A 71,217-nucleotide genomic window follows, 5' to 3' on the forward strand; every position below is an offset into this window, starting at 1 on the left:
ATGAACAACAAACACAGTAAATTATGTTCATTTTCAACTTGAATTCAAGAAGTAAATAAACAAACAAAAGATTAAGTACAACTTACCTTTAATTGCTTATAATATTGAACAATTAAGACCTTGGCATATTGTTCAGGGGTGTATAGCCTGCTTGTGTTGTAATAACCAGGCACAAAGTAGTTGTTTAGGTAGTCATTACTGCCCATGGCAACATAATATAAGCACTTGTTGAGGTGATTTGCTGCTGACTCTCGAGTTCCTCGTAACTTAATCAAACTCGAGAGCGTAACCTTGTGATTTTGCAATTGCCTGTTTAGGCTGATCCTACCACCCTGGAAAGAACAAGATGATGATCAGCTTGAATTATTGTCCTGCCTTGCAATATTTATCGTGCATTCAATTATTTGTCCACTTGCATGATCCAATGTATAGAACCAAGACATGTTACCCAAAAAAAAAGACATGTTTCAAGTTGGGTTTTAAAAGAAAAACAGGATGGGAGATGATCCGGTCAAACTCGGATGACAACCCAATAGATTAATATCTGACCCCATTTATTTGATTTGATTTTTAAAAAAACTATAATAACATTTTAATATTATTTGTTTTAAAACAACAAATTTATTTTGAATTAACCCGGTTTAAAACATGTAATTCGTGACTTTGATCTTGAACTAAATAATGCGCTGATATGGGTTAAAACTTTTGACAACACAGCATAAATGCAGTCAGAATAATTAATTTGGTACCAGTTGCTTTCCAGTCTCATCACGAATGCCTGCTCCCCCAGATGCATAATTAACACCAATTAGTATGTCCCTCGCTCTAGCAGTTGCAAATGATGGGATAATTTTGTCAAGGCCCAAAAGTTCACCTGCGCATGGCAGAATGTAGTATCTAATTAGCATCCAAAATATGCCACAAAAAATGCAAGTGATTATGAGTAATTAAGCAGAGTAGGGAAGGCAGGACCTATAACATCCACCGTGGTTCGGCCGTTAGTAAACCTTCCAGTGCTGGTTTGGTTAAGGAAATCGATGCCGAACGGGGGGTAATTGGCCTTAGCATCGGTTGCAAGGTGGTTGTTGTTGCCATTATCGGCCAAGGAGTCTCCGAAAATGAAAAAACACGGCACTTGTGGAGCTGCATGAGCACAATCTTGCAACTGTGACACCAACTTCAGTAGCACAAGGATCGCATACCATGTTTTAATCTTGCATGCCATGTCTAATCTATTAGAACAAAGTTTGAGAAGGGAAGGTAGAAGAAAGTTATGTAGAAGTAAGTGAATCGCCAAAGTATGAGAACTGAGAAGGGACCGCAGCAATGGTGCTAACAGCTAAGGTATGCCAAAATGTGGGGATATGTATAGCAAAGGTAGGGGACAAGACTTGAAATCTTGGTGGCCTTGTCTTTGTTATCACGTGTTGACGGTGCTAGTTCAATTTTTGTGGCTTGGAGGAGCGACCACTCAAGTGAGCCTCTTACTTTTTTCAACACCATGGCTACAAGATCTTTTGATATTGATATGGGTTTGATGTGTGTCTGTTTGCGCGTGCGCAAAATGATGTAAAGTTATCTGTATAAATAATATTTTAATTCAGAATTTTAAATTAGTTGATGAAATTTTAGAATGATTTTATATTAATTATTAATATTTCTTTCAATTATAGTTGTTTTTAAACTTAAGATTTGCCAAGTGTCATTTTATCTTGAATATCAAATATATTTTTCAAGTAAAAATCTTTTAGGTATCAAACTTTTATAAATACACATTTAGCTTGATTATTTAATTTAATTAAAGAACGAAGTGGAGACCGTAGAATTTAAATTCTTAATTGTATAGTTTGCAAACAGTTGATATATATATATTAACTACAAAAAAATAAGTAATGTTTTGAAATAGTTTTTTAATAACTATATGGTATTGACAACGAAGTAAAATAATGCATGAATCTTCCAAAACACGATGACCACCTTGAAATTGAATTATTTTCTTCGGATATTGTTATCTTCATCAACAACAAACAAATGAGGACTCAAATCTTTCCAAGGATCTTGCATTTATATCAAAAGTTAGTTTTAAATTAATTATTTTTAAGTTTTTAGATTTTTAATATGTTAATATTAAAAATAAAATTTAAAAAATTCATTTTAAAGTTGGCCCCGGACTCGCATGTCGCATTCCCGTGGCTTGAAAATTACCTTACCTATATGTTCAATGCCTCGATAATATCAACAAGATTATCTAGTTATAGCGTGAGAGCTCCATACGTGCCCCCACCACACACAGCCGAAGCCAAAAAATCCATGGAATCCAAAGACTGCACAGCAAAACATTTTTGCTCCTTTTCAGCAAACTTTTTAAAGGATACTTGGTGAATATCCGGTGCCAAATTGCCCTTTTATGTTAGCTGCTAATAGAAAACAAGGAATGATTTTGTCTTTAAAGGAAGATCTCCTGATCCTTGTATCGTCAGTCACTTGGAAGCTGCCAATGCATGGCCAAGTAAATTTCAACTCTGATGCATCTTTTCTTTCTGGGGAAGATGAAGCGAGGGTGGTTTTTGTGGTATAGGAATAGTAAGCTGCTGTTGATGATATCCAGAATGCCAGGCTACTTAGGGTTCATGGGATATTCAAGCAAGTCTTGCGGAAGCCAAGCTACATGGAGCCAAGATTAATTCCTACTAATCCAATAAGCTTGATAAAACAGACTTGTAAGATGGGGTTATATAAAAGCCCATACTTCTACTAGAAAACCATAAAGCCATAGTTTAACGTGTGGACTGATATATTTATGGGTTCACGACCCTTCAAGAAGAAGGCACCCTCCACTTTCTTGTCCTACACCAAGCTGACAAGGGACATGCAAAGGCCTTTTTTTTCAAAGATACACAAAAGGGAAACACCATAGGAATAGAAGGTCCTTGCCTTTCACCATTTTTGAAAGGATACCCTTCTGTGTTTCCAGTTCCACATGGCAGCATTGGTGTGCTTGGACTTCTCTGCTCAGAATTCCCTGGCAGGCTGGCACTAGTCTTTGGCTTGGAGGTGTTGATCCTAAGGTTGTATGATCAATCAAGCATCTGGAGCTCATATCTCGTTTTAATTTATACATGTCTTCAGGATTTGTGTTCATATTGGTAGTTATGTTAATTCTCGTCAAATGGAAGTTAAATGATTTGGGATTTCCACCAAAATATCTCGTTTTCAAATCCAAATATGGATTGAGATCTTGGGATATGTTGTTGATGAACCTTTCGATGAAAAATTTCTTTCTCTAATATGCATTTAAATGATTCAAAAATAAAAATCAAGAAGCAAGAGTATGAACAGGACATAAACCACAGAATGCAAGAAAAAGAAACCACAAAAAAATTGTGCATAAAACAATCTATGCTCATATATAATCTAACAAATAAATCCATCCGTCCTCAAGGATATGGAGATGTCAAACAAGCCCAAAAGAAAAAGAAATATTGATATGTGAGAAAACAAGAGAAACAAGCTCACGAAAGAACCAGCAAAAGTACTGGCAAGTTGGTAACCACCTCGTCGTAGCCTTATGCCCGATGACTGCTGAGTGGTGTCGATCTCAAAGTCATCTACAGAAAAAAACACACTTTAGACATTACTGTCAAGACCTCACTTAGTCTCTTCTGGTTTTTTCTCCTCTATTGTTTCAGTAATTTTAGTCTTCTCTGCTGCTGCTCCTGGTGTGACTTCACTTGTTACTTTCTCTGTGTCTACCTTTACAGGAGCATTGACAGTTCCTGAAACTGGCACTGGTTCAGCTGGAATTTCAGATTTCACAGTTTCTTGTCCAGGCACCACTACAGGTTCTTCAGTTACTACTTTTTCTTGTTTGATAGGCTCCTCAGGCTTTTCCACAGATTGTTCCTTCACTGCTAATGGTTCCTCCTTTGCCACTGCTGGCTCAGTAGGTTTATTAGTGTTTTTTGATGTTTCTAACATCTCGGGTGCTTCGGTTACTACTTTTTCTTGTTTTACTGGCTCCTCGGGCTTTTCCACAGATTGTTCCTTCGTTGCTAATGGTTCCTCCTTTGCTACTGCTGGCTCAGTAGGTTTATTAGTGCTGTTTGATGTTTCTAATTTCTCCGGCGCTTCGGTTACTACTTTTTCTTCTTTTACTGGCTCCTCGGGCTTTTCCACAGATTTTTCCTTCGTTGCTAATGGTTCCTCCTTTGCTACTGCTGGCTCAGTAGGTTTATTAGTGCTGTTTGATGTTTCTAACATCTCGGGTGCTTCGGTTACTACTTTTTCTTGTTTTACTGGCTCCTCGGGCTTTTCCACAGATTGTTCCTTTACTGTTGATGGTTCTTCTTTAGCCACTGCAGACTCGGTAGGTTTTTCACTACTCTCTGATGTTTCTGATTTCTCTGGTTCTGCTGGTGCTTTGTCACTTTCTGCTGGCTCCTTCCCTGCTTCATTCTGCACATATAGAATACCATTTCAACCATAAGATATCTCAGAAGATTCAGAATCCAATAGACATGCAGATTTTACTAATAGCCATGTGGCTTAAGATAGCCTTCCAAAGCAAGAAAAAGGATCGCGTTTGAGTCCTTTAGTACGTAGTGTTTGGGTTATTGTCTCGAGACAGAAAAAACAGAAACACAGGAGATAGAAGAGACATGTTTCTGCTCCTTCTGTCCCGAAACACTTTATACATATTTACTAGTAGATCCACAAGTCCCAATGGGACACCACAACTGATCCTCCACGGCTTGGGACAGGGCCGTGCCGGAAAACACAACTAACACCAGTCTTTTGTCAGCCATTAGGCTGAATAATAACCAATCCAGTTAATTGTTATGTAAACTTGGCGATGCAAATGTAATTGTATCTATAGACTAGCACAGCAAGTCAATGGAGTGCAAGGAGCATAGCAAACAGGGTGAAAGGCACGTTCCAAAATTTAACTAAGATCACCAACAATCTGACACAGCTAATCGAATTGGTTGGAAACAATTTATCAGAATAATCCAAGCCCCAACAACCAGTACAGCTAGATATTCTTTGATGGATGTTTACTGCATCCAGCTAAACCCTCAATTCCGGCACCATTGACTAGGGACATTCATACATGTCCGACCTGTGTTGCTCGACAGTTTGCTTTCAATTACTGCCTGCATTTATCCTTTATATACCAAAAATCAGAAAACGTGTATTTATATATATATATATATATATATATATACAAGACAAAAACATGCTTAGTTGAAAAAACAAAGATAAAAATATAAAATAAATATGTGATAAATTTTTTAGTTAATTTGTATACTTTCAAAATAAAAAATACAGAATACATGTCTATCTTCTCTATCTTTTATCGAGAGGAAATATATATTAAAAAGAAAAAGGAAAAATCAGGGGGCAGCTGTTAAAAACTTTGCATCACTCCCAAGGTTATGAAAATGAAACCACACAAAATATGGAGAAAAAACTTGGAGGAACCAAACAACAAGTGGGTCCTAAACAAGATTTTTTTTTGCAAGACATCAAATGAAATGCGAAACAACAAAGTTGAAGAGAAACCTTACACAGGCTTTCCAGTTCAAAGAATCTAAAGCTTTTAACTTTATTGCTTACCGTATCCCAGCAAACAAATAAGCACGGTACAAGTAGCTGCAAACTCAAGTTTTACACACAGAAAGAGGTCTTTGAGGGAAAATGTTTTTTCGAAAAAAAAAAAGCGGAAGGTAAATTAATTATTCATGCCGACACAACAATATAGACAAACATAAAGACAATTGGGACAGATTAAATAAATTTTAGGAAATTAAAATATATAATTGTGCTTATAACGAAAGTAAAATGCTTGAGAAATTATTATACTGTTGTGTACACGCACTCAACGCAATCATGTCACTAATGTTAGATATCGACCCTGTAATATTTCTCAAGTGGGATTGAATATTAATTCATTTGTAATTGAAATAATTATTATATAAACTAGGTATATTCTTTAATTATTTTGTCAAAACATTGACAATAAATTGGGTTGCTTGTGTTAATTTTATGGACACCATAACAAGAAGAACCATGCATGTATACAAGAGAATTTTCAATTTAATTTCCTATTCTTGACCTCCTCCTAGACCAACAGCAGAGAAATTCACCAAGAAAAAAAATCGAACGTCGGATTATAAGAAAAAGATTTGAAAGGGACAAGTTTGACCATATGAAGTTTGAAGACAAATCACGTCAATGGACACTAATTAACCACATAAAATTAGGAGGTTAAATAATTTATTTGTAATAAGAGAAATAATTAGAAGAAAGAGCAACCATCATCTGTTACAGTTTATCACAGAGCAGAAATGTAGAAATCGACCCAAGATTTAATATTAAATAACAAAAATTATATTTAATCAAGACTCTTTCCAGATATAAAAAAATAAAATCAAAATTAACACAAACTGAAGAAATATTTTTGTAAGCACGTTTTAAACATATAATAAAATCAAATTCTTTCCTTTTTGTGCCCAAGATATAAGATTGTGTAGAAAGAATTAATACATTAAACAATTTTTAAAAAAAAATCATTACCTCCTTGAACAAATTACTTAGAGATCGTCTCTTACTGCTATCATCAACAATCTCAGCCTCCACCTTATTATCAGCACCAACAGCACCAGTATCTTTCTCAACATTGACAACCTTCTTCTCCTCTTCCTCCACAGCAACACCCTTGTCTACAACCTCATCACCACCACCTGTTGCCACCACAACTTCCTCCTTGACCGGCTCAGGAGTCTCCCCCTCCTTCAACACCTTCGGCTTGGTGGCACAGGCTCCCATATTAATTATTTAATCCCAAAAACTTTTCTAAATGCTTTTGGGACACCTTTATACGTTAAAGAAACTTGAAGAAAGACTCGAGAACAATATAGAAGGACAAAGAGACGGAAAGAAAATATGGGAAACTCAAATATAAATAGAAGAAGAAGAAGAAGGATCAATCATAAAAGTGTGGGGTGCTAATTTTTTGGTTCCGACAATCACTCTGTGGTGAAGGGAAGTGATATATATGTGTGTCTATATATATATGAGAGAGAGAGAGAGAGAGAGAGAGAGAGAGAGAGGCAGAACAGAGAGACAAGAAAAACAGGGTTTGGAAGAGTTACAATGTTTTTATGGAAGTGTAATGCTTGTGTAATATTTTTAATGTCTTAATTAATTTGGGATTATGTTAAAACAGGTGTCACATGCTGTAAGAGAGAGATTAGGAGAGGTTTTGAGAACGCTAAGAAATTTAAGCGGAGGAGAAGAGAGGGAGAAGGAAGGAAAATGGATGGCTTTTGTTTAAGCGGGGAATTCGAGAGGCTTTTCTTGTATTTGTTTATTTATTTATTTTATTTATTTATTGGTTTATGTGTGTAAATTTGTGTGTGTTGTCTGTTTCTTCTTCTTTCTTTCTTTCTTTTTTTTTTTTTTTATCTTTTTTTCAATTAATTTCTCCCGTAATCTACAGCAAGGAAATGGGCCAATTGAGTTGGCTATGGTAATGTGGGTCCTAATTCCAGGTTGGCCTAATGACACTATTGATTTCACATAATAAAACCTACACTTAAATAATTAGGGTTTTTTTTATATAGAATTTTATACAGGATTTGTTGATTATATGTTTTATAAATTTCAACAGGTAAATAAACTAATAGTGTGTGATTATTTGCAAGAGAAAGGAGAAAATTATGTTCATTGTCTACCTGAAAATTCAAAATTAAGAAGAGAAGGGAATTTGAAGAAGAAAATAGTAAAAAAAAAATGATAAAATAAGAAAACTCTACTACAAAATAGAATTTCAGTATAAATTGTTCCATAGTTATACCAATGCTGATAAACATATGCCACAATTGTCATTAAATTAAGAAAAACATGCTCAAATATATATATATATATATATAGAAATTATAAAATATGATTAAAATGTATATCTGTCGTATCATTTATGTAAAATAAATTTTAAAAAAAATACTATTAATTAAGAGATAATTATGTCATGCGAGAGAATTGGGAAGGAGCAAGATAAATAAAGTAGAGCCAAAATTTGATTGTGGATATTTTTGGAAGGTACAAACATCCAACTCTTTGGAATATTACATTCGAATTTCTATTTATTACATATATAGTATCTATAAATTATGGATTTATATCTTCATGAGACCTGATTTTACATGGAAGAATTTATATATAGGCATCTTCTTATTCTTAATTGATACCATAAGATTTTTTGAAGTCTTTCCTTTTCTTAGCTAGAATATATTGGAGGCAATTAGTTTTTTTTTTTTTTTCGCCAAAGATAAAATTTCTCTAAAAACTTTTAATTATACTTTGTTTGGGAGCGTGGTTGCAGTTATTTTTTAAAGTGATTTTCGTGCAGAAATGCATTAAAATAATTTTTTTTTAATTATTTTTAAGATTAGTATATCAAAACAACACAAAACATATAAAAAAAATTAATTTTTAACAATAAATAAATTTTGAATTTTTGAGAAATGTGTTTCAAACCGCATTTTCAAATAATAATGTAAAGTACTACTCTCAACTAATATAGAATAATAAAGGCTTTAATGTCATTTATCTACGTCTAGAACATATAAAAGAAAACTTAAACACAATACCAAATTTGGAGAAAAACAAGTTTCTCACAACTAAAAATTATACTATAAGAGGAAGGGACATGTATTTTACTCCGATAATCTTTCAGTTTCTATTATTTTCTATCCTCGAAATCTAGACATTAATCACCAACATCCTTAAAATTCTCCCTCGCAGCATTACAAACTCACACAAAGAGAAGGAACACAAATAAAAAAATCATGAGTAAAAAAAGAAATTATAAAATAAAATACATACATTATAGAATTAAAAAAAAAATCATATTTATACTATAGTCTCCAAGATTATTAAACTAAGAGATAAAAATTAAATTTTAATCGATCTTCATTTACAAATACTTAATAAAAAGATAAATTTTATAAGAGAATAAAAAAAAGATGTTTCCAATTATGTTTATATTAAATTTCTAAAAACACTATTTTTTTTCCATCTTCATGTATATTTGGAAGGATCTTATATATATCACGATTACAAACCTAAAAATATGAATTTGTTTTCTTTTGCATATAAAACCCACAGTTACAATGTACCTCAAATTCACATAAGAACATTAATTTATATTTTGGTAAAGCGCATTAAGGTCATTAATTAGATGTCCAATCTCACACCTGAGTAAATATATTGGTAACATGCATCTCTCTCTTTGATTGCCTTTTTCTTTATATTTCTTTAATTTTAGGGGGTGTGTGGGGAGGTCAGCTTTTGAAGATAACTTTTTGCAAACTAATTATGATCCCTCTATATAATTTTATTTTATTTTATTAATAATTTGGTGCTTCAAATTCAGCATCCTATTGAAGTACCAAGATTAGCATATCTTAAACAAATTAGCAGTGAGAGGAGGGCACATTATTCATTTTCTTGGATAATATGAGAGGTGAAAGAATCTCAAGAAAGCCAGAATCTTGGCAAAGCTGTTTGGTTCCAAGGTTGCCTCAGAAGTACTTATTATCATAGTTTTTTTTATTTAAAAATATTATTTTTTTTACTTTTTAATATTTATTTTTAATATCAATATATCAAAAAAATTCAAAAAATATATAATTTCATAAAACACAGCATCTACCAAAAAAAAAAACATACACACACACACATATATATATATATATATATATATATATATATATATATATAGAGAGAGAGAGAGAGAGAGAGAGCACTATTTCATGCATAGATGTATCTTGAAGGAGGGAAGTTGTGGTGCCCAAATAATTTGATCGTGCTGGCCATTATAGAAAAATATAAGAAGTATATTGCAAGTTTTGAGATTAATGGCGTCTTTAGAATATCCTTCCTAGCAATCATGGCTTGCTCTTTGGGTCCATCGCAGTTTATTAAACGAGAAAACATGTAATGAGAGAGAGCTTCAAGACAATGGAGGTGTTGTTTTCATCTCCACACATGACATGACCGCACTTTCGAATTGCTTGGATCGTAACTCCAAATATTTTGCTTATTAGTTTACTTAAATTAATTTAATTCTTCCACTTTTGGGCATTTAAAATGATCTAATTCTTACACTTGCCGAAGGTGAGTTGTAATCTACTATGCTGGTTTTAAAAGAAGGTCCTGAAATTAATCCCACTAAGGTAACCTTTGTCTGATTAGGAAAGTTTTTTTTTTATTTTTTAAGTTCGAGTTTTGAAATTAATACTTTAAAAAATTATTAATTTTTTTTCAAATATACCAAGTTCATATAAAAATTACATTTAAAATCATTCAAAAAAATAAATAACTTGTTCTCAATTGAACTATAAACTACCCTAGTATATTTTTTAATTTTAAATGACAAAAATATTGATTGTAAATGAGTTGTTTAAACTAGAAATAGACATTCTCGGTTCGGTTTATTTTTCAATAAAAATAAACCAATCAAATTAATTTCTTTTATATTTATTTTAAATAATAAAATAATTAAAAACTAGTTTAAACCAATCAATCTTAGTTCGATTAAATTCATTTTTTAAAGATAAAAACTAGCAAGATGTATTAGATTTCTTGGGTTTTTTATGGTTAAATCCAGTTGTCTAATTTATACAACCAAAAAACAATAAATTAAAAACTTCGATGAATGAATTTTCCAAAATCAAATCACAATCATCTTAAAATTGGGTTTCATGGAGGGAGATCCACGGTGGTTGATTTGTGATGAGGACTTGAGGTGCTGTGTTCGACTGAGAATGTGGAGAAGAAGAGCTTGGGGCTGTGTTGTTGCGTTTTGTGAATGGAGATCAACAAAGAGCATAGAAAAACTGCCTCGATATTTTGCTTGTATCTTTTCCATAATTGATTGCCAAAACTATTTTCTTTTTTTCTTGTGCACATACATGCATTTATTGTATTATGATGAACACCAGCAATCCTCTTATATTTAATTAAATTTAACATTTAATTAACCCGTATCTCCAATTAGTTCCAGCTAGGTTTCATCCATTCCATTACTTAGATGTATACCAAGTAATGATGCATTGCACGCATTTCTCCTCGGCTATGTAAAGGTGTAGGGTAAGAAAAAACAATTTCCATTTAATCTTATAAAATTATGATAATATAAATCACAGAAACTTTGATGTAAAATACGAATTGGACCGAATTTAATATAAGGTGGGTCATACATGTAATGCAAAGGTGTTCTTACAAACTAATATTTAACCTTTATGAACACATGCAATGAACGTGGGATTACCTAATTAATTGCTGAGAAAAAAGAAAAAAAAAAAAAAAAGGAGGTGTTTTTGTACTTGAAATTGTGAATTAAGGAGCTAAATTAAGTCGTGTAGTAATTTGATAAAGATTGAACTATGATGATTTCATATGGCGAGGCCTTGTGGCCTCCCTCCTTATCATTTCCACCACTACTTTCCTCTGGGTACATTTATTTAGGGGAAAGGACTCCATTGTTGAGCTAGATGTGCCCAATGAAGAGCTATTGGGTTACACCAAATCCTTCAAGAACATTATCAGTTGGGATTTATACTGCAATTAAGTTTGGAACAATGTTGTGTGGACTGAACATGAGTCGTATAGTTTTTTTATTATTATTATTTGAATGTGTGTCTCTATATACAGTTCAAACATTTTTGGTTTTTTTAAAATAAAAAAAAAAACTGATCTTAGATCTTGCTTAGGTTTTATGCCTGAAAATAAAATAAAAAATACATTCTGAAGCATTTCAAACTGTACCGGTCTTATATCATTTGTAACCTCCAAATAAATATTTTGAAAATATATTACTTAAGATATAAATTGTTTGTCTGAAACTATATAACAAAATGATATGAAAGTAGATTTGAGAATACCCAGGATAATGAAAAACTTAATGCATGTACTTATACAAACCTTTAATCAAGTGTTTTTACTTTTTTTTATTATTATTTTTACATTCAAGTTGTTAACAAATAATATAAATTATATAAATTTTAGGTTAAATTGGTTCTTTAACATGATATTAAAGTATTAATAACCAAATAATCACAAATTTAAATCTCATCATTCCTATTTATTTAATAAAAATAAAGCATAAGATAATGTGAGCTTGTGCAAATTACAAGCCCGAAAGGCTTTTATTTTAGAGAACATGTTAGAAAATAATATAAATTATATCTTGAGATTTCATCTAATAACTTAAGTTTTTAGTTTGAGATGGTTCTTTGACATAATATCAGAATTTTGATAACCAAGCGGTTACGAGTTTAATTTTAGTTTAATTTTTTAGATTGACATGATCATCTCAACTTAAAAGCTTAAGTTATTAGATGAAGTTTCAAGATTATCTAACACAAATATTTATTTCTATGTTTTTTTAATCAAATATTTTTATTTCTAATTATTTCTTTAATTGTATAACTCTGAATTATTATTATTATTAATTTAGAGCGTGTTTGGCAGTGTGGTAGCGGTTGCTTTTCAAATAGCTTTTCGTGCCGAAATACATGCCAATGATTTTTTTTTATTTTTTAAAAATCATTTTTGACATCAGCACATCAAAACGATCCAAAAAGTACAAACCAAACTCAATTTTAGCAAAAAAAAAAAATTTGAATTTAGGCAAAACACCGTTTGGAACGCAATGCCAAACAGTGTCTTTAGTATTGATCGGGTCAACCTGTCTGTTAACATACCGAGCCGGTCCAAGTTTAATTTAATCGTGGTAAGAACACCTTAACCCTAAACTACACACACAGAGGAAAAGAAGCCCCTCACTTCCCTCCTTCGTCACTGGCCACAAACTCTCTCTCTCTCTCTCCGGATTCTTTCTGTGTGCCAAAAGAGCAACGCTACAAATAAGATTTAGAAAAGTATTGAATTCTTGTTATCGGTCAAAGAGTTGTCTATTTTTCTTTAATTATGCAAATACCCAGATGGAGAAACGTGTTGATACTCAAGAATTCATTGGTACCAGCTTTATCACAATCAATAACTACAAAGACCCATTTTGCTTCAATTCATTCTACACCTATTACATGTGATAAACGGAAGAGCAAACGGGACGGTGTGAGTGTGAATTTCTTTTCCTTTTTGCTGCTTTGCTTCTATGTGATAAAAGTTTAGATTTTTCAATGAATGGCGGGAATTTTTTGTGTGTTTTTGTGATTCAAGTAAAGGTTAGCTGTGATGATGATGAATGATGAGCTAAATGGTGTTAGTTTTTGTGTCCTTTCTGAAATTCAAGATTGAGACTTTATGTTTAGCTTGTTGCTTTTTACTCACAATTCAGAATGGTTTAGCTGAATTCTACTGATAGACACCTATTTGTATTGGATTAGAACCCATCTTTGTTGTATTGTGAATCAATGTCTTGAATGTTGGAATTTGGGAGCTATGGGACTGCAGAAAGGTCATTTTGATTTAAGTGGTCTTGTTCTATGTCCCATTCTATGAAGTGTTGCTCTTTTTATTTGGATTTAAAGAGGTGAAATGAGAGGAAAGTTAGAGTCTGAGATTGAGGAGGAATAAAAAAGAGATGAAGCTACTTCAAGGTATGGCATTCACTGGTAGTGAAGGGATTAATAGTAAGGAGGGTTACATGGGATTATGCTTCTTGAACCTGTACCGATATTGTAAAAGAATTATCAAGCGCAACAGACTTGTAGTGTCTTGTTAGTGTTAAGCCGTATTAGCCATGATCTATGGCTGTTTTGTTTTTTCTTTTTGGTTGAGAGGACGCCCATTTGATGCTTTGGCTAATTGCAGATGGAGGCAACACTTGATGCTCTGAAAGAATTATGAAGTGCAACAGAGATGTCTTTTTTCCTTTTCCGATTTAGTACCAAAAGAACCAGAAAACATTTTTCAAATATAGCACCGAGGGATGTTAGCAGAGTTTGGAACAAGCAACTGCAACAACCATAAGCAAGCTTTAATTTTTTTAATTGGCTGTGAGGAAAGTTGCTTTTCTAAAACTAACATATAGTGCCAGAGAGTACTAGATAGTTTACTAATTGGATGAGGTTAGATTATTTTCTAAGAAAAGTGATACATGAGAGGTTAGATGTGCTCTTGTATAATAGCCCCTGAAGTCTGAACCACACATCATTGGGTGGGGAGAAAACGTGAAGTTTGGCAATTTAATAAAATGAATCGTATATGACTTATGACCTTGAGTTGAAATTTGGAAAGGAAAAGTTTTCCTTGAGTTGTATTTGATTTAGTGGAAAATTTCTAGCAGTACAGAATTTTCTTTGAGTTGATTATATCTAAGGCGGAAAAATTTCTAGCAGTGCTAACTTGAACTCAAAAAATAAATCTTGAACTCTTCAGCTACTCTAGACTTGAATGAAATTTCCAGAATTCCGATGGATTCTGGTGAGATGTTGACAATAGTATAGCAACATTCTGTTCTCCAGCCAAAAACTGTTGCCTACAACTTCCTCTTGTTGCACAGATTTCAATAGCGCAAGTCTTTCATCATGCATGCTTTAGATAACTGTTTCGAGAGATATGTTAATCCCCATGAAAGATACATAGTGTGTTCTTATTTTTTCCCGTGGAAGTTATGAGAGCTGCCCATGCCTCTAATAAGCTGCTAGAAGTATATTTAGGTTTCTCTAGTTAGGGAGCATCAGCTGGACAAAACAAATATTTTGTATAAGAAACCATTTTAAATCAGAATGTTCCTTTTCTAGTTTTGTGAACATATTGGCCCTCATGAAACAGAGAGATGATTAGTTTATGGTGTACTATTTCTCTTTGTATGTAATTTCTTTATTAGATGTAAGTTAGAGATTCATCATTGTTTTGTCAATTATTTTTTTATATCCTACTGTTTATTTTCTTACAGCTCACTGGATACTGATGTTTGCTGATGAGAAAGACTAACATTTTTCCTTGGCCAGGATGAAAGAGGATCTCAACAACCATCTAAGGTGAAACTTGTTTGCCACATCTGGTCAACAACATATGTTACCTGTTATTTCCCAAGAAAAATATCTAGATATTGAAAGTTTACATTTTACATAAATTTCGAAGGTCATAAAACCTTTCCATTGTCTCCTATCTTAACAAGATTTGCTTTTTACCTTTTATGCACTCCCCATCTCCCATCAGTTTATTGTTTATACATTTACTGCTCTTTTTGAAAAATAAAGTTTGTGAGATGCAAATATAACCTCAGGCTTACATAAGATATTCAATACGCCAAAAACCCTCTGCTGCAAAGAGAGCATTGCAAGGCCTTCTGTACAATAGTGGAGTTTCTAGAAGTTCATTTCAGGTAAAAAAATTTGTTGCTTTTACTGTATTAATACAACTCGTCAGTGCAAGGTGCAAACAACATTATTGCATTGACGTCCTTTGCAGTATCTTAGTTAAAAACTCTATAAACTTACATTCAATCAATCTCAATAACTTAGTTTCCACAGTTAGCCTAGATTGTTCCAAGAAGTCTTTGGTCTGACTGTATATTGCATTCAGTTTATGGATTTGCCGAAAGGATTTTACTTGATAATTTGACAACAAGTGGATATGATCAACGCCTCGCTGCTATGGACCTGCTTTTCTAGTTTCACATCCAAGTCTAACTCAAATGCACCTAGTTAGTTAATGAAAGGTGCGGCATTATCATATTGGTATGTTTTGTTGGAATGACAAGCCAAATCATGAATCTGATTCTCTGTTATTCTTGACCAGAAACAAATGCCATGAAATGTTCCCTGTTCATTTAGTTTTAAAGCATATGCATTTTCACTGAGATGGGGGCATATACTTCAACCTTTAATTCACATTTTGTTCTCTATTTTGCTGGTCGAAAGTTTCAATTTACTTATTTTGGAAGGGATACACTCACTGATTTGTATTTTTATCCAGCATATAGAACCGATACAATCATTTGATGCAGAGCCATCAGTTGGTTCCAGAAAAAAGAAATTGAAGGCTTATGCTCAACGTGCTAAGAAATATCACCAAGACAGAATGAGAAGTGAGCCTTTTCTCATTCTTTTACTTTTTTTCCTTTTGTTTATTATTTGTAGCCATAGTATAATGTGACTTCCACGCTTGTCACAGAGGGATGAGAAGGAAAGTGGGCAGTGTTCTCCCAAATACTTCTCAAATGCTGTCATTCTTCCATTCCTTTTATGTTACCATATGGAAGTTCTAACTGGCTTCATTTAAATTGGAGAATGAAGAAAATACTTACCAAAATGCCCAAATCATCCTACGTGGTGATCTATCTGAAGTAAGCCTACAGGAGTTTTATTTTGTAATTTAATATGACTAAAAAGCTGCAAATTTTCATGATGTCAGTTAAGGTTTGCATTAAAACCTTTGTTGGTTTTTTATCATCTTAGGATTCATGATTCATCCATCCACAACCCTCATGGACTGTAATGAAACAATTTGATTTGGTTGAGCTTACCTGGTTGCATTCTGCATTTGTGAATATCATTGTAGTTTATTAGATCTAATACTAAAGTTTGATCTTCACCTGTATGCACGGCCTAGACTATTTACCATGATTATGGGCATTCAAAAGTTTATATTTTTGTATAAATGGGAAAATACAGACTGGAAATTCATGTTACGTTTCTCATTTAATCCTTCTAGTCCTTGAGGTGAGACCAGGCAATGGAGAAGATCACGGTTGAAACCGAGCTGTTATAGGTTCAATGTGTTAGTTACACACAGAATTATGGCTTCTTCCTGCATATGCATTTTACAAACTGGACTGCTGACTTCATCAAATGTTCAGGTAAGCTAAGAAGAGAGAGTTTCTCAGATGACTTTGGTGACCCCGAGACAATTTCTCGAGCTACATTCAAAAACAAACAGTATGCGAGGTCTAACAAGTCTTTCGGAAGTGAACCATCTGGATTTGAGTGGAGAGAGCCTCCGAAGTGGAAGAATCGAAGATACAGAGGATGGGATGCTACTAGTGAAACAGAGTATGACAGTACTTCATATTCTGTAGGATCACATTCTGACAGAACAATACTTGGTCTGCCTCCAACTGGACCTCTAAAGATTGAAGATGTTAAGAATGCGTAAGTGCTTCAGTGCTTTTCTTGACCATAATAGGAAGCATCCTTTCAATGTTTGATTTTCAGCAAGTTTTCTTCATTGCAGCATTATTGATCATTTATATCTTTTTAATTATGTTTGCAGTTTCCGCCTCTCAGCTTTAAAATGGCATCCTGATAAGCATCAAGATGCTTCGCTGGTCAGTTGAATTCATGTTTTAGTTTTTGTCCCTCATTACACCTTGTCGTTTCTTGATCAACCAGGATCATTGCCCATCTAGAAGCAGGATATGTTATCATATCCTCATCGCTCCACTTTCTGATGATTATAAGGCACACCTTTATTTATTATTTTGATTTATAAGTCGTGTGTTTAGAAATGCTAGGGTTTTTATTTTTATAAAAAAAGAAGAAGAATAACTAGAAAGGTTCGAGTTTCTCAAATTGAAAATAGAATAACATTAAATGCCTCCAGGCTCAGTTGTTTTCATTTCTCTTTTTTTCGGGTTCTCCTCAAAAGTTATTGAATTAGCCGGTAATCAAACGAAAACATGCTATATCATCAACCTAGCAAAACAGTTTGCAGAGAGCCAAATTTTTGGATCTTGAAACGTGTATATGTTAGCTTAAAACTTTGGTTTCTTTTTTCTCATGTTTTTGTTCCCTAGAGCGCATTTCTTTTCATGAATATTTGCAGGCAGTCGCTGAAGAGAAATTCAAACTTTGTGTTGACGCATACAAATCAATATGTGAAGCTCTCGCCTGAGTTAAAGCACCAGGCTGCTACTGGAATCCTTACTGTTCCTTAGTCGCTGAGCAGCAATGATGGAGAAGAGGTGTACTATATCATTTATTTATACTTTTTTTTCACAATAATATTGGCACTAAATCCTCCCTTTTTTTCACTCTACTGATCAATTCCTTAACCCTTTTTCAATAGTAAGGGTTCAATTGGAGATTTAGATCGCATTAGATTAGTGGATGCTGGTGGGTTTTGGTTTCCTTTAATCTTTAATCCATTATAAAAAAAAAAAAAAAAAAAAAAAAAAGGTGGGGTTTGGATTGCTTGTACCAGATTGGACATTACACTGTTTAAAATGACTTGAATATACAATGAAACTCACATAATAATTCTTTTCATATCATTTTCTTTTGCTAGTTCCTGCAGTTCAAAAAGCTGTGGGAAATTTATTCATTTATCTACTATTGACCAAGAGTAGTCATAACTGGTTTGGTTTGGAGATAATTCACAACTCTCCCCTGAAATGAGCACTATAATAGTTTGAATGTTTAGGCGTGAAACATAAGCATCCGTGAAAGCTTGCCAGCTCTACCCAAAAATTGCTTCTGCCCTGGATCACATGCTCTGTAAATGGGAATAAAGAAAGTAGAACTTGAGTTTCAGTCATGTCCTATTTTCAAACCATATATAGTGCTAAACACATGCAAATCTTGGTCATTAAGGATACAAGTATCGAGACACAAGTATCAATGTATTGCAGAACTGTTTTCAACCATCCAAGCATGCAAAGGTCGCGGTAGCTCGAGTTTTTCAAGCCCTCCTCTTAAAATGCTTTCTTTCTCCAGTTTCTGGCAGAGCTTGAAGGATTTTTACAGGGACCATCAATCAATCTTGAGTAACTCAATTTCAAGTTAACTGGATTGTCCAGCCTAGGCTTTCATACTCGTGCTCTGATCTACCTTGCATGACACAGTATGTATACTATGACCGTAGTTGAAATGTATAAATTTGGGATGAAGCGGGTAAAATTAATAGATTAGTGGATAATATGTTTCCTAGAAAAAAAATCTTGAAGATTCATTTTATTAACATTAAAATAGACTGAAATGGCTCACTTTTAATCTATTACTATACATATAGACTCATTGTCATGCTAAGATTGGATTGGTGAAATGATAATTTTATCTATATAAACAAAACACAATTAGCCTTGACAGTGAATATATAATAGTATTTTGTTGTGAATTGAACAATAAAATAAATAATATGCTTCTATAGACAAAAAAAAAAAAAAAAGCACCGGTGGTCAGTGGTAGTTTTGCCTTTTACTTTTTATTTGCACAATAAAATTACCACAAAGCCCTTAAATGAAAATTGTCTTTGCTTTGGGGACAAGGGTTTTTTTTTTTTTTGTCTTTTTAGTATATATATATTTTTGTAACTAATGAGTTTAATCAGGGAGCAATTTACTATTTTGATATAAATAAAATATTATTTAATAAAAAAAATTGGGTGAGCATTGGTTCTTTCATGTTTTTTGGATGACAAATATAACACTTCCTTCCTGACAACCAAACTCCGGATTATTTTAATCCTCCTTATTCTTGAGCAAGATGTGTGGTAAAAATATGTTGTGCTCTTCTTTACTCTTTCTTTCTTGGTTTCAGGGCCAACACTTATATATTTTCAAAGCAATTTTTCAATTTATTTATATTTTATATTTGATCCATGTTTTTTATTGGTATTTGATTTATTTTAGATTATCCATTAAATTGAAAATTTCTTTCAATTTAATTATTCTTTGGTTTTTTTTTTCAACTTTCAAATTTGGTCCTTATTTTTTTTATTTTGATTGAAAAAAAAATTATTCTTAATTAAATTATCTTTTCAATTACATCTTTTAATATTTTATATCATTCTCTTAATCAGAATTTTTTTTCAATTGTATCCCTCGGTATTTTAGTTCATTTTATTTTATGCTAAATTTGGTCTTTATTTTTGTATTACTATTTTTTTTGTTTTTAATTCTTTTTTTATTGAAACTTTTCTTTTCGATTTCATCCCTTGGCATTTTATTAATCGGGATTTTATTAACCTTTCAGGTCACAGGTTTGAAAGATTGAACCAGGTTAGCTTAGATTTCTTTTTTCAAATCCTTTTCTTATAATTGATTTTTGCCGGTACCGTCCGTCAATACAATTATCTTGATCTCGTGTGTCAGGTCATGAGTTTCACGTGTTAACCCAGCTTTGCCCAAGATGATTTTTTTAATAAATTTATTTGTTGTTGTTGCTACCTCATTTTTATCATATTATCAAATGATCAAGGTTTAATCCAATTATGGAATTTCTTTTACTTTTTCAAAAATATAATTGTCTCCTGAACTTTTTTTTTAAGTTTAAAAAAAGTTTGGCCCATCCCATGACATTGCGTGAGCTACCAATCTAGTATATACTAAAAATCCTTAACACTTCATTGTAGCAGTGAACAATGAAATACTAACGACTTTTTCACTTTGATCCTTAAAGAGTGAAAAAGCCTTACTTTTTATTTATTTCATACTGCCAACATTGTGTTTATTGGTATTTGGATATTTGACTTTATAATTTGTTTTGATTTTTTTTTTTCATATAGTTATCCTGGTCTCATGACCCGAGTCGTGAGTTTTGTGAGCCAGCTGTATTAGCTTAGGTCATTTTTTTTTTTTATCATTTTTATAATCAATTTCTTTCTTAATTTCATCATTCAACATTAGATTAATTTATAATTGGGGTTTATAATTGTTTTCTTATTTAATTTGTATGGGATTATAACGATCTTATAATTTGGATCACGAGTTTTGCTGATTTGCCAAGTTGACTCAATTTTTTTTTCCTTTTTTAATTAAATTTTCAATTTTATCCTTAAATATTGAGTTGATAGGGGATTTGACTTTATATTTTTTTTATTTACTTTCTATGGAGTTATCTTGTTCTCTTAACTCGAGTTTGACAGTTTAACCTAAATTTATTCGAGTCAATTGTTCTGTTTTTTTTTTTTTGTTTTTTTTCTTCAATTTAATCCTTCAATACTAGATTGATTGGAAATTGGACTGTATATTTATTTTTATTTTCTTTCTATATAATTATCACAGTCTTTTGAACCAATTGCGGTTTAGGCCGAGTGACTCATTTTTTTTCTTTTTTGTTGATTTTGTTTTCAAATTCATCATTAAATATTAAGTTGATTGAGAATTAGACTTCATAATTTATTTTTGTTTGTGTTCTATGAAGTTATCTCGATTTCATGACTTGGGTTACAAGTTTGGTTGGTTGATTCGTGGTGACTTGGGTAGTTTTTTATGTTCTTTTTTTAATTATATCCTTCAATATTATGTTAATTTGGAATTGAGCTTCATAATTTGTTTCAATTTATTTTTTATGAGTTTATCTCTATCTCATAACCCAGGTATAGCATGTTAACTGGGGTTGACTTGACTAATTTTTTTAATTGAATTTTGTTTTTAATTTTATTATTTAATATTAGGTTAATTGAGAATAGGATTTAATAATTATTTTTTATTTGGTTTTTATAGGGTTATCAGGGTTTCGTGATCCGGGTATAAAATTTGGCAGATTAACCTGAATTAATCGAAGTTGATCTATTATGTTGTTATTTTAATATTTTTTAAAAAATATTATCTTGATTTTTTTTTAATCAAATTATATTTTTATCAATGTCCGGGTTGTTTTTGAACCTAGCAAGTTGATTATGTTACATCAAGTCAATTCTCATGTAGTTTAGATTTTTTTTTCCTATTAAAAATACATTAATAACACCTAGATATTTTATTTACATCTAAAAAAACTTAATCTAGAAAAATTTAATTCGATCTGCAGCATATGCTCGCAATTATTTAGTAGAAGTCTAAAAATACCTCATCCTTACCATATCAGCAATGAGTCACTGAAAAATAAAACACTACATTTTTCGATTTTATTTGGATTTTGTTTATAATTGAAGATTATCTCTTAAAAATAACAATCTCCAATTCTGCTTTAAAAACCAAAAAAGGGCTGATGCATGAAAGTGTTCGTATTAGTTGAGGATTATCTGGGACATTATTGTGATTTTAACACTACATTACTTGGTTTTATAACCTGTCCCATGTGGGACATTTGATTTAAAATAAAAAACAAAAACCTAAAAAGATATATTTTTTTTATTTTTAATACCATATTTAAGAACAATAAAACATATAAAAAAATTAATTGAAAAATAAAAAAATCAGAAATTTTCAAAATCATTTTATTTAATTTTCAAAATATTTTTACTTGAAAATATATTAAAATAATATTTTTATTTTTAAAATTTTATTTTTAATATTAAAACAATAAAAAATAATTTAAAATAAAACTAAATTCACTGCCCTCGATTTTGAATGGTTAGTTTTCCTCTTCCATTCAAATTTCAAATCGAGAAACACCAAATATAAATATAAATATAAATCAATACAACTGCATATTCATAGATAAACTAATGAGTTTCGTACATTTTACTGTATTTTATTTTCTCTGACAATGTTCAGCAATCCAGGAAAAAGTTGAAGACTTTCGTCTTCTTCACTTTGCATCAAAAAAGGGGCAAAAGTATTCATAGCATACCTATGAAGGTGGTCAAAAAGCCCAGCACCGACCTCCTAGCATCTTTGAATGTCAATAAATTAATTAATTGCAAAGTTTGCACAGTAAATATTCCAGCTCGGATTAGGTTTTAAGAAAATACAAATGAGAATTGAACTAATTAAACTCTACACAATTTGATAATCAGGTCAAAATATTTTCTTTTTTTTCTTCTTTTCAGAACAACATTTTTTTAGTTTTTTCTTAAATAAATTAAAACACGATCACTTTTTTAACCCAAATGACTTTGATATTAGGAGACGAGGACTATAATCATGATCATATTCTCAAAAACAACACCAAACTACAAAATAATTTCATAGACCCCTCCTGTTTTTTTTCTCATACAAAAGAGAAATCCTTGATCAATATAAAATATGAAACTCAGAATTTTACACTATTAGATTGTTATAAATAAAGAGGAGATCCAGATTGACATTTAAATCAAGAATTTCATTTTCACACATGGAAACAAATTCTTTTCTTACATCAAATTCTTGAAAGTTGAGGCTAATCTCTTGGACAACATCCTCAGACTAAGCTAAGACTACTAGAAACTGATCTTGAACTAAGCACCTAGACTTCTTTTCCAAACCCATGAAAGCTAGCTAATAACAAAGAAGAACAACGGAAGAAGATACCATGAAGCTGTAGATCAAGATCAAGAACCCAAAATGCAAAGCCCAGTTCCTCTTAAACTTACCAAAGTAACTCTCAGGTGGTTCTTGATAATGGATCTCAAGTTCACCCTCATCACTAACAACTAGCTCGTGGCCATACTGGTCACTACCACCACTAGCTAATCTCGTCTTCAACTCCCTTAACTTCTCTGTAGCTAAACCAAGAGTGAGCTTGTGACACCTTCTTTGGTACTTGAATCCATTGATGCACCTAAGGGTTTGAGCCACTGAGACATAGAAGATGAGGTGTGATAAAGAGAGGAGAGTAATGGGTGCCCAGCAATGGCGGCATTGAAGGCGATTAGGTTGAGCTTCAGCCATGAAAATGAGAGAAAGAAAGATGAAGAAGAGAAGGAAGAGTTTGTGAAGTTCTTTCTTTTGGAGGTCTATAGCTCTTTTCTTTTCAAGGGTTTTTTCAAAGTGGAGCTGGATTATGGTGTTTATGGCTTGGAAAGCTGCTTCTTTAGGGATTTGTTGCTGGTGGTGGTGGGTTTCATAGCCTGCCATTGTAGAGAGAGACTCCCTGTTGTGTGTTGCAGGGGAACCTGCAATATCTTTATAGTGGTTCTCATCTCAAGAGAAAGTAGTTCTTGTAACCCATCAACGGTCATAATAACTAGTTGACGGTTTCAAAATATAATTCTAAAAACAAAAACAAAAAACAAATTAATATTATATATAAGCATGTTAGATAAAATAATAATTAAATTTTATAAAGTTATTTTTTAGTGATTACCTATAATGATTTAAAATAAGTTTTTTTTAAAACCACAAAAGGTTTTCTCAATTTGAATATATTACATATCATACAGATACGTGAAAATGTTATAAAAGATTATATTCAATGAGTTGAGATCATTAATGGAATCGTGTGTCTTATTAAAAAAAATATCTTTTATTTATTAAAAATTAAACATGAAAAAACTCTAAAAAGTTGTTTCAAAAAATATTTATTTTGGTTTTAAATGTGTTTTTTTATAGAGAAATTATATAAGATTATATTCAATAAATTTAGATTATTAATAAAATGATGTACCTTATTAAGAAGAATAAATATTAAAAATAAATTTATTAAATCAATCATATGTTTGTTGAGAAAACTCTAAAAGAATTGTTTAAAAAATATGTATTTTAGATAAAATATACTTTTATAGTTAAATTATATAAGATTTTATTCAAAAAAACTTGTTTTTTTGGGTGAATAGAGAGAGAGAGAGGATTATATTAGTGAATTAAGACTATTAATAAAATGATATGTCTTATGAAAAAATAACCAAATAGTATTTAAAAATTAAAAACATGTGGTTGAAAAAAAAAAATTTATTTGGAGATAAATATATATATTTTTTTTAGAATGACCTTAGAGCTTCTGAAAGACTCACAATTTACATAGATGGGAAGTTGGAAACTTTCAATTTATTATTTGTAAATTCTTGTTTTTAAAATCAGGGTTTGATTGAATAGTTAAGAGGTATCTCCATTTGAATCATCTCAGGTGTAAGAACTAGTCTCAAAATATTCATAATTATATAAAAAAAATTATTTTTTAAATTGTTAACCCTAACTCAATTACTTATCGAGATCCTGTTTGTTTTTTAATTTCAAAAGTATTTTTTTAAAAAAAATAAATTTTTTATTTTTACTTCGCTTCAAATTAATATTTTTTAATAGTTTTAGATAATTTTAATGCATTGATATTAAAAATAATTTTTAAAAAATAAAAAATATTATTTTAATATATTTTTTTTTTATTAAAAAACAGTTTAAAAATAAACATAACTACATTTTCAAATATATAGGGTAGCACTTTGAACTAGAGCTTAGACTTCCCAAACAGATTCGCTAGAATAGCACTCTGAACTGGAGCTTAGACTTTCGTTTCAAGTAAGTGTTAACATGCTGAGTGATTATTTTTATTATAAAGAAATTCTGATAATCCATGGATTCAAAGACTGAATTTGATCTTAGTAATCTAACATTTTCTCAAAAACAATTTTAAAAAATAGTAATGTATCAGGGCACTGCCCACCTTTATGATATAAATCAAGCTCAGTCCATGGCCTGCTTGTAATCTTTGGAATGCTGAAATCTAATCCCAAGAGAACTGTTATTATTCACATAATCACATGGGAAAGGCAGGCCTGGAATTCTTTATTATGTATCATTATAGTTGGCTTATCCTAATTAAAATATTTTCCCATTAAAATTCACTTTCTTGTTGTTATGTGTGTGACCTCTTCTGTATAATTGTAGTTTTTTATTGGGTTAGATCTTAAGCAGAGGGTTTCAAATTTCAATCTTCATCATTCTCCTTCTCCTGAGCTTTGATTTTGACATCATCAAGTTGATGGTTTTTTACTCTGTTTTTCAACATGGTATCAGCATGTGGTTGAAGGAAATACAGATAAAAATGTAAAAATAAATCTATTTTCTCAATATTTGATAATCGACTGCTATTTAAAAGATCAGCAATGCTTTTATCTTCATGGCCAGCCTTACAAAAGGCTGGAAATCTAAAAATTGAAAGGGTCCGTCCGTTTTCTCTAACCTGCTTCATCACAGCAGCAGCAATATGCAGCAGTGAAGCTTTCGAAAATCAAGAATGGTACACACATATGGCTTACGTAAGACACTAAAGTGAGATCCAGGATTGGAGGCCTGCCAAGACAAGCGAAAAAGGATGGTAAAATGACAAAAAGTTGTGCTTTTGTCGAGCACACCAGATTAGCTTGTGCACGGGTGATAATGATAGCCACTTATCAAAAAGTGAACAAATCACTTTAAATGTAGGATTTAGTTACGAGGCCAGTCTGCATATTTTCTTCTCCTATGGTTTTATCCCCTTTACCTGCTCCATGAATCTGGTCCCTCCAACACAAAAATAACCAAAATATTTGCACTTTCTTATCCCAAAAAGTGATGCTAGACTGCATTGCTGCATTGCTTATGTAAACATTGATTGATACAAAAATAAACAAACATTTTCCCACTTTTACACACATGTGTGTGAACTTTCAAAAGCTAAAAAGTAAACTGTAAACTATATTAGTACACATTAACCTACTTCTAATCCCAACCTCTCCCTCTTGACATGTTTATTCAACAAACGATGACCATATACATATGCAAAGATGCCGCTTTCCATGAGATGCCTTCCCATTTGGTTCGTGATGAGGCCATCGAACTCCATAATGACTTCAATCCACATCTCAAAATGAGGCACACTAAGTTTAACTGTAGAAAAGAAATATAATTTTGTCAAAGTCACTCCATAATTTCCATTGAAGAAGGATCATTAGCTACAATTCGATCGCCGTCACCGTCCCCGTCCCCGTCTTCCTTGTCTCTGTAGTTCTCTTGATTCTGATCAACATTTTCACTTTCTCTGTCTTCTGTAGTGGCAGATTCCGGCTGTTGTTGATCTCCTTGCCCACCTATCATATGCATTAAAAGTTCTTCAGGCTTCAACTCAAAACCTGAACCATCAACCCTCCTATTCTTCTCTCTGTATAGAGCATCAAGCTGTTGGAAATAAGGACAAGTTTTTGAGTCCCCAGGTCTTCTTTTATTGCTCTCCTTTACCCTCTTGAAGTACTTGTTCATATTCTCCCATTTCTCTTTGCATCTCTTTGCACTCCTATCATAACCAAGCTTTTTCATGGAAGCTGATATCTCCTCCCACAGTGGCCCTTTTGGTCCATTTTCTTCATACTGGAATTCAAGCTTAGCTCTTAGCCCGATCAAAGCTTCAATTTCTTCTTTAGGCCATCTTGATGGGCTAATATTAACAAAACTCTCAATGCTGCTATTTTCACGAGTCTTCACAACATTCTCCACTGGAACTGCTTGGTTCTTGGGCAATTGCACTGGAGCAGACGATGGCACTGGAACTGTTTGATTGTCAGGAAATTTCATCGGAACTATAGGATTGTCAGGCAATTGCACCGAGATACCTTGCTCAGAGAACTTCTGTAAGAATGCAAGCACAGCTGCATCTTTTGCAGCTGCAATCGCTCTTTCTCGAACTAAAAGCTCCCGTTCTCTCTTTATCCTATCCAATTCTTGCATCTTCCATGCTTCTTCTCTAGCTATCCTTTCTTGCTCGCATTTCTCCATTGCTTCTAGAAACTTATTTTGCAAGTTCTCTTGCTTCTCAATCACTTCCTTCATCAACCTCTCAAAAAAATTTGTTAATTTCTGCTTCTTCTTTCTCGTTCCTTCCTCTTCTTCACTTGAAGTAGATGCAGTTGAAGTAGAGGTGGTGTCGACAAAATTCATACCAGGGCTTTGGGTAGAACATGGAACAGCATTTGGAATGAAACTTACTGGGTTTACCAAGGCTGCGGCCATAGAAGTATGAACTTTATCTGACGATGGAGGTGGCAGTAATACCTCAGTGTTATCTAAAGCTTGTAATTGTTCAAAAAACCTATATGTCTTGCCATTTGGCCTACCGGACCGGCCTTCCTTGGTTCTTCTATGATACTTGTAAATATTCTCAAACTTCTCTTTGCATTTCTTGGCACTTCTGTTATACCCAAGCTCATTCAATTTCCTGATAGCAACAGTTCCAATAGAAAAAAACAAATTCCATGTTCTCGTTAACAGTTTAAACTTTGAATAAACTAATCAATAATGTCCAGCATGATTAAATAACTGAAAAAATTAAAACATGCAGTAATTAGAGTTAAAAAGCCATCCCTTTTGACTCTATACACTAAAATCAATGCTAATCAACTTGGACTACACAAAATGAGCAGAGTAGACCGAGCAGAACAGTAATTTAGCAATTTTGGTCACAGGGGTGCCTCAAGTATTGATTATTCATTAAAGAATTCGCTAAAAACGAGCTTTTCTCCAACATTTTCTCAGCAAACAAACAGAAAATGACATCCAAAACAATAAAGATCAAGACTTTCTTCATTTTCTATCAAACTTTCTCGAGAAAAAGCTAAGAACTCACTTTGAAACCTCTTCCCATAGAGGAGCTTTAAGACTAGAGTCTTTAAATGCAACATCCATATCAGACCTTATCTTCAACAAAGCTAAAGTCTCTTGCTTTGGCCACCTGTTCCCTGTTGAGTGCTGGTCACCCTCTTCAGCTTTCACTCTCATCTCTTCATCGCCTTCATCACTATCCCGGTTACCGGTGGCGGCGTTTGAATTTTCCGGGAAAGTTGTTGAAGTTTCCATGGTTCTGAGAGAGAAAAAAAGTTACAGCTTTAGATAAGGAGGGTGAATAATTTGTAGGGTTTGGGTTAAATTTTGGGTTTATCTTTTTTTAAAAAAAAGAATATGAAAATGGGGTTTTAGAATTCAAGTCCCTTTTCAAGTTTTTAGCTTCTCTCTCACTACTACTGCTACAAATCAACAATTCTCCAAGTGGCAGTGTTAAATACAAGCAAAGTGAAATTAGGGTTTTTTATTTTTTTTATAGCGGGATAAAGTTGGAGAGGCGTGATCAAGTGGGGGGTGCCCAAAAAAACAAAATACATTATACTTTTGACATGTCAATTTTGGAATTATCTTAGGGTAAAGTGAGATGGGGTTGGGGATTGACTTTTGGTCAAAAATAGTAGGCTGTAAGAAAGTAAATGGAAGGGTAAGATTGGAAAGTAAAAGCTTCGCCATGTTTGTGGTGGTTTTCTTGTTTTGGATTGAGTCCCACCATTTGCCTTCATTTCACATTGAGATTTGGGTTCCATTCCTAAATTGGTTAGTTTACGACCATAATATGCGAGTTTTTTCTTCTTCTTTTTTTCTTTTAAAATTGTAGCACAACATTGAATTCGGTTCTTCTCGGGAACAATGTGTGTGTGTGTGTGTGTGTGTGTGTGTGTGTGTGTATATATATATTCATGACGCAGGGAACACTTTGGGCTCGTTTCAATCTTAATCTTAAAATTTTTTGAATTTTTTTTTATTTAATCTAAGTTTAAAATTAATTGATATAAAAATTATGTTAATATGATATAGTTTACTTAACAGATCTAGAAATAACTCGAACAATTAATAAAAAATATAGTCTAATTTTTTTTAATCAAAATATTATTTCTTTTTAGTATTAAAATGATTACGTAGTGGATGAGTTTAGATTTAACGGCATAACTTGCTAAACTCACAATTAGATCAACTCTAATGGGTTTAATAATGTTTTAAAAATATATATTTTTATTTAATAATATAATAACATAAATAAATACTTATAAAATTAAACATCAATCTAATAAAAAGATGTTTGTTTAAGGTTGTAATAACTTCATAAAAAATAAACTAAATAATATGATATTTATTTGAGATTATGATAATCTCATAAAAAATTATGAAAATCAATTTAAAATTAACTAAATGTTAAAAAATAAAATTGAAAGTAAAATAAAATAAATTTAATTAAAAATAAAAGATGAAACTAAAAAAACAAAAATAAAATAGAAAAAAGGGCTATATATATAGATAATTTTAAGAGGGATTTTTTTTTCATAAGCTTTTATATATTAATATGAAATTCTGAAATGATCAAATATTAAGCCAGTCATTCACATAATCTAAATGATTTTATAAAAAAATCATTTTTTATATTTTTGTTATAATTTAAATCTTAACGTGAGTAACAAACTCATCTGTAATTATATTTTTGCCTGGCTGATTATTTGAAGCCATGCAATATTGTTTGGTCAATTCCACCTTTAACTTCAAATCATGTGACATGTTACGAATTTAAACAATTGTATAAGCAAGATAATTCGAATTGTTTATTTACACTAAGCTTTCTCAAAGTGATAGTGCCGTGAATGGCTTGTATTGTAAGTCAAGGATATGTTTTTTTTTTAAATGATATTTATAATAATTGAAAATTAACTGTCTTTTTTTTTTTCTAGGAAGTTGAAGATTGAGACCTCATGATATGGATGTTTTTGTGTGTGATGATTCGATGTGATATGCATTAAGATTATATTATATATTTGATATGTTGTGATTTTTTATAGATATAATATTATGTTATAAGAATTGAATGCAAATATTGTATCTAGAAATTATTATTTATAGTCTATAAATATGTATATTCTATTTGTCATGTTGTGTGATCCCAATAAATAAATCATGTATATCGATTTGGATATATTAAATATTAAAACATAGTAAAAAGTCATGCCTAAAATCTTATCTAACAACATGATGATGAGTTAAGCCGTTCTTTTACTTGGTATTAAAATTTTACTAATAAAATATTTACGAGTTTTGAATTTTAATATTTTTTTTTATTTTTTTATTTAAAAGTAATTAATAACATAAAGTTAAGTAGATTATTGATTGTTTGATGTAGCTTTCATTTATATTTGATATTATATTGCATGATGTTTTTAAAAAATATTTTTAATTAAAAATACAACAAAATAATATATATATATATATATATATATATATTAACACATTAAAATAATCTAGAAACACCTTAAAATATTAATTTTATATTTTTTAAATAAAAAAACACTTAAAAAATAGGTTGAAATTTAAAAACAAACACCCCCATGTCCAATCTAATCTCCTTGAGCATAACCCGATAAACTTCAATCTAATATAATAAGAGAAGAGAATAGGGAATCACGAAGAGAGTTTGAAAAAATTGGAATTAAATAAATGCTTGTCGATCTAGACGAGGCTCCATGTCAAGTTTTCAAGATAAGATGCATGTCACATTGATCTTAATTAAGATTATTAAAAAGAATTAAAACCTAACAACTTTGGGTAGGAACTTACTTTCACACCAAGAAAAATGAGGGAAAAAGAATAGAATTTGAACATCCTAATCATATAAAGTAGGTTAAAAGAATCAATTTTATTACCTTGCAAGAGTGTTGAAATGGTTTACGTAATCCAAATCATGGGTCTTTTCATATTTACCAAGCAAGCAACTACTTGAAACGGCTCATAAAAGTCCACTTCTTCAACCATAGGTTAAGGTGGTGAAATTGTAGCTTTAAAAACCTAGATTTGCTTGAAATACCCTTTTAGAACCAGGTAATTTAAGGTTTAGATTGGTGTAGGATAAAATAAAATAAAAAAATTGAAAGAATGGCCCGTTTATTGACCCATTAATTTTTTTTATTTAATTTTTTTTATTTAATCTGAATCGACTCTTAAATCAGGTTTAATGACTCCAATCAAGAGCACTATTTGTCCTCTACTTGGATGCCTGCTGGGAATTTTCTAAAGTTAAAATTGATGTGGATGAGTAAATTGGAAGTTAGTATAATGTTAATGTGTCAAGTAACTATATTCTAGATGAGCACGTATGTCTAGCATTTGATTGTGGCTAACAGTTGTGATTAAAATACATGTTCACTTACTTCTCGTGCAAGGAAATTCAAATTATCAATAATTTGGTAAAGTGGGTTATATTTAGCTTAGCTGCCCTTAAAAAGTAAAAAGAATTAGGCTAGCATAATAAAAAGGTGTTTTTGGTCTTTTTAATATTTTCAAAACAATAAAATAATTTTAAGCTTTTGTAGAGGTGTTTAAGGAAAATATTTTCAAATTATTATTTTAAAAAATTATTCATTCCAAATAGAAAACCTAAAAAAATCTTATATTACTAAATAGAAAAATAAAAATAAAAATTCTAAAATAAAAAAATAATTAAGGAAAATATTTTTTTTCTCTAAAAGTTCTTTCAGGTCTTCATAAATATTTTAAATTAGAGTATAACCATTTATCAAGGAAATAAAATGATTTTTGCGCTATTTGTCAGGAAAACACACAAGTAATGATACTAGACTTTGTTTTTGTGGTTAGATTGTTTTTTTAAAAATTTTAATTTTTTTTAATTATTTTAAATTAAGTTTTTTAATATTTTAAATTTTTTTAATATGCTAATATCTAAAATAAATTTTTAAAAATAAAAAAATATTTTAATATATTTCTAAATAAAAAAATACTTTGAAAATAATAATACTATAATATCAAATACCACCGAAAAATTCAACATCACATAAAACTCTTAATAACCTATGTGGATTCTGAGATGGTGTAATATTGATATTAAAAAATTTTAATTTTTTAATTTCTACCACCCCTTTCCTATATGTGTATATTTTATTAATTTTGTATTTTCCTTGAATTTAGAGCTACCTTTTGCCACGTGTTAGATAAAACGGTTGTATATTAGTTGATATAGTGACCGTGCCAACATATAATAGTCTCAAGTAACGGAATAAACTCAAATAGAAAAAAAAAAAGAAAAAAGAAAAAGAAATTAAAGGTTAATCATTCAAATAGATAAAATACAAGCTAGGCACTCAAATAAAACAAAAGGGGTTTGAAAAATTGCAGTTCTCTAATTTCATACACAAAAAGCGTTAAAAAAAAAAAAATTCAAAGGTTGGTCACTAAAATTGCAATTTTCTTTTCTTTTTCCCCCCTTCCATCTCACCCTGAGACCCACAAATATATGATAATTAATATTTTTATATATAAATCATGGAGTTTTATTTACCTCACATTAGACCATGAGATTTTAGCTTTTTTTGAAAGTGTAATTGTAATTATTTTTTGAAGTGTTTTTCATTTAAAAATATATCAAAATAATACATAGATGTAATCATTAATATTTTCTTATAGTAAAAATAAATAGATTCAAAACTAATAATGTAATCGGAATCGATATTTATTGACGCCAGCATGGTCACAATCCTATACTTTTAAAAAATTATATCTCAGCATTTTGTCTTCAAATGATTTTACCCCGTGCTGAAATTTATTATTATGACTGTTTCAGAACCACGTGGGGAGAGAGAATTTGATGCGTCGACAATAAATCCAAATTGAATTCCAAGTTGTTTGGTTAGGTTCTTTGGATGCTCTGAGTGGAAAAATCAGAAACAAGAATGAAGATGTGAAAGAGGACTCGTAGCTGCAATAAAGTTTCTCCGACAGTCACTTTCCATGGCAGATAAGGAAGGGCGCCAGCTGCCTATCTTGCCAAAAAAGAAAGAATCCAGCTTGCTTCCTCACCTAATTCTTGCATGTGGGTCAAGTTGAAATTTCTACCATGGAGAGTGAAAAGCATGCTCATCATTGACCACATCCAATGGAATTTTAAAAAAGTAATCAAATTAATGTGAAACCTTTCTCTTTCTGCCTATCAACTCTTATTGCCTCTATACTTTTTTTTTTTTGGATTCGAGAAAACCCCACTCTCCACAAAGCGCACTTTTTTTTATTGCCTCTATACTAAATTTACACAATACCTGCTGATTTAGCATGGAATATTTTCAGAAGTAAGTTTTTTTTAGCATGATTGGAAGTGTGATTATGGTTCTTTTTTAAAATGTTTTTTACTTATAAAGTATGTTAATAATATTTTTTAATTTTTAAAAATTATTTTTGAGATCTGTATATCAAAATAATTTAAAAATATCAAAAATATATTAATTTAAAATAATAAAAAATTTTGATTTATTTTAGAAGAGCTTTTCGGACGTGGTGTTTAAACATGTAAAAAAAAAATTAATTTAATTTTAATTAAATTAAATTGAAATTAACTTAATTCAACGAGTTACAAGGTAAATCCATTGTACCGATCCGGCTTTAAAGCAATGATTGGAACTACTTCAGCATTGGTTAGAATGTGAACACTTTGTGGCTGCAGAAGAAAAAGGCTAGCCCTCGAGGCCGGAGGAGTCAACTGCTAATCCTTGATGGTTGAGCCGATCGGGGGTACTTGTGTGTCGGCTAGCGATTGGTTGGGCGATGGAAGAATTTTATTCCAAGTGCAGTGTCATGTGTGATGAATCCCAAATTACAGGAAAAAGGTCATGTATGTTTGATTGCAAATTATATCCTGGGTAAACTTTATTTTGTCCCTGTACATTTACGAATATTCCAATTCTACCCCTATAGTTTAGAATCTCTCAATAATACCCTTTCAGCTCTCTAAAAGCCCCAATATCACCTCCTTTTAAATTTGGTTGTAATTGTTTTTGTAACATATAATAACATATACGTGGAATCGAGATAACAAGGTGAGAAAAAAGCAAGAAAAACTAAAATAAAAATACGAAAAGTCAGCTTGATTTTGAAATAGAAAGTGATTTTTTTATATTTCCAATATGAATGGGTGAAAATTAATTTTGAAACAAACTAAGCAAGCTTAGTCAAAAAGAAAAAATGGTTTAATCTTGGGTTTTTTTAATAAAAAAATATATTTTTTATTAACATGGGTGTCTAGGTTAATTTAAACGCGCCTCGATTAATCCCACGAATCCTGAAATTAATAATCATGTAAGTCTACAATGATTCTAAAATTTGTAGAACTCGAACTGATAATCTTTAAGGAATAAACATAGAACTTGACCAGTTGAGTTACACCCATCAGAATTATAAAAAATAATTCTTAATATATCTTCTAAGGTGATTTATATATATCCTATGAAAAATATTAAAAATTATCTCATAAATAAAAATATTTAACAATGCTACATCAATTGATGGACATAGTTAACGTGGAGACTTCCAAAAGATTAGATATTAGGTTAATTGAATAGTATTAAGAAATTCAAGGGTTAATTGACAAAAAAAGAAGAAAAAATGCAAAACTAGAAATGAATAATTGACACAAACACAAGAGTAAATTTAGGGTATTTCCTTTATAAATGAAAGGAAAAAAAATGATAGAAATTCTGGATATGCTAATTACTGTATTAAGATGATTTTATGAATTGGAAAAACTGGAATCACAAAATAATGGTATAGATACAATAAATATTAAATATTTTGTTAAAATAACTGTACAGTCAACTAATTCTATTATTAATTTTGTTTGAGGGCCAAAGAGTATTCTTAAACTATTTAATTTACATGTCAATCCAGATTATATCTCTTCCATCATTTAAATTCTATTAGCTAAAATAATATATATTTTTTAAATATACATCAAGTATAAAAATCTTTTTTCAAACAAAGTTTTTATATTTTTTTCAGCAGCATTCCTTAAAATATGTTTCCACAAGAAACAAAAACTTCTATATGGGCTTGTAGGATTAGGTGGGCCTTCCATATACTCCACCCAAATTTAATCCTCAAAATTCAGTCCACCAAAAAACAGGGAAGATAAACAAGGAAAGAACAAAACTTTAGAGCACACAAACTTCTAGGGCACAAAACTGAACGGGACAGAGAAAGGGGGCTCACAAAAAGTCAAGAGATGGGAGTTACAAAGGAACAAGTTGAGTCTACTCTAAAGTCAAAATTGAATCCTTCACATCTTGTAAGCTCTATTTGGTTTCTTTAATTTATGATCCCTACCTTTGAATATTTTTGTGTATGTGCTTCTGTTTTGTGTAATTATGCTAAAAGATACTAACTTTCAGCTTAATTAGCAATTTTAAGCTACTGGGATCTGTTTATATTTGCTATTGATCAGTTTTTATTTTTGGGTTTTGGCTTTTATTAGTGTTTGTTTTTGGATTTTAGAAAGTGGGTCTTCTTTGTTTATAGAAAACATCATCCTTAAACACCTAAACCTTGCCCATTGTCTTACCTTTCAGCCTTTTGCTTCATGTTTTATTGATAGTCTGATGGTAGAGTTTTATAGTAGCTACCTAGTCTCAATGTCGTGTAGATTCTTTAAGCATTGTGGAGGTCAATAAGTTGAGCTGTATGAAGTTTTAGTCTTTGATAAAGGGAAACAAGGTTGCTACTCATTTTGGGTTTGACACATGAAAATCTCATTGCGCAACGGTAGTCTGTTTCGGTTATGCTCTTTCTAGCGTTATGGAACCAGGTTATATTTTCATGGTTGGAAAACTAGAATTTAGAAGTAATTTCCATATTTCGTTTGCCTCTTCTATGATTTATAGTTCATGTTGAAGCAGGATGTAGAAAAAGGTTGAGGGACTTCTTGTGAGGTGAAAGGGGTAGGATGGTGATTGAAAGTTTAAGGGCCTAATTGAAACTGACTCCTACATAGTGGTAATAATCTGTGATTTATCCCTTAGAAAACTCTCTGATGAAATTACTGGAAAGAAGGAAGGTGGTTTGAATAGTGTGCAGTGATTACCGTATTGATGGAATGACAGTGCTGGTTGGATAAGCTATAAAACCATGGAGGATACTTTGGTGCTTAAATTATTATTTTGTGATATTCCAGTCAGCGGTGGTATTTGTCTAGGCGAGAACTCCTGAATTAACCAGTTCATGCAACTGTATTCCTATGATATATAAGAACCAAGGTGCACTATTGGAGTGACAATGTGAAATTTTTGAAAGACTGTACTTATACAGAATATTATAAATCCATGCTGTTCAACACATGGTAAATTGAAGTGGCATGGAAGGTTCCAGCGAGAAAGGGTGGTAAAAAGGGATAAACTTTGCGATGGATTGTTAAAATTAAATGTTTATCATGAGCTTAGAGTTTGATGACTACAGCCCCCTAGTGTAGTCCTAGAACATCCTGTTAAGGATGTTCCAGGCTTTTTTGTCGCAAATTTAAGGGCGAACATATTTGTGTAATGCTTCTCCTTCTTCTCTTTTTTGTTTTTGTAAACTATTTCATCTTTTTTTTTTTGTGTGATCTCAGGAAGTGGTTGATACATCTGGAGGGTGAGTTCCTTCTCCCAAATAGATTTGTCTGAAAATGGAACTTTACATGTTGATTCCTCACTTCTGTGTCTTTCTTTTTGATAAAACTTTATTGGTTGTCAGTTGTGGTGCAAGTTTTGCTATTGAGATTGTCTCAGAACAATTTGAGGGGAAGAGGCTGCTGGAGAGGCATCGACTTGTCAATGCTGCTCTGGTAGAGGAGATGAAAGAGATCCATGCCCTCTCAATAAAGAAAGCTGTGACCCCTGCTCAGTGGAAACAACAGCAAGAGACCCAGCAATCTACATCTGCTGCATAAGATCATGCTTTCAAAATATTTATTGGAACTCACGTGTATTTGGTAGCCGATGAGCGAGCCTGAGTGTGAGTAAAAGGATAAAAATGCTTTTTAATGGAAGTATGTATATTAAGATACTAAGATAATCATTTGCCACCGCATTCTTCAAATCCATGTTATTCAAACCACCTCAATTAAATTTCGTATGTTATATTTATCACATCTTTTAAATTTTAGTTGATGATTATAATTATTGAAAAAAAAAATATAATGACACGCAAGATCGTGAAAAACATAAACTTTTTATGCTATTATCTTATTGTTTAATATGATATAAGTTTAGGGTTAATTTCTGATTTTGTCCGGGAAGACTTTGGAATTTGTGTGATCAGCATGTCTCACGTTGATATTTTTGATTCCTGCCTGGTAGATGATGACAATGGACAGCTTCGACAGGCATTTAAGTATGTAGATAGGTTTGGTCACCGGCTTGTGACCTCCAATCTTCTTGCCCTCGATTTTTGGTGACTGACACTGGCTTCAAGTCACCGTTGACTTTCCTATTTTGCATCGAAAAAGCAAGTAAAATGCTTTTGTTTATGTGATTCAGTTACAAAATAAATAAATGAATGAATTTGATCGAAGTCATGGTGACCTAAAAGTCACGGAAGAAAAACTGTTTTCAGAAGAATGCAGTATCCATCCAAGGATATTTACAGGAGAGCAAAATATCAGAGAGAATATGTCTCGACACAGTTTTCAGATCCATAACCAGTATAGAGATAAGATTTTTCTATAAATTTTTATATTGATACGAATCACACACACACACAAACTTTTTCTATATATAACCGTAATAGAATTCTACACAATATGATAACATAATAAACCTCGTATCTTAATACAAGAGTTAATATAAATATCGTAATTGTATAACACTATATATATATATATATATATATATATATATATATATATATGCTAATTACAACAAAAAAAGTAGGTTTTTGAAAGTCCAATAAAAATAACCTACTAACAAGCTATAAGTCTAAAAAAAATAAATAACAAGAGGGTTAGTTCAACATTTTAATGAATAAATAATGTTCAATATACTTACACGAGATAATACAACGATGAGAAATATATACACAAACATGACTTTAAGTTCTTACATAAAAGTTTCTCAGATAAGTCATAACAAGAATATTATAAGATAAGACTCGTCAAAAATTAAAAAACGCAATGAGCATAAAAGACTCTCAGTGTTCAATCGCTACAAGTTGGTGACTCTCGCGACCAACTAGGATCCAAATATGATGTGCATAAAGACTAAAACTATTATGTTAGCATGAGTATTCTAACCGGTATGCTATAAGTTCATATCATAATTATACAAATATATTCATATCTTAATGTTCAACTCATAACATCGATCAAATAAAAAGATATCACTTCGAAAGTAAATAATGATTCATAACAAATATTTAGTTTTAATAAATGATCATACTTAATCATAAATAAAAAATAAATAATAATATAAGAATTACTAAGAAGCACGATCAATTCCATATTAACAATTCAAGTATTTATACTAATCTTCTAATATATAAAAGATTATCCACTCACCTAACTTAAAAGTACAAATAACACAAAAATAGATACCAAAGACAATTCTATTGATGTCCCACATGTAGAGTATCAAGATTTTCTGAATGCAAAAAAAAAAAAACACACTCTAAAACAACTTAAAAAAATATACAATTTATTTAATACACTTAACTTAGGGTCTAACTTATATCCCTATATGTTTATGAACCAAACCGGTCATTTTTTCAAAAAAAACCTAAAAATCAAGTGGTTTCTGAAATCTAATTCAAAAGAAAAAAAAAGAAAAAAAACATGATAATTATTCACTAATTAACCCCAATTATTCATCAAATCAATCTGAAAAACTAAAATTATAGCTAGGGTCATTTTGAAAATTTCTTAAATTTTTAGAGGTTTAAATTGTAATGACCCAACTATAAATATCATAAATTCATAAATATATTGAAATTTTACCCATAATAAATCCTCAATTATGTCCGGAATCTTGAATTGTGCTCCAAGAACCAATTTGCACTTTTCCAAAGTTCAAGGACTAAAATGTAAATATCTAAATTTGAGGGACTAAAATGAAATTTCATCATCTTCAAATTCAAGATCATACTATCGAGATTTCTAGCAAGGATTTTTCACAATTTCATATTCTCATACCCAACACATCAATTAAACCAATTAATCTCAAAATCATTATTTCTAACAAAATCATCTAAAATTCAACCAATGAAACCATTACCCATAATAATTAATCCATAACATTTAAATCAACTCATCAATTATACCTAAAACCCTAATCTTTAATAAATTCAAAATCTTAACTAATAACAACCCTTATAAATATTAAAATATAAATCTTACCTTAACAACTTATTTTTTTTAATTCTCTTCATTTCTCTCTCCTCCCTGTTCTCTTTCTCTAATTGCATATCTTTTTTTTTTTTTTTTTTATCTATTTATATTTATCAACTCATATGCAATTATCTGAGTACTCCTTATTCTTTTATACTTAATGTCTATCTCTCCAGTAGCATTGTTGCCTTTTTCCTATCAATTTTTTTTTTTTACTTATTTGATCATAGTTTTTCAATCAGCCAAATTAGCATATTTAGGAGGAACCTCTGGGTCTGCAAGGATTGCAAGTAGGCTTGCTTTACACTTTTTTACCCTATGATTCAATTGTGAAAACAACTGGATTTAATTTAGGTAGTGTGTATTTTTGTGGCGAGGTTGAGTTTTTGAATTTATTTTTAATTTTTTTTTTGTATTTTAAATCATTTTAATATGCTAATATTAAAATAAATAAAATATATCATTTTAATATATTTCTAAATAAAAAATATTTTAAAAATTAATTACTACTATAATATAAAAAATTACCTCAATATCCACAAGGATCTTTAATTATGCTATGCTAGCTAAGTAAACGACTTGGTTCGGTGTTTTCATTCTCATTTAGAGTTTGTTTAGAAGTATAGCCGTAGTTGATTTTTTAAAGTGTTTTTTATTCAAAAATGTATCAAAACAATATTTTTTTAAAATAATTTTTGATATCAGTGCATTAAAATGATCTAAAAACACCAAAAATATATTAATTTGAAGTAAAGAAAAAAAAATATTTTTTTAAAAAACAATTTTAAAATGTAAATACAAAAACTCACCGTATTAAAAACATGATTTTTACTCATGTGCCGCCGTAATACTAAACTTAGTTTTAGTTTATGATTGGTGTTCTAGATATTTTATTTTAAAATATTTTTTATTTAAAAATATATTAAAATAATATTTTTTTTATTTTTAAAAATTTATTTTTAATATTAATATGTTAAAAAAAATTAAGAACATCAAAAACATTAATTTTAAACTTAAAAAAAATTAATTTTTTAGCAAATACATTGCTAGGCCAAACAATTTCTTAGTGTTTGTTAATACAGGCGATGCACTGGACACTGCAATCCAAATAGACCCTTACAAACTGTTAGACATATGGTTTGGAAATTTTTGAAATTTTTTAGCTGCACATTAATAATATTATTATTATTTTAATTTATTAATATAAAAAATATTTTAATATATTAAAAAAAACACCTTAAAAAATCAATATCTCCATTTCAGATTCTCAACCACAGGTATGCATTGACACATCTTATCCAAAGATGACTCAAAACGTCAGGGAAGGGACGGTGTCCACGCTTTTACAAGCAGAAAATTAAATCTTATTAATCAATCACCGCTCTTCAATAGTTTAGTAATGAATTCATATAACTATTTAATAAGCATACAAGTTGCAATAAAAAATTAAAATGGACACATAAACCAACAAACTAGGAGGATGCAAACCCCATTACGAAAAGAAGATACAGCAAATCCCATTTTCTTGGCTCTCTCTTTCAGGCTTAAACAAGAAAGAAGCAACACCTATGATGCTTCTGAAACTGGATTCAATGGCTTCTAAGCTTGTAAATCCAGCTTCTCAAGTGGGGCATCCAGTAACAAGAACGAGAAAGATGCTTAAAACTCATAGCAGGCCAGTCCCAGCTATAATTCATCCATGGACCAGGAGGAGAAAAATTGCAGACGGGGTTAGGCCAATTCACACCATCAAAGTTGCAGAACAAAGCCCTGGATTAGTTGATGATAACAAGGAGATCAATGAGAATGACAAAGATAACAGGGAAGTTGAACAGATTAAAGCAGACCTTTACCAGACAGTCCAAGGTATGTCTGTCCCCCCTTGAATTTTCAGTATCATGTGCCTAATAATCTGCCATTAATTCCCTCAACAATGAGCTTGTTGAGCATTCTGCAATGAATACTGAAATGGGGTGGCATTAAAATGTGATCAAAGTAATTAATAGAGGGATTTTTGGAGTCCCGTCTGCAAAGAAATCTGCGATTCTTGGTTTGGTGGAGCTATTAGAGTCTCAAAATCCAACACCAGATCCTACTCTAAATCTTGAGAAGGTAAGTCAATGAGCTCATATGTAAGTTGTGAATGTGCCGATGAAAACTTGGTAGTTAAAGTGTTGGTTCTATAATTGGAAAGGTGGGTGGTTGCTGGAAGCTTGTGTACAGTACAATCACTATACTGGGTTCAAAGAGAACAAAGCTAGGATTGAGAGATTTTATCACCTTGGGAGACTTTTTCCAGTACATTGATGTCGCTAAGGTATCAGATTCCTCTTGCGTGTACTAAGATTGATGAGTTCTATTCTTTTCAGCAAATACGTAGTTTGTCAAAAGCAATTTATCTACTTCATTTTTTTGTTGGTCTTTGACTAAGTTTCCTCATTTACTGATGCAAAAATGGAGGGCAAAGCAGTTAATGTGATCAATTTCAATGTTAGAGGATTGAATTTGTTGAGTGGACAGCTGACAATTGAGGCGTCCTTCAAGACTGCGTCTAAATCAGTAAACACTTTACATTTTGGTCACTTGTTCCTGCTTTTTCTTTGATTATGACTATCATAATTCATTGAAATTGCAAGTGATGACAGAGTACTAATTTTCATCTAATCTTTTTCAGAGAGTTGATATAAACTATGAAAGTTCTACTATCATCCCTGATCAGGTAAATCTAAACCTATTGAGCAATGAAATATATGCTGCGTTTGCTAACATTTCGAAACTGCGGTCTGTGATTGTAGTTTTGCAACTGCAGACTATAGTTTTCTTGCAGAACATTTCATTTAGGACTGCAACACAAATTGATCCTGAATGTTTCAGTAACTTCAAAATTTCTTTGTTTTGTTGTGTGGAAAAACTTCGGCAGTTGATGAACTTGTTTCGAAAAAACTACGATCTTCTGCTTAGCATATTCAATCCGGATGGTTGGCTCGAGATCACGTATCCTTTTCGGCATTCTAATTCATTATTATGAATTTGCTTAGAGCATACTTACTTTAATATCATAGCTTGGTACTTGTGAAGAATGCACTTGATCCTTGATTTGGTTAACACAGATATGTTGATGATAACATGAGGATAGGGAGAGATGACAGTGGCAATATCTTCATACTAGAGAGATCCCAAGAATCTGAAACTTAAAGATCAATTTGCTGCTATGATCTTCCTGACAGCAAATTCATTATTTTAGTGATACAATCTTCAAGAATTATGCTAATTTCTTCAATTATTTCAGATGAAAATTTTGACTCATTGCAAACTGAACACACGTAATATATAGTTTACCACATTTGCAAATGCCAAATTCATCGCAGTACAGTTTTTGAAGCAAAACATTGTGTCTACAAAAATCTGTCCAGCTACATTATACATGCAGCAAGAATTGCCTGTTGCTGATATATGCAGTTGTTCTTATCCCATGCATCATCTTTTGAAGAATGGAATAGTCAGATTGAAAGATAATTCATTTTTCTGTTTAGTCAGTGTTCCATGACTTTCTGCGTTTTACCCGCAACCTTCTCTCTTAAACCTAGAACTATAGATATTTACAACCTAAAATACTGGAAACAAGGTTTTGGAACTTGAATTGTTGGGGATCTTCGCAGTGGAAAATCCCTACAAAAATAGAGGCATGCCGCTATCAGTGGAGAGCACACGGTATTCTTTAGTAAAAGGCGAAAGAATAGTTCGCTCTGTGCTCACCACACGGCTCCATGGTTTCTTCCATTAACAACATGCTTCAATTTATAGAAATGAGGGTTAGCTTTTGTATGTCTACTCTCTCGATGTGGGACTGTAGCTTTATATTTTCTTGCCTTTGCCTTGCAATATTCTGCCATCGTAATACCATCATTTTTTTTCCTTAATAAATATTACCTTTTACTGTCGACTTCCATTGACTAGGGGACAGCTATCATGTGCAATGAATGCCGTTGCATGTTTAAATATGAGCCGTAACAATTCTGAGATGCCAGTCACCATAAATGTCTGAAGGAATCCAATCCATATCTTTAAACCCAACACTAAACAAGTTGGACCAGAGACCATGACGCTCCGCGGCAAGGAAAACAACAAGCCTTACGGGATAAGGCTATATTTTGTAACCATGAGCCTCAAGCTATGACATTCTTTTACAGTTCTCCTCTCCCTTCAAAAAAAAAAAAAATCTCTTGCATTGGCTAATTTAGTCATAAAGAGTCTTTTGAACATTAAGTTCGTGTATAACTTCCATTCCAATATGGGCACGATGCTTGTAGAAGGGATTTCTTTATTTAGCAGATAAGCCAGCCAGCCTCCAGTTAAGCCTGGACAGAGGTGACAGTAGCGATAATCTTAGAATTCATCAATTTTTACAGACTAGAAACAATTAAAAAGGATCTTCCTACTCGTGTAAAGAACGGAGAATGTCCTTTCAAAGATCGATTCGAGATATTGATGGTGTATTTATACTATCAATCCATCGACATGAATTTTATTGACGGGCTCACAAATAATGATACTCCATTTAAAAAACTCTCGCCGATGATTTGTGATCTATCAATAAGTCTGTTGATAATAATTTTATTGATGGATTTATTAACGGTAAAAACATCAAAAAAATATTATCTACTTCTTTGTTAGTATTTCTATCGGTGATTTTTTTGTCCATCAGTATTCTCCTTAGTGAATTTGATATATAACCATCAAACAGAACTGTCTATAATTATGTCGGTGAGTAAAATACCGACGGACCTTGTCAGTAATAATATATATATATATATATATATATAAAATCTATTAAACAAAAATAGAAAACAATTAAAAATAAATTAATTGATATAAAAATTAAATATTTATTACAAATTTAAATATTTATAAGTTCAAATATAATTAATTTATAATAGAGGCACTAGAGGAGGACGAGGTACGTCTTCACCAGGACCGTGGTTTTATGTGATCTTATCTCCATTATCAACCAGCAAAGTTCGATCGTCACAACACTGAGTCGTTCATAATCAGTATCACGATGGGTCATCCGAGCTTGAACTCATTGGTTTAAAATTGCCTCGAACTCTGGAGTTTTAGTACTTGGAACCGATTATGAGAACCCAATGGTTGAAACATCGTGGGTTGTTTGCAATTCCTCAACCATAGTGTTAGATAAATCGTACACTCGATTTCAATCCGGTTCACCAGATGATCTTGCCTTCAACCATAAATCCGGATTGAGATCTAGATTGGTAAAAGGATTGTCTCTATATCTCTCCTTCAACCGAGTGTTATATGTATCCTAAAAAAAAGGTCTGCAAATTTAAAATAATAATAACTTAAGAAGAAAATAATTGAAAACTAACATACCACAAAGTGTTGAGCTTGACTATCCACGAGCTGATGCACCCTTTATTGGTGGTCATCAATTCGCACATGCGTTTCCACAAAAAGTTCCATCGGGCTTTGCTTGCCTCCAAGAATCGTAGCTTGCAAGAAAAAATTGATGTTAGTTAAATATATTTATAAAAAAAACAAAAATAAAAAATGGATGTAAGTAAAAAAGAATCTTAGTATCCACTTTGCATGCGAAATAAATGGAATGGAGCCGATGGTGTGCTTGGTAATGGAACCGTGAACATGCTGGTCTTGGTTCTTCGTATCAAAGTGTGATTGTCGCAAGAAATGTTTGGACATCACCTGCTGGATATATTTTTCCCACACATCCTTTTAGATGTACGACAATATGAAATCCTTCCAAATTGCCATGTCCTTCCATACTGGAAACTCTTCTTTTTTTTTTCCGCATATTTGTTTGCTTTCTTTTGCACCTGTATGAAAAATCATGCAACCTATATGTTACAAATGAATTATCTGTTAGTAAATGAAAAAGAAAATTGAATAAAAGGATAAAAAAAAACACTTTATCTTGATTATAATCTTACCTAGCTGTAGTGTGATCCTTCCCAACCCTTCTTGTAATAGAGTTGCTAGCTCTATCTCATTCAAAATTTTCCTTGCATATATAATTTGTAAAAAGAAAATTTTCATTAATATTAATAAACTAACCAAATTAACATAAAAAAAATATTTAAGTTAATACTAACCTTAAACCTTCCGAACCATGCATCAATCATAAGTTTCTATTCAAGATGTTTGAAAATTTGACTCCATTGAAATAATAAAATTTTCATCGATGATTTCATCATCGATGTTATGGTTTTGGCAGCCATAATGTTTGTAAACTTGAAATTGTATTTGTTAATTAAAATTAATTTTTAAAAAATTATTAACATGTCTTTGTGAAAGGAAAACAAACTTACATTGAAAGGTCGTTCTTCCATTGAGCCCAGTACTTACGGGTAAATAGATCTTGCTATGAAGGGACCTTCTCTCTATATGGTAGCAATGCCCTCGACGAGCCCATGTCAAGTATGGTTGCTCGTGTCTCGGGTGCTTGTTGTTGGTCGGCACCTAATGACTCATGATCATCAGAATCACTTCTAGAAGAATTAGCAGTGATACTGTCCATACAATGTTCTATTGAATTTCCCTTAGGCATGTACATAAATTAAAGGACTTAATCTGTCAATGTATTTGTTGGTATTTTGCAGTCCATCAATATTTTCAATGGTATACAACAATTTTTATTGTTAGATTATATTTGTATTCGTTATATATCCATCCTACAAATACTTAAAATCACAGCACAATATTAAAATCATATAAAATTAGTGTTTACTTGTCATTTAATAATAAATTAATGTTATTGTTATTATATTATAATTTATGGCATTACACATTCATGTTGTGCAAATTAATCAAAATTATCTTCTTCTTGTTCTTCTTCTTCTTCAATTTTGTCATCTCCATCGCAATCTTATATGTTGATATCATCGTTACCATCATCTTTATCGACTTGTTTATGTTCACTGGTTCTCAAAATATCATTTAACTCCTCAACATTAACATTAACCAAAGTATTCTCGATAACATGAAAATTCAAAATTTCTTCTAAGTCATTAGATAGAGCAACTCGATATGGATCAACTAACTCATCAAGGTGAAAAACATCATCTCTCATAGTTAATTCATTGTTGTCATCCTAAACAACCTGGATATGACCCTTGGGTTTGGTTTCTAGTACGAATAATCAATCAACTCTTAAACAATCTTTTCTAAAGAAAAGAGTGTATGTGTGATAAACTTACTGCATTGATTGACAAAAAAAGACGTTATTGATATTGTAGAGTCTAGTCTTTGTTTTAATTTCAACCAAACTATGATGAAAACCTATTCTAATTCCTTTGCTAGTGGTATCATACCAATAACAATTGAATAAAAATACCATATTCTATTCACTATGATATTGCAATTCAATGACCTCTTTAACTTCTCATAGTAGTCAACATCAAACTTATTAGAAGTCGGTCTCTTAACACAAACCCCATTGTTATATGTCTTGCTACCCTAACCATACTATTCAGTATGAAACACACGTCCATTAATGATATACCTTTTATAACATTTCATATTTTTTCCACGACCCAAACTTAGCAAATTCAAAGTAACACTTGTAACATCCATTGATAAACCTGGTATATGAATTACATATCCATCATAGTTAACGAGAAATGTGTAATGAAATTAAGTATACTGAGAGATAAGAATAATTAAACATTTCTTACATGTGTTCTGAACCACGTGGAAAATTATTTCTCTTATAATCAAAATATTTAGTATAAGAATAGTAAAAATTAATGATATTGTCTATGTGAAATTTGACAATCTATCAGTTTTTATTAGTATAAGAGATAAATTGTTTAAAAGTAACGACTTGTTATGTATATACTAACTAAATAAAAGGTTTCAGCTCATCACAATTAAGTAACACATAATTATACATTTATCTAAATTCTATTTCTGTCATATATCTTCTCCTCGTAGTATTTTTTGGTATAGGTCATCCAAGAGAAGAGAATATTAACAAGTTTCCACTTTAAGGTACTTTCTCAGTGTCATCATGCTTTATAATGCAGTTGATTCTTGTTATCAAGTGAGACTCAAAATAGTACGGGATAAATGCTGAGACCTCTTCAACAATATAAGCCCTGCATATCAAAGCCTCAACATGCACCTTGTTTTTTACTTTTCTCTTAAGGCTAAACAATTTCATACATGAAATTAAATGAATGTTTTGAATTAAAAAAAAAAAGAATTTTAATTACGATGTATGTGTGACCTAACCTATCGAATGGATACATCCATCTATATTGGATGCTCCATTGAGTCGAAGAATGATGGAGGCTATATCATTTCAAGTTCACAGATTATTTAGACAATATTCATTTCTAGTCTCTTCATGTGTTATGCCTACAACTTGTGAAACGTATATCTTTAAAGAAATGACTAATCTCCGTGAATGCATCTCATATCCTTTTTGACAATAAATCCTGGTAAGCTAGTAAAATAAGTGTTTGTATAAACATGTGGCGGTCATAACTCTTTATTCAATACAATCTGTAATCCTCCAAATTCACCAACCTTGACATGTTCAAATCATATCCATAAGAAAAATGCAAACTCTTAAGTCATTGGTAGACAAACAACTATGCACTCTTATCTAAGTCGAACCTGACTTTGGGCTTTGTAACTCATGACCCATCATAGACTAACTCTATATTTTTACAATGACAAAACATAGATATATTCATCCAAGCCTTGATGTTGTCCTTTGTTTTTCATTTCACGTCTATAAGCGTGTTGAAAATACTTTCAAACACGTTCTTTTTAATGTGCATTAGATCAAGGTTATGGCGAAGAAGATTGGTTTTTAAATAAGAAAGCTCATAGAAAATACTTCGCTTTACCTAATTATAGGTCAAACCAAAACCAAGAAACTTCTGCTCACCAGATTGAAAACCAAACACAGTGGCATCGTACTCTGACATCAAGTCATACAATTCTTCACTCATGGTAGTGGTGATACAACATCTCTATCAACTCTACCAACAAAAAAAATCATTTTTATTCTTTCTACTCTTATGATCCATTGGCAAGAACCATCAGTGACAATAAAAAAATAACGCTTTACTACCATTTGTTAACGTGAAGGCCTTATTATTTTCCATACAATATAAAAATGGTAGTTTTGCATATATGCTCCAACTAGAAACCATTTCGTACATAAGAAAATCATTGATAATCCACATCAAAACTACCTTAATCTGAAAAAAAAATTTCCTTGATACATCATATGTCAAATCCCTGGATGACCATAACTATTTCAACTCATCAATCAACTTACAAAAACAAACATTATATTTCGACCTGGAATATTAGGATTGGATATGACCATAAGTGTAAAGGGCCTAGGTTATTCCTCATTAAAGAAAAAGAATAAGAAGATGATGATGATGAAGGCACATTAAGGGAATCTAATATTGGTACATTAAGAGATCTTATTGATTTAAACTGGCTTAATCAGAGAAAGGAGTAGCTGGGATTTCCTTGCATGCTTTGTTATGGAGCCTAAATCCTCACACTCTAAGGATTAAAGTACTCATCAATGGCCAACTGATTATTGTATTAGTGAATACTAGGAGTATCCATAATTTTGACCATCCTTAAGTGGCAAAAAGATTGGGAATTAATATGGAACAACAATCACCCATTAGAGTCAAGATTGTTGGTGGAACTAGAATATAAAGTGAAGGGTTTTGTCTGAATATTAAAATGGTAAGAAAGGGCTTCCAATTTAAAATACAGGTTTGGTTAATCTAGTTAGGAGGTTATGATGTGGTTTTGGGCATTCATTGGCTAAAAGACCTAAGACCTATCTTATGGGATTTTGCAACTCTATCTATGAAATTTTAGTATGGTGGGTCTATTGTCCAAATTATAGATTTAGGAGTAGCAGAATCTAAAGTCAACAGTGGGTTCGATTTCTTAAATGAATTGTAGGGATCCAATCAAGGGTTATTTCTTCAAGATTGGAACATGAAAATTTAAGGGCTAATTTACAGAGGAGATGCCTAATTCCATAAAAAATAATAATTACTAGCCAACTTTGAAAATATGCTCCCTGAACTGAAGGGAGTACTACAAAAAAAAGAAAAAAACAGGATCACTCAACAGTCTTAAAAGAAGGAACTGTTCAAGTAAATGTTTGACCTTGTCATTATCCTTACTAACAGAAGTCTAAAATTGAAAAGATTGTTCAGGATTTGCTAGCATTAAGAACCATACAGCCAAGCCAAAGCCCTTTTTCATCTCTAATCTTACTAGTGAGAAAAGTTGACGAGTCATGAATAATGTATATGGACTATAAGGCATTAAACAAGAAGATCATAAAGGATAATTTTTACATACTAGTGGTAGAGTAATTGTTGGATTAGTTACATGGGTTATAATATTTTTCAAAACTAGACCTATGGTCAGGCTATCACTAAATAATGATGCGGTCAGAAGATATCTATAAGACAACTTTCAGAACCCATGAAGGACACTATGAATTCCTGGTTATTCTATTCAGCTTGACTAACACCCCTTCAACCTTTCAAGGGTTAGTGAGTCATGTATTCAAGCCTTTTTCTAATAAAGTTTGTTATAGTTTTTTTTTTATATGATATCTTAGTTTATAGTCAAACTGGAAAAAAAAAAAAAAACACTTTATGAATCTAAAAAAGGTGTTAGAGACCTTAGTTGAGCATCAATTATATGTTAAGCAATCTAAATATAAGTTTGCTACAAGGAAGGTTGAATACCCAGGTCATATTGTATCCGAGAAAAGAGTGAGGGTTAATCCTTCCAAAACAGAAACCATGGTTAAATGGCCTGAAGCACAAAACATTAATGCCTTAAAAGGGTTTTTGGGCTTAATTGGTTATTACTATAGGTTCATCCAAAGGTATGGGGTAATAGCAAGTCCAATAACTCAATTGCTTAAGAAATGTGAGTTTAAATGGAATGAACAAGCAGAAAAAAAAAAAAAAAAAAAAACCTTTTTAAAACTAAAGCATGTCATAACTACCCTATATGTTCTAATTTTACCTAATTTCACCAAAAATTTCATGGTGGAATGTAATGCCTTAAGAATAGGAGTGGGGGTTGTGTTAATGCAAGAATGGAAACCCATTGCCTATTTGAGTAATGGACTAAAAGGGAAGGAGTTTAGTCTTTCCACTTATGAAAAAAAAAAACTTTCAACATTAGTAATGATAGTACAAAAATAGAGACCTTACCTACTTAGATGCACATTTAAGGTCAAAACTGATCAACAAAACCTAAAATATCTCTTAGAACAGAAGATAGGCACTCCTCAACAACAAAAATAGGTTTTAAAGCTACTGGGATGTGACTTTGTTGTGGAGTAAAGGAAAGGGAAATAAGGTAGTGGATACATTGTCCAGATAAATAGTAGAGTAATTATGGGCTTTTACCAATCCAATGGTCTAGTGGGTGAATGAGTTAAAAGGCAACTATGACACTAACCCTAAAATTCAAGAGATTCTCAAGCCAATGAAGGAAAAGACTCTTGCTTCACTCAAGCACCAATTAAAGGGAGGCTTGTTATTATACAAAAAATCTATATCAACAAATAATGTAACCTCAAGTCTATTATCTTAAAGTTCATTCATGATAATCCAATATCAGGTCACCCAAGTTATAATAAGACACTTATAAAGGTTAAGAGGGATTTTTTTAAGTAGGCATAAATCAGAGGTGAAGAACTATATCGGACAATGTGACACTTGTCAAATAGAAAAATTTACACAAGACCCTTGGGGTTATTGCAACTCCTACTAGTACCAAAGAAGCCATGGCCTTCAATCTCTATTGACTTTATTGAAGGCTTAACTTTTTTAGAAAGGTATTCAATCATCCTAGTAATAATGGATAGGCTTACAAAATATGCTCATTTTATACTTATGGCCCATCCCCGCACTACTTTAAAGGCGGCCCAAGTTTTTGCTCAATAGGTAATGAAGTTATATGGATTACTAGGGAACATAGTTTTTGATAGGGACTCAATTTTCACTAGTAAATTCTGGTAAGAATTATTCAAGATATAGGGGTTAACTCATTTATGTCTATTGCCTACCATCCTCAAATCTAAGGGCAAATAGATTATAAACAAAACCTTAGAGACATATTTAAGATATTTTGCAGGGGATAATCCAAAACCTTAGTGTCGGGGATTGACTATGGCTGAGTAGTGATACAACACTAACCATCACTTTTTAATAAACACTGCTCATTTCAAGTCTTATATGGTTATGCACCCCTAAGTCTAACCAGTTATGTTCCTGGTCTTACAAGCAATCAAATGGTAAAAGAACATTTAAGGGACATATCAATGATCCTTAACAACATCAAGAACAATTTACATAAGGCACAGAATCAATAAAAACAACAAGCAGATAAAAAAAAAGAAGGAAAGAACATGAATTTAGAGTAGGAGATTGGGTTTACCTTTAGCTACAACCACATTGACACTTAAGAATGCAAAAAAGAAGGAAGAAAAAAAAGTAGCCAATTATTACTATGGACCATTTAAAATTAAACTAAGAATCAGAGAAGTTTCTTATCAATTAAACTTACCTGGAGAAGCTAAGGTGCATCCCACCTTCCATTTGTCACTCCTAAAGAAAAATATTAGGGACGAAGAGCCATTGGTCTTAAAGCTGCCTCCTTTTATAAGAAGGAAGACCAAACCCGTTACCCGGAAAAAATTTAAGCAAAGGGAGAAAAAGATTAAAAGGGTATTTACCAAGGAGTACCTGCTGCGTTACTAAGGACAAGCAAACGAGGATGTCGTTTAGGTAAAGGAAAGATGGTTTCATCAAACATATCCTGACCTTGAGGTCAATGATCTTAAAGGGGGAGGGGATATGTAAATAACCTAATTCAAACCTGCACAAATTCAAGAATAAAAAACCTTGTTAATAGGATGAGTGACTTAGATAGAGTAAGAAAGATTTCAATATTGTTTTCTTTTTAACTTTGAAGGCCTGGCCACCCATTGGTCATCTAAATTGTTCTTTTTTATTCATGTAGACAATTCCTTTTTATAATGAAAGTTGTGTGGTTTATTACAAAATCATAAGGAGAACATTCATGTTTTTTTTTTTTTTTGTTTTTTCATTAATATACTAGAATTAAATTTGAAAGCACAAAGAATAATATAAAATAGCAGTATAGTTGACTTGCATAACACCACAATGCTAATGTTAACTGGCATTCTAATGATCTCGGCCATTGTTTTTACATTTTGTTTTCCATTTTGTGAAAATAGGCAGAAGCCAATGATTTGCTATCATTGCTTCTCATTGTCCATCAATATCTAGAGTGGTTAAAAGAGACTCTAGTAGAGAGCAAAGGTACCCTTTTGTTCAAAAGTTTCTTCTAGTCTGTTAGTAAGGATTTGTTGATGACTAGTGATCTTGCCAATGTTCAACACATAATGAACAAAAACTTTTCTAACTATCCAAAAGAGTTAGCTTGAAGAGAGTGACTTGATATTTTTAGTGATTCAGTCTTCAATTCAGATTTTGAAGAATGGATGTACCATAAGAAGGCTGCTCGAGGATTTCTTAGCCACTAGCAATGCCACCAAGCCATGAAAAAAGATCTTTCAAGATTGTATAGAGATGGAGCTAGTCCTAATTCTCGAGAATGTATGTAAGGAAGAAGTAACTGTGGATTTGCAAGCTTTGACTAGCAGGCACACAACTTATTTTTCTAGCCCCATTTCAACAGGTTATTAACCTAAGCCCTTTAAAATTACATTTCCTGAAAGCCCCTTCACAAAGGCGATAGACGATGCTTTTGAAGCAATTTATGTTCGACATTTATTACCAAATTTCCTTTGGAATATAGTAAAGTGGCTAGGGTTTGGAGAAAAAAAGAAGCTAAGTGAAGCCTGGAAAACCATCGATGATATTATGACACAACACATGTCAACAAGGGCGGAGCCTTTTAGAAGGCTTAGGCGGGTTGTAACCTAGGTAAAAAAATAAATCATAAAAAAACTCAATAACCCACTTTCCCTTTGTCTTTTACAAAAAAACCTAAACATAACTAATTAATTGGTCATTTCCCTTTGTCTTTTATAGAAAACCTAAACATAAATAATTAATTGCTCATGAGAATCAGATTCACATACCTTCCAGGTAAGTTGGGGTTTTAGTTTTTTTCTTCTCAATAGAATGCAAAGAGCCACAAGAGTGCAAAATCATCAGGTAAGATTTTATAAGCCCCGACTTTTCATTTTAAATTCAATATTTCACATTTATTGCAATAGATTGTACTCTATAAATGTAATAACTTGAATACGTTCATTTTTTTTTAATACTCTAATACGTTTTAATTCAATTCCCCAAATATATTCCCATCAAAAAGCCCTAATTTGGTTTGTAACATAATTCATGTTAAAGCCAATAGCTTTGTGAGAAATTATTGCGCTAAAAAGAATGGTAAAGATGGGTTTAATGAATGGACTGAGGATATAGAATATTTAGATGAGTCAAAGATTGTTATTTATAGTGGTAAAAGTAAAAGTATAAGGTCAGTTATGTTGAGAGTTGATATTCATGTTATGATTGGTGGGTTAAAGAAGTCAATGTTGAATGCTTTTGTTGTTGCCAAGATAGTTGAAGTTGTTAAGAGGTTGAAATGGGGGCCAAAATTATATACCCAATTAGAGATGATAATATTATAAATTTATGCAAATATTTTTATAAAAAAGTTTAAAATTATTAGTGGAGTAAATGGACGGCTGCTAATGCACTAGTACTAATAATTTACTGGTTATTTCAAAGTTAAATTCCTCAAATCTCCTTGTAGTCTGCATCACTATTTTATCCTTGTATATTTTGCATTTCATGAATATTCTATTATGGCATTAGTATCTTATCATTTTGCACCCGACTTCCCTAATCCTTTTTACTTGAATATGATATAAATTATAATGGAAAATCCAGGAAATAAGAGAGGAAAAACTATGTTTTCATTCTTTAAACCAAGTGAACAAACATCAACCAATAAAGGACATTCCCCATCCAATGTTGATATCTCAAATCATAATGAACAACCCCCTTTCAAATCTCAAAGAGTTGAAATTGAAGTTAATACTTTCAAACAAGATCCTAGGTTACGAATTCCAGTGTGGCAACATCCTATTAATCAACAAGATGAAATTAGAAGAGTATATATCAAAATAGGTCCATATCAACTTAATTTAGCAAAGTATCCAAAGGCTAAATCAAGAAGATAGTATCGTCGATTTCATTACACTTGGTTTGATCAATTTCCTTGGCTAGAGTACTCATCATCAAAGGATGCAGTATTTTGTTTTTCATGCTTTATCTTTGAAAACAAAGTGCCTTGTCATCTCACATTCACCACCAAAGGCTTTAGAAATTGAAAGAGGGTTAATGATGGGGTTAGATGTGCACTTTTGATGCATATGGGGAGTCCTATTTCACCACATAATAATGCTATGAAATATGCTGAAAATTTAATGAAAGTAGACATATTGATAATGCGTTGAATGCAAAAATTGTTGAAGAAGTTTAAAAAAAATCAATTGAGACTTACAACAACAATCGAATGTGTTCAATAGCTTAGCTTATAAGCATATGCATTTAGAGGTTATGATGAATCTTCAGCTTCTAATAATTATGGTAATTTTGTGGAGATAATAAGACTTATGGGGAGACTAAATGTTGACATTGATGATGTTGTCTTAAAAAAAGCTCTAAAAAAGCAAAGTATACCTCACTAACTATTCATAAAGAGATTTTATATAGTCTCACAAACAAAGTGAGGAAAAAGATTTGTGAAGAAATTAGAGATGTAAGTTTTGTATTTTGGTTGACAAAACCAAAGGTGCATCAAATAAAGAACAAATGGCTATGTTTTTTAGATTTGTTGACATTCAAGGTTTTTTACAAGAGCGTTTTTTTGGTATTTTATATGTTTCAGATACTACTTCTTCAACACTAAAAAAGAAATTTGTGATGTGCTCGCTGGATTTAACTTGCATATTCTCAGTATTCAAGGTCAAGAGTATGATTGTGCAAGCAATATGCATGGCACATGGAATGGACTACAAGCTTTATTTCTTAGAGATTGTCCTTATGCATATTATGTACATTGCTTTGCTCATTGACTACAACTGGCATTAGTTGCAGCAGCTAGAAATGAGATTTTTATTTGGTTATTTTTCTAAAAATTGACAACCATTATCAATCTTATTAGTGCTTCTCCCAAACATCATGCCAAGTTACATTATGCTCAAGCTATAGAAATTTCATATATGATAGCTACTGGAGAACATGAGACTGGTAGAGGGGCTAATCAAATCAGTAAGTTATATCGAAGTGGAATTACTCTTTGGAACTCTCATTTTGATTTTATTTGCAAATTAATAGATATATGTATGTTGCAACTATTATCATGCTTGAAAGTATGGTTCAAAAAGGATCTTCTAACTATATACATGGAGAAGCTGGTGGTTGTTTGATTGTGATGAAATCTTTTGAATTTATATTCATCTTATATTTCATGCATAAAATAATGAGGATTACTGATTTACTTTATCGAGTTTTGCAGCAAAAATCTCTTGACATCTTAAATGCAATGGATCTTGTATCAACTATTAAAGCATTGCTTCAAATTTTGAGAGATGCTGGATTTGATCTTCTCCTTGCAAATGTGCAATCTATTTGCACAAAATATGAGATTGACATACCGCATATGAATGTTTCGTATAAAAAGGCTACAAGTCGTTCATGTCAGTAAGAGATGTAGTATTTGAGATCTCAGCTGGAATATTATCAGATTGATGTGGTTCATCATAAGAGTTTTCAGAATATGTCTATCATTTCTGAATTATGTTGAGGATTAGCTTAAACAAATAAGTCGCAATACTATCATTTGATTGACAGGTTGATTCGTCTTATTTTGACTTTGCTTGTTTCCATTACTACTATAGAGTGGGTATTATCAGTTATGAAACATGTTAAAATTGTATTTCGCAATAAAATAAAAGAGGAGTTCTTAGCATATTCTATGATGATTTATATTGAATGAGAGCTTGTTGAAGATATTGATTCAGATCCGATCATAGATGAATTATATTTTACAAAACATCGAAGGGTGCAACTTTGATAGTATAATTTATTTTTATTTTTATTTTGAATTTTATGTACTTTAAATTTTATATATATATATATATATATATATATATATCCAAGTGAATGATTGATCTTAAAAAATAATTTATGTGCATTTATATTATAGCCCAGGACATTCATCAACATATATTTTTGTTGCAATCTAACATACAGTTTGCCTGGCAATACTTAATTTCTTCTCATTTCCAATCCCTAACCAGCTTTGCAACTTCCTCAATCTTATTGGCAAAGACGTGCCTGGATAGATAACATTTGTTTAGTAGCATCATTAATGGGCTTTAAAAGGAGATTTTATGTGAAATCAATGGAGAGGGTGAAGGAGTTACATCCAGTAGTGACTCTGCAAGTAGCATCATATACATGTCTTTTAAATAAATCCTGCAAATCCACCACTAAACCTTGTTTGTTTTGAATTCAATGACATTTGCTACTCACTTGGTAGTATATCAAATATCTTGATTTTACAATTGAAAACGTGTGTGCGGGCGTGAAATATTAATCAAGTAGGGTAATTTAGATCGATTACCATTTTAAAATTAAAATAATATCATTTTAATTTTTTTAAAATCAATAATTCTTTACTAGATTAACCAAATTATAAATTAACCCAAGTTTTTTACTGTGTTATACGGAATCAACTATCAAATGATTTTTTTATTAAACTCAACTAAGACTAGATCATGAATCAATCCATAGAGCTAGTCACACCCTCCCACCAAATGGTATAAATAGCTATAAATGATAGGTAGATGGTTGTTCTATGGTAATGGGTCTATTGAGAGATCAGAAATATGCACAAAAACATGTTAATTCAGATGACATTTATTAATTTACAATGGATAAAATAAATAAAAAATGCAAAAATAAAACCTAAACGGGCAAGTTTATGCATGTTGCAATCCTGGCTTGTATTTTTGTTTATAATTACAACCTCTTGAAATAGGTCGAGATGACCATTTACAAATTTTTTTCTAAATTTGATTTAATGATGATACTTTATTCTTATCTTGATTCAAACCAATCTAAATAAATAAAAATTTATAGATAGTTATTATATGCTTGTGCATGTGTGTGTATCATTATTTTATTTTATTTTAGCTATAAATATTCCAAACTTGATAAATAATGTAGGAGGGTATCCATTGCCAATTTGCTATTACCAAGTAGATGCAATCAATTTAAACTTGTTTTCAAAAATTTTATTTTTGTTTTAATTGTGGGCTTAAGCATATTCAATTAAAAAGCCCAATTAAGAAAACAATAATGACTTTTGGGTCATGACTTGTTATATTAAGAGCTAAAACCTATACAATTTTCAAAGCCCATTGACCTTTTTTCAGTATAAAAAACCATTTGAAACAACATTGTAACACCCTCAAGATGGTTAGAAGAAGAAGAAGAAGACGACATTTTCTCTTAAAGAATTTTTTGTTTTCCCTCAACTGAGGCTAAATTCTTCCATTGGTTGCTACTGTGTTTTCTGATGAATTTGGATTTGACTTGGTGTAGATGTTGATGAAGATACAGTGAAGAGAGTGGCCTTTTATCTCATTTTCCCCTCTCTTTTGGGTGGTGAAATGAGGCCATGGGTAACATTCATTTTGGGATATGGTACCCTACAACGGTTCTTGCCATAAAATTTTTGCAAAATGAATTTCACGTATACTGATTGGAAAAAATCTTATATATATATTTCTTCTCGGTCTTTTTATTATGTCTCCCTCATTTGATGTAAGAAAACTGTTTTCAGCTTGTATACAGAGATAAGGTCTTGAGAATGTAGTGAGTCCCAACCAAAATAGCAGACATAAAGCTGGTGGAAACAATCTCAGTGTCTCACATAAAGCTGCATGAAAATAAACCATTTTACTTCAATCTTCTGTGCTGAACACGAGAGATGGTTTAGCTCCCTTAACTGATAAAACTTTCCTTAATTTTTCTCTGATTTTAGTTTCAACATGTGAATGTTTTAAAAGAAGCCAAAGGAACCAAGTGAGGGCTAAACATGTAGTGTCTCCAATGGCGAAAGCTAGACTAACAATATTATCCTTGATAACTTTGTGACTGATCGGTCTTTTTCCCCATGAGTTCATGTCCAATCAAAGTACAATTTCATCATCTTTGTTTGTGTTTGTTTCTTTATTAAAGTCTTCATGCTTCATTGATATACAAGGGCAGTATCAAGAATTTTTTTTGGTTATAGGCTACAAAGTAAATACATATAAATTATTTTTCAAGATGAATCATTAACTTATATATATAAATTTTTCAAATTAACAATAAATATTTAAAATAAAAAAATTGAAAAATAAAAAAAAAATTACGCTATTAAAGTTACACCCTTCAATGTTTTGTGGAATAAAATTCATCTATGATCGAATCTGAATCGATATCTTCAACAAGCTCTCGTTCAATGTAAATCATCATAGAATCTGCTAAAAACTCCTCTTTTATTTTATTGCGAAGAACAGTTTTAATATGTTTCATAGCTGAAAATGCTCACTATATAGTAGCGGTAGAAACATGCAAAGTCAACATATCAATCAAATGATAGTGCTGCGACTTATTTGTTTCGGCTAATCCTCGACATAATTTAGAAATGGTAGACGTGTTCTGAAAGCTCTCATGATGAATCACATCAATCTGATAATGCTCCAGCTGAGATCTCAAATAATATATCTCTTGTTTATTGAAATCTTCAGGATAAAATTTCTTAGCAAGCTTGTAAATAATACATTCCTTGTAAATTTCTTACAGCTGAGAAATGAATGATGAAATTTTAAGAAAATAAAATAAATCAAGCTAGAATGGGTTCACATCATTTTTTTTATTTTATTTTTTGATCTCATTACTCGACATTGATTTAAGAAAAAATAAGATTCTTGGTTTTCTTTGTTTTTTTTATTTATAAAGTTATCATGATTTCATAATCTGACCCGTGTGTTTGGTAGGTTAACCTTGGTGGGCTTGCACTTTTTTTTTTTTTTAATTAATGTTACTTTCTTTTGGATTCCTTTGAGTGATTGATTTTGTCAAAAAAAAAAAAATCATTCTTCAATATTTAATTTGTTGAGATCCTTTGTGGTTTTTCCATGTTTTAGTACTTTCGATCAAATGACCCGGGAAAAAGGATGACATCCGTTATTTTTAGGACTTCTTTTTTTTCCTTCTCATGATTAAACAATGGTTTTTTTAATTGAGTTCATGATTTTTCTCGTTTTCCTTTCAGTCGGATTATTTTGATCTTATAACTTAACTTGTGGGTTTAGTAGATTGACCTAGGTGGGCTTGATTTTTTTGGCTTATAATTGCTATTTATTTGTATGTTAATTTTATTTTTTTAATGTTATTTAATATTTGATTAATTACAAATTAGGCTTCAAAATTTCTTTTAAGTTTATTGTTTCTGGTCAAACGGCTTGGATCGCAGGCTTAATAGATTAGCATGGATTGTCATTGTCTTTTTAATTATTTTTTTTATTTTATCATTTAATTTATTTTTTTTCTTATTCAGCTTTGGTTTTTCCTCTTTAAAACATGAATTGTGTCTGCACATTAACTTTGCTCAAAATAAAATTTATTCAACCCGTGGCGGAACACAATTACATAAATAAGTGACACACTTATTCCATGTCGTTGAACAAACTAATTGATTGTTTATCTCATTATCAGTTTTGCCATAAATAAAATCACGCAATCAAATGGTTCAAAAAAATATTGAACTCTGTCCATTCCATATTCTTCCAATTTAATATATATATATATATATATATATATATATATATATATATATATATATATTCATTTCTAAGAGGTAGAAGAAAGAAAAGGAGTTTTTTAAGAGAAAAGGAAGACCGGATTAAAGACGGTCAATGTTAGCCAAGAGCTTACATTAAATAAACTTTTTAATCATCTTTGTTTCCCTCCATGCTCTTGGTACGCTTATCCAAAATATTTTACCAGCGACCAGAGGGATGCAATCTATGGAAGACCCGTGAGTGGGATCTATTCAAGATTGTACATAGCACCTTGCTAGCATTAAAATATCCCATGTTATTTTAGTTTGGCGTTCCTTATTTTGACCAGTCAACAATAATAAAAAAAATGGAAAGCACTATCACCCTGCTGCCACCAACAACCACATCACAATGAGTAAATTATTCCTCCAACAACAATCACCTCTCCGTCTCCTTGTGGTTCGATCACAATAAATAAATTATTCTTTTAAATCCACTTCTTCAACATGAAGACCATAGAATCTTTAGTTTGACCACCCTTGAACATAGACAGTATTCAAATTCTAGCCGCGCAATCCTTCAACATGACAGACAGAAAGGACCAAAAAGATACAGAATCGTGTTTGGTTCAAAGAACAGATATAAAGCAAATCTTTAACACTTTTGGATTGGATAATTTTTCCATCGCTTGTATCCCGAGATGATACCTAAAGGGAGGGAATAACTTAATACTCTCAGCAATATTAAATTTAGATGCTGCTAATTAAGTCTTTTAAGAAGGCGTCGTGCGGGCAGGCAGATTCTACGGCAGAAACATTCAAGAAAACAACAGCGGTATAAAACAAACACCACAAAAGATGGTCTAGAAAGGACTGAAAGATCAATTCAGAGTTCAAACAAAAGTATTAAATATGATTTCCATAGGGTTTATGAAAGCAAATTGACACTAACATAAAATTTCTCATACAATAACTATTAACATTAATGTTCCCAGGAAAAAAAAATAAACCCTTCAAATGTCGAGATGGAAAAAAAATAAAAATAGAAAAGCATCATCACAATCACTCTCCGACTACAAGCATCCTACTAAAAAAGACACGAGGTTGAACCATTGGTGATGATGTGAGGGAAGCAAAGAACTTGATTACCAAAGTGTCTGTCTGCCCACCACATCCGGAGGGAGGACCATTACAGTTTAAGCTTCACAAATGGCAGCGATATCAACATTGAATCACAAGCCTATTGGATACATCGAAGATCAGAATGTTCCCTTCTCCTTCAGTGACCCCCACCTCAATAAATTCTCCATATCAACCAGGACTTTGAGTTCATGACACCTTGACACGAAAAAAGCCAACTAAATAGGAAAAAGAACTCACCATCAAAGCACTTGTAGAACTTAGAAGCACTTCCTGTGGACAATGGATGGGCCAGACTCATCATACTCGCCCTTGGAAATCCACATCTGATACAAACACAAACCAAACATGTCAGCCTCAATCCAAATCACATGACACTAGTAAGAGGGGCTGAGAAAAGTTACTGAAATAAGAAAATTCACCTGCTGGAAGGTGCTGAGGGAAGCAAGGATAGATCCTCCAATCCAGACACTGTACTTTCTCTCTGGTGGTGCAACCACCTTGATCTTCATGCTGCTTGGGGCAAGGGCGGTGATCTCCTTGCTCATTCGGTCAGCAATACCAGGGAACATAGTGGAACCACCACTGAGCACAATGTTACCATACAGATCCTTTCTAATATCCACATCACACTTCATGATTGAGTTGTATGTAGTCTCGTGGATGCCAGCAGCTTCCATTCCAATGAGAGAAGGCTGGAAGAGGACTTCTGGGCAACGGAATCTCTCAGCTCCAATGGTGATGACCTGACCATCAGGAAGCTCATAGTTCTTCTCAACAGAGGAGCTGCTCTTGGCAGTCTCTAGCTCCTGCTCGTAGTCAAGGGCAACATACGCAAGTTTCTCCTTCATATCACGGACAATTTCCCGTTCAGCAGTGGTGGTGAACATGTAACCTCTCTCAGTCAGAATCTTCATCAAAGCATCGGTGAGGTCACGACCAGCAAGATCCAGACGAAGGATGGCGTGTGGAAGGGCATAACCTTCATAGATTGGCACAGTGTGACTCACACCATCACCAGAATCCAACACGATACCTGTTCAAGTGAGAATCCAATCAGTACCAAAATCATTTCCTCACTACAAAAATGCAAAATACAGAATTCAATAATGATGGATACGAACCAGTTGTACGACCACTGGCATACAGGGAAAGGACAGCCTGGATGGCAACATACATTGCAGGAACATTGAAGGTCTCAAACATAATTTGAGTCATCTTCTCTCTGTTAGCCTTAGGGTTGAGGGGAGCCTCAGTCAGGAGGACTGGGTGCTCTTCAGGAGCAACACGAAGCTCATTGTAGAAAGTGTGATGCCAAATCTTCTCCATATCATCCCAGTTGCTTACAATACCGTGCTCAATAGGGTATTTCAAGGTCAAGATACCTCTTTTAGATTGTGCTTCATCACCAACATAGGCATCCTTCTGCCCCATTCCAACCATGACACCAGTGTGTCTTGGTCTACCCACAATACTGGGAAACACTGCCCTGGGTGCATCATCACCAGCAAACCCAGCCTGCAAACAACACAACACAGTAACTTATTAACACCATACCAAACAAATTAGGAGTAACAAAACGCAGTCCTTCACAACTAGGAAAGCATTCAACCCACCTTCACCATTCCAGTTCCATTGTCACAGACAAGGGGTTGAATATCCTCAGCATCGGCCATTTTCTACAAATTCTGTACAAAAAAATAAAAAATAGAAATGAGCAAAAGAAACAACCATAAATACACAGAAATCTTTCTAGATAATTTACAAAGCCATCTGTATAAGAATAATCAACTACAACATATCCAATTTCTCCCTTGTTCACAAAATGAAATCTACCAGCCAATTAATCATTCCAAATCATTTACCATCCAAAGCTTCAAACAAATGCAAGCAACAAAATTTACTCATCAAATTCCAATCAGCATTCACAAAAATTTTACTCTTCACAGAATTCAGCTATCTTACGAAAAAATAAGAATTTTAAGCTTAGAAAACAACCCAAATATCATTAAAAAAATAAATTCAAGACACTACAGCTTAAACTAAATCTCAGGCAATCACCACACATCATTTCCAATTTCACACGATTCAAATTCCAGTCAGCATGTTTACCATTTACTCAGAGAATCCAGACATCTTATGAAAAAAAAATTAAGAGTTTTAAGCTTCAAAACAGCACAAATGTCATTGAAAATGAATCCAAGACACCACAGCTGAAGCTAAATCTCAATTAATCACCACATAAAATGTCCAATTTGCACACGATTCAAATTCTACGTTTCTTCAAGTTCATACGAGATAGCAATCAAAATCAAAATCTGTAAGGTCAAATCAGCAGATCTAAAAACATCTCAGCAGATCTATACACAACAAAACCAGATCAAGCTATCAAATCAAACGATCCAAACAAAAACACCAAAAACCTCTAGATCTAACCTTCAACAACACAATACACCAAAATTTAACTTAGATCGGTAACACAGAACCGATAAACCGAAGAAAAAATCCACGATTCAACCAATTTCAAATCAGAAAACAACGCCGTTCACCCGATCTACACAATTCAAAACAAATCGAGACACAAATACAGATCAGTCATTTACCTTGATTGAAGTCGGAGACAGAGGAGATATCTAGAGAGAGAACGAAACAGACCAAGCCAAGTCTAGCGAAAGATGTGGCCTGTCTGGCTTGCTAGCTGGTGGTTGCGCTCGAGAGAGAGTATGTGACGAAAATGGAGGAGTGTAAGGGTTAGCTAAAGAGAAGAGAGGAGGTTTAAATATATAGTGAGAGAGAAAGAGAAGGAATTTTTGAAATGCAAATGAAATTAAGACTAAATTTTTTTAGAGAGAGGAATCATTTCCACCACGAGAAAAGATAGGGTGACCTGTCTGACAGCCTTGCTCTCTGTCTCTCTTATTTTCAGTGTTATAAACAAATAGTCCCTGTAATTGTTCAAAGTAGATAAAATAGACCTTAAAAGTTTAAAAACGGATTAATTAGTTCTTTTCATTCATTTTATATTTGTTTTCTAATCTATTCATTTATTTTGTCATAAGAAACATAAAATTTGAATAAATAAATAAGTATTATATAAATATTGATGAGAAGAAGTCTTTTGGAATAACTTAAATTAAATTAAGCATGATTGACAAAAGATTAATTAATTAAAAATTAGAGGGATTAGTTGATTTGTTTTGTAAGAATAGACATACTAATTTGTAAATGATTCTGTTATTTTCTTATGACCTCCGTTTCATGTTCTGGACTTGGGACTCTTTCGGCTTTGCTGACTGGGTTTTTTCTTTTTGTTTAATTTCAGCCGTCGGATCTTGACTTGGACGGCTTTGGCGGTTGGGGATGGTTGGTTTGTTTAGAAGTGGTAGGGTCAAGTGGCGTCGGGTCGGTTGTGATTTGAACGGGAATTTTCTTTCATGAATATGGTTTACTGTTTAGCTGAGATACCAGCCTCGGTACCGCACTTATCGCATGACCGAACAATTTTTTTTTTTTTGTGTGAAAATTAATATTTGTATTCTAAAAATTATATTGTGAAACAAGTTCTAAAATAATATTAAATAATAAAATTAAAATTAAATTAATTAAAAAAAAGCACAAAAAAACTATATGAATCGATTCAAGTTAACTAATCAAACTTATTACTCAAATTTTAAAACTATAATAATCTTATAGAAAACAAACCGAAAAAAAATTATGAAAACCAATTCTTTGAAGAATGAAATTAAAAATTAAATTATCAATTAAAAAGGATACCCCAATGCAATAGGGCTAACCCATAAATTAAATTTTTAGTGATTTTTAGTAGCATATTTTTAGTTGAGAAGGAATTAACTGTATTTCCAACCATATATAAAAAAGTACCTAAACAATATTAATTTATTACCTTTTTAGTTAAAGATTCTATAAAAAAAAGTCCAATTGGTTTGAAAAATATTTTACATGTAAAGTATTTTTTGATACTTAACATGAAAATAAATGTTATTATGTATGGTTAATAATGATGAATGAATTTAATAATAAAGTTGTTGAATATAAACCAATAAAAAAGAAAGTTTAAGACGAAAATAAGTTAAATAAATAAAGGTAACTCATAAATTAAATTTATTTCTGAGCACCTAGTCTCATTTTAATATAATGAAGAAATTAAGATAGTTAAGAACTAGATAGTTCCTCAGCTGCACTGCAAGTCAAGTCATTTTTTTTGTTGAATATAAAAAAAATATTCAGGTGTTATTAACATGTTTTCTAGTAGGAAAAAAAAAAACTATGTGAGGGTTGATCCAGTGTAACTTAGTTGACTTAGCAGGTTCAAAGACAACTCAAACGATCAATAAAAATATAGTTTGACTAAAAGAAATCAAAATGATATCTTGTTTAAAAATGTTGAGACAACAGCATATTACATTGATTCAAATTTACTAAAATCAATTTAGGCTATCATGAGACTCTGATAATCCTGTAGAAAGCTGAAAAAAAATATATTAAGCCCAATACTTAATCAACCCAATATTGAAGGATAAAATTGAAAATAAAATTTAATTTTTCAATTCAAAAAATGAGTTAAGTCAACCCAGGTTAACTTGTTGAACCTGAGTCACGAGACCAGTATAATCATATAGAAAGAAAAATAAAAATAAATTATAAAGCTCAACTCTCAATCAATATAATATTAAAAGATGAAATTGAAAAAAAAAACCAATTAAAAAAATAACATAAAAAACCACCAAGTCAACCCGAGTTAATTGACCAAACTCGTGACCCAAGCCTTAAGGTTAGGATAACCTCACAACCAAAACAAATTATGAAACCTAATTCTCGACCAATCTAATATTGAAGAATGCAATTGAAAAAAAAAATCAATTAAAAAAGATAAAAAAAAAAAAACCTTAAGGCAACCAGGCAACCCACAATTCGAGTCATGAGATCGTGATAGCCTTATAGAAAACAAATAAAAAAAATTATGAAACCTAATTCTCAATCAATTCAATGTTGAATTATTGAATTGAAAAAAAAATCAATTAAAAAAAAAATAATATAGAAAGTAAAATCATGATAACTGTATAGAAAGATAATAGAAAAAAATATTAAATTTAAATTTTCAATTAACCAAATATTAAAGAATAAAATTTTTTAAAAAAATATTTAATTAAAAAAAGAACCCAATAAAAACCCGAGCAAACCGCAAGACTCACAACCCGAGTCATAAGATAGTGATAATCTTATATAAAGTAAATAAAGAATATGTAAAGCACATTTTGCAATCAATTTAATATTAAATGATGAAGTTGAGAAAAAAAAACAATTAAAAAAAAACAAAAAAATAACTAGAGTTAATTTAGATTAACCTGTTAAATTTAGATCATAAGACCTAGATAACACTCTATATAAAATAAATTATGAAGTTCAATACCCATTAAACCTAATGATAGATGATGAAATTAAAAAAAAAAATTATTGAAGGATGAAATAAAAAAAAAATTGAGGATGAAATTATAAAAAGTTAAGTATTTCACTATTATTATTATAGTGAAATACCATATATATATATATATATATATATATATATATATATATATATGTTAATGTTGGGATGTTATGACCCCTGGTTTGATATAAGATGACTTTGCAAATAAGCAGGTTTAGCTATCAAATGCAATTAACAACTTCCAGCTAAGCAGGTTCAAGTTCCAACAACAATATTCTTTTTTTTTTTGTTTTGTTATAATTATGTAATGGAGAAGAATTATCTTCTATTATTATAATTATGATTATGATTAGAAAATATAAATGATACGTAAAAACATTGTAAGGATCCACAGTAAAAAAAAGAGGGCCATGATTATGACATGCTATAATAGCCATGTAAATAATTACTGAGCGAAATTAATAATTATGCTTGATTAAACTAGAAATTCTCTTTTTTGTTATTAAAAAAAGAGGATAATTAAAGAAATTTTGAAATGGAGGAGTCGGGTAATTACATTTATTGGGCAGTGACGAGAGGAGTCGAGTCTGAAAATCTGCATGCATCGGGTCGGCCTCCGAATTTTCATTAACTCAAAAGAAGAAAGAAAGAAAAAAACTTGAGATTCTTTTCAATCATTTTGCCTTTGATATTTCCTCTTATGTCATTATTGCAGGCAATGAAAAATCAAGAACAGACGAAAAATGGTAGCTATTTAGCCTGTTTTTGGCTTTGTTTGGTTGTGTTGCCGAAGAAAAATCCATGCAACCGCATGTAACTTGAAATTTGGACCAACCATTCAAATGTGTATTGTCTTTGGTCTCTTGGGATTGAGAATTGAAACCTATGCACTTCATTTAATTCTTTCTTTTTTAAATGTAGTGTCATTTCGTCTGTAATTTTGAATAATCCCATCCAAACAAACTCATTAATTCGGGAGTAGTAGTTGTTTACGTGCTCAGCATATTGAACTTTGTCTAATTGGTTAATCTTGAAGTTTTTTTTATTTAATTTTTTGTTTAGCTTAAATTTTAAATTATATTATATAAAAGTTGACCCGACATGACTTAAACAACTTGACTAGTACAAAAATAACCTGACCAACTGGTTAAAAAAATCCAATGATGAAATTGAAAAAAAAAATTAACAAAAAAAACCTTTTAACCTAACTTCTTGTCTATTTTTGGTTTAAAATTAAACTGTGTGAAAGTTATCTTAATATGACATAATCATCTTGGTTTAGTCCAAAAACAATCCGACCACCTGGTAAAAAAATAATAAAATTAATAGAAAAAACATTTTGATCCTATTTCTTATCTAATCCAGGTTTAAAATTAAAGTGTATATGTGATCTAGTTAACTTAGTCGATACAAAAGCAACTCAAATTATTGTTAAAAAAAGCTTGAGGATGAAATAAAAAAATAAAAAAAATGCAATTGAAAGCACCATTTCAAAAGTTTAATCTTGATTTGATAAGAGAGATGAATTTGATTTTATTATACAAAAACTAATTCGAGATATTCATAACAATTAAAAAAAAATAAAACAAAGACAAAACCCTTAAATTTACCCTTGTATTTGTTGTTAGTTATTTCTTTTATTTTTAATTTAGTCAATTACTTTTTATGTTCTATAAATTTGTTCAATTAACCTTCATATTCTTTGAATATATTAAGTTGGCCTGATAGTCTGTATCAAATCATCCTATTAACCATGTAGCAATTAAATGCTTTTCATTAGAAATGACGTTTTATATTTATGTAAGACTTATATCACAAGAGAAATTATCTAAAATTTATTTTTTAAAACAATTTATTTGAAAATGAAAGTTTCTATTGATTTTTACTAAGACAAATAAAAATCACATCCAATCATCTATAAAAACATTATTTTTTTGAGTAATTCTCCTGGTTTTAGTTTATATCTTCTAATATTATTTTTGTCTTTTTTTTATTTATCTTGGGAGAGAAAATTAACATTTAATAGCTCGAATATATACTACTTTTAGAAATTAAAGCTAGAATTTATAGATGGAATTGCTTCCATTCCCGATAAAGATTTAAATTATATGTTTAATTTTCTTATGCTATATATATTGACCATCAAAATTGGATGTAAACATTTAAATTATATTTAAAATCAATATTAAGGTTTAGAAAATGGTTACTGTAAGAAAAAAGCTTGACATGGTAAAAGGTGAAGTCATAAACCATGCATTTCCTTTGCACATCATAGGTCGTACACAAGTGCGCAATAATTGAGGAAAATTCGATCAAATAATAAAATAAGAAAGGTACAATAACTTAGATCAAAAAGTGAAAAATAGGATTCCCTTTATTGTAACTACACATATGGTCCCTAAACTTCAACATTTTGAGCATTCACCCTTGTACTTCAATATTGGACACAAAAACCCTCACACTTTTGATTCATGGTCACACACGGTCCCTCCATTCGACTCACATTCATTATACACCCACCAAGTGTTTCCATGCATCTTATAAGCAGATGAAAAAAACCGCACGTATTCATGAATTGATCGTGATCGAGGGTTATCTATTTAAAATCACAAGGATCAAGATGATTGATACCTGAAACTCGGAGGACAATAGGTGAAATTTATCCCTTTTATTATTAGATGCACTAAAGAACATGTAAGAAAGAGGAATAAAGTGGAATGTAAATAGATCTTGAATATTCTTCCCTTGCTTGCAAGCTTGCATGTGCTTTCATTCGCTAAGGCACAGCCATTTCTTCCTAGATATATAGCTGGGGGCCGGCAGGCAGCACATAAAATATTAGTGAATGTTAAAGGATATTGCTTGGGATTTCAGGATCTAGCTAGCTACAAGAACATTACTCAAATCACTTCATGTTTTCGCATAATCTAATTCTCACCTTTTCGGTAGCCATATTCCCACACTAAAGAAGAAGAACTTTTATCATATATATAGATCTAAAATCCTCTTTTAAAATTGCTTTTTTAGTTAATTAAACAATCTACTAGTGCTCTTAGCGGCATGCCAATTTCCTCCCCCCCTCAACAGCTCAGGTAGGCTTCATGATCGATCTCAGTATATGAAATTTGACCTAATTAAAAAAAATGAATTTATATAAGCGTAAGAAGAAAACTTATGGGTCCTCCAGCAAGAATTGACAGTTGTAAATTGATTTTGCTTTACAATGTTAGCAAGAATCACCATGAACAAAAGTGAATTCCAAGCGAAGACTCAATCATGGCCTTGGGAATGGATGTCTTGTGTAATTCAATGTATTCCCAACAAAGAGTATTGGTGTAAAACCGGTTCCTTGCTTTCTACTCACCAGTACTGCCATAAAATATGTTTTTTCAAGAACTCCAAAACAGAAGCGATCACCACATTGCAACTTCCCACATTTAGTAGATTTGGTCATTTATGTGTCTCCCAAAGTTTTATTGAGTTGTTGTAGCCTTGTTGGAAAATGATCAATCATTTTATATATATATCTCATTCATCTCCCCCCCCCCCAAAAAAAAAAAAAAATGAATTATTAGGTCATATTTGCACGTTCAATTATTTTTATTAAAATAATATATTTTTATATTTTTTAAAATGCTTTGGTGTTGATGAGCCAAATTTAAATTGAATTTGATCAATTACTTGAAATCTTTTCCATCAAACAAAGTGACTCTTCATTAATAACTTATTTTTACTAAATCAATATTTTTTTCTGATTTAAATTAAATTTTAGGTTATAAATTTTATATATTAATTAAAAATTAATATGCTAAATCAAAACTATACACGATGTAAAAATGATGAGCAAGCAAGGTTAGATTACAAAGGCTATATTTACTCTCTTGACCAAACTCACAAGTAGATTTTAATGACAAATCTTAATTTCAGATCTAATTATTTTTTTCTTTACCTCAAATAATTAATTTTTAATATTTTTAGATTATTTTGATATGCTGATATCAAAAGTAATATTTTTTTTTTTAAATATTATTTTAATGTATTTTCAAGTGAAAAACAATCACTTTTATATTTCTAAATACCATCTTCACGGATACAGGAGAGAATAAATACTAATTTTTTGATGCATTTTAATACATTGGTGTTAAAAATAATTTT

The 71,217-nt window shown here is 31.4% G+C and overlaps 8 protein-coding genes and 1 non-coding gene across 10 annotated transcripts in view; 3 read left to right on the forward strand and 6 right to left on the reverse strand.

The window, feature by feature from the left end:
• The window catches only part of LOC118055338 (GDSL esterase/lipase At1g29670), a 3,585-nt gene extending 2,229 nt beyond the window's left edge, over positions 1 to 1,356 (reverse strand). The window contains exons 1-3 of the mRNA XM_035067209.2: positions 973 to 1,356; positions 750 to 874; positions 87 to 332 (exon numbers count right to left, since the gene is read on the reverse strand). Coding sequence (XP_034923100.1) covers positions 87 to 332; positions 750 to 874; positions 973 to 1,225 — 624 coding nt within the window. The 5' untranslated portion in view covers positions 1,226 to 1,356. The remainder of the gene's footprint in view (positions 1 to 86; positions 333 to 749; positions 875 to 972) is intronic.
• Positions 1,357 to 3,367: 2,011 nt separating this feature from the next.
• On the reverse strand, positions 3,368 to 7,318 carry LOC118055337 (uncharacterized). Its single transcript, XM_035067208.2, has 2 exons — positions 6,577 to 7,318; positions 3,368 to 4,455 (listed from the first exon to the last, which is right to left on the reverse strand). The coding sequence occupies exons 1-2, from the start codon at positions 6,826 to 6,828 to the stop codon at positions 3,649 to 3,651; spliced, it is 1,059 nt and encodes a 352-aa protein (XP_034923099.1). The 5' UTR covers positions 6,829 to 7,318; the 3' UTR covers positions 3,368 to 3,648.
• A 5,490-nt stretch (positions 7,319 to 12,808) lies between these two features.
• On the forward strand, positions 12,809 to 18,250 carry LOC118055336 (uncharacterized). The gene is made up of 7 exons (XM_035067206.2): positions 12,809 to 13,143; positions 14,985 to 15,014; positions 15,263 to 15,361; positions 15,955 to 16,066; positions 16,838 to 17,129; positions 17,251 to 17,305; positions 17,803 to 18,250. Exons 1-7 carry the CDS (start codon positions 12,997 to 12,999, stop codon positions 17,869 to 17,871), a joined length of 804 nt encoding a protein of 267 aa, XP_034923097.1. The 5' UTR covers positions 12,809 to 12,996; the 3' UTR covers positions 17,872 to 18,250.
• Positions 18,251 to 22,347: 4,097 nt separating this feature from the next.
• On the reverse strand, positions 22,348 to 23,766 carry LOC118055335 (uncharacterized). Its single transcript, XM_035067205.2, has one exon. The coding sequence runs from the start codon at positions 23,693 to 23,695 to the stop codon at positions 23,117 to 23,119; it is 579 nt and encodes a 192-aa protein (XP_034923096.1). The 5' UTR covers positions 23,696 to 23,766; the 3' UTR covers positions 22,348 to 23,116.
• Positions 23,767 to 26,088: 2,322 nt separating this feature from the next.
• Positions 26,089 to 28,594, reverse strand: LOC118055334 (trihelix transcription factor DF1). The gene is made up of 2 exons (XM_035067204.2): positions 28,152 to 28,594; positions 26,089 to 27,743 (listed from the first exon to the last, which is right to left on the reverse strand). Exons 1-2 carry the CDS (start codon positions 28,379 to 28,381, stop codon positions 26,453 to 26,455), a joined length of 1,521 nt encoding a protein of 506 aa, XP_034923095.1. The 5' UTR covers positions 28,382 to 28,594; the 3' UTR covers positions 26,089 to 26,452.
• Positions 28,595 to 35,289: 6,695 nt separating this feature from the next.
• On the forward strand, positions 35,290 to 37,284 carry LOC118055333 (protein BOLA2). 2 transcript variants are annotated; one of them, XM_035067203.2, is made up of 3 exons: positions 35,290 to 35,411; positions 36,768 to 36,790; positions 36,893 to 37,284. In XM_035067203.2, the coding sequence occupies exons 1-3, from the start codon at positions 35,391 to 35,393 to the stop codon at positions 37,086 to 37,088; spliced, it is 240 nt and encodes a 79-aa protein (XP_034923094.1). In that variant the 5' UTR covers positions 35,290 to 35,390; the 3' UTR covers positions 37,089 to 37,284. The 2 variants fall into 2 exon arrangements, with proteins under 2 accessions (XP_034923094.1, XP_034923093.1); XM_035067202.2 differs by having other exon boundaries at positions 35,294 to 35,453.
• A 3,628-nt stretch (positions 37,285 to 40,912) lies between these two features.
• LOC118055332 (fibrillin-5, chloroplastic) lies at positions 40,913 to 42,876 on the forward strand. The gene is made up of 7 exons (XM_035067201.2): positions 40,913 to 41,384; positions 41,515 to 41,630; positions 41,713 to 41,835; positions 41,979 to 42,077; positions 42,193 to 42,237; positions 42,439 to 42,512; positions 42,629 to 42,876. The coding sequence occupies exons 1-7, from the start codon at positions 41,087 to 41,089 to the stop codon at positions 42,711 to 42,713; spliced, it is 840 nt and encodes a 279-aa protein (XP_034923092.1). The 5' UTR covers positions 40,913 to 41,086; the 3' UTR covers positions 42,714 to 42,876.
• Positions 42,877 to 43,166: 290 nt separating this feature from the next.
• On the reverse strand, positions 43,167 to 43,284 carry LOC118055500 (U5 spliceosomal RNA). The gene has a single exon (XR_004688664.1). It is a non-coding gene; the product is annotated as a U5 spliceosomal RNA (small nuclear RNA).
• Positions 43,285 to 61,368: 18,084 nt separating this feature from the next.
• LOC118055331 (actin-7) lies at positions 61,369 to 64,389 on the reverse strand. The gene is made up of 5 exons (XM_035067200.2): positions 64,220 to 64,389; positions 63,233 to 63,304; positions 62,741 to 63,134; positions 62,039 to 62,652; positions 61,369 to 61,942 (listed from the first exon to the last, which is right to left on the reverse strand). Exons 2-5 carry the CDS (start codon positions 63,290 to 63,292, stop codon positions 61,877 to 61,879), a joined length of 1,134 nt encoding a protein of 377 aa, XP_034923091.1. The 5' UTR covers positions 63,293 to 63,304; positions 64,220 to 64,389; the 3' UTR covers positions 61,369 to 61,876.
• Positions 64,390 to 71,217: the final 6,828 nt, after the last annotated feature.

The sequence above is a fragment of the Populus alba genome, chromosome 1 (genome assembly GCF_005239225.2).
Source record: "Populus alba chromosome 1, ASM523922v2, whole genome shotgun sequence".
NCBI classification, from domain to species: domain Eukaryota; kingdom Viridiplantae; phylum Streptophyta; class Magnoliopsida; order Malpighiales; family Salicaceae; genus Populus; species Populus alba.

Excerpts from the sequence above, each read along its gene's own strand:
- LOC118055336 (XM_035067206.2), top strand. The coding sequence starts at position 12,997 with ATGCAAATACCCAGATGGAGAAACGTGTTGATACTCAAGAATTCATTG. Across the intron at positions 15,362-15,954 it reads TTTCTAGAAGTTCATTTCAG|CATATAGAACCGATACAATC; the intron begins GTAAAAAAATTT and ends ATTTTTATCCAG. Across the intron at positions 17,130-17,250 it reads ATTGAAGATGTTAAGAATGC|TTTCCGCCTCTCAGCTTTAA; the intron begins GTAAGTGCTTCA and ends TTATGTTTGCAG.
- LOC118055334 (XM_035067204.2), bottom strand. The coding sequence starts at position 28,381 with ATGGAAACTTCAACAACTTTCCCGGAAAATTCAAACGCCGCCACCGGT. Across the intron at positions 27,744-28,151 it reads CTATGGGAAGAGGTTTCAAA|GAAATTGAATGAGCTTGGGT; the intron begins GTGAGTTCTTAG and ends TGTTGCTATCAG.
- LOC118055335 (XM_035067205.2), bottom strand. The coding sequence starts at position 23,695 with ATGGCAGGCTATGAAACCCACCACCACCAGCAACAAATCCCTAAAGAA.
- LOC118055333 (XM_035067202.2), top strand. The coding sequence starts at position 35,391 with ATGGGAGTTACAAAGGAACAAGTTGAGTCTACTCTAAAGTCAAAATTG. Across the intron at positions 35,454-36,767 it reads AATTGAATCCTTCACATCTT|GAAGTGGTTGATACATCTGG; the intron begins GTAAGCTCTATT and ends GTGTGATCTCAG. Across the intron at positions 36,791-36,892 it reads GTGGTTGATACATCTGGAGG|TTGTGGTGCAAGTTTTGCTA; the intron begins GTGAGTTCCTTC and ends ATTGGTTGTCAG.
- LOC118055337 (XM_035067208.2), bottom strand. The coding sequence starts at position 6,828 with ATGGGAGCCTGTGCCACCAAGCCGAAGGTGTTGAAGGAGGGGGAGACT. Across the intron at positions 4,456-6,576 it reads TAAGTAATTTGTTCAAGGAG|AATGAAGCAGGGAAGGAGCC; the intron begins GTAATGATTTTT and ends CTATATGTGCAG.
- LOC118055331 (XM_035067200.2), bottom strand. The coding sequence starts at position 63,292 with ATGGCCGATGCTGAGGATATTCAACCCCTTGTCTGTGACAATGGAACT. Across the intron at positions 63,135-63,232 it reads ATGGAACTGGAATGGTGAAG|GCTGGGTTTGCTGGTGATGA; the intron begins GTGGGTTGAATG and ends TGTTGTTTGCAG. Across the intron at positions 61,943-62,038 it reads CCCTCAGCACCTTCCAGCAG|ATGTGGATTTCCAAGGGCGA; the intron begins GTGAATTTTCTT and ends TGTTTGTATCAG.
- LOC118055332 (XM_035067201.2), top strand. The coding sequence starts at position 41,087 with ATGATGCTTCTGAAACTGGATTCAATGGCTTCTAAGCTTGTAAATCCA. Across the intron at positions 41,385-41,514 it reads CCTTTACCAGACAGTCCAAG|TAATTAATAGAGGGATTTTT; the intron begins GTATGTCTGTCC and ends ATGTGATCAAAG. Across the intron at positions 42,513-42,628 it reads GATGGTTGGCTCGAGATCAC|ATATGTTGATGATAACATGA; the intron begins GTATCCTTTTCG and ends TGGTTAACACAG.